The sequence below is a fragment of the Zingiber officinale genome, chromosome 4A (genome assembly GCF_018446385.1).
Source record: "Zingiber officinale cultivar Zhangliang chromosome 4A, Zo_v1.1, whole genome shotgun sequence".
Lineage (NCBI taxonomy): Eukaryota > Viridiplantae > Streptophyta > Magnoliopsida > Zingiberales > Zingiberaceae > Zingiber > Zingiber officinale.
The window spans coordinates 6,173,839-6,234,786 of record NC_055992.1 but is presented as its reverse complement, the minus strand read 5'-3'; the positions used below and the strand labels follow the sequence as shown (position 1 = coordinate 6,234,786).

The 60,948-nt window shown below is 37.4% G+C and overlaps 7 protein-coding genes and 1 pseudogene across 9 annotated transcripts; 5 read left to right on the top strand and 3 right to left on the bottom strand.

Annotated features, from left to right (window-relative positions):
- Positions 1–5,532: 5,532 nt before the first annotated feature.
- On the top strand, positions 5,533–6,435 carry LOC121973085 (UPF0047 protein YjbQ-like). The gene is made up of 4 exons (XM_042524674.1): positions 5,533–5,697; positions 5,929–5,989; positions 6,089–6,183; positions 6,284–6,435. Exons 1-4 carry the CDS (start codon positions 5,623–5,625, stop codon positions 6,323–6,325), a joined length of 273 nt encoding a protein of 90 aa, XP_042380608.1. The 5' UTR covers positions 5,533–5,622; the 3' UTR covers positions 6,326–6,435.
- A 2,862-nt stretch (positions 6,436–9,297) lies between these two features.
- Positions 9,298–13,848, top strand: LOC121969411 (binding partner of ACD11 1-like). Its single transcript, XM_042519509.1, has 5 exons — positions 9,298–9,451; positions 12,425–12,528; positions 12,610–12,685; positions 13,061–13,141; positions 13,212–13,848. The coding sequence occupies exons 1-5, from the start codon at positions 9,440–9,442 to the stop codon at positions 13,674–13,676; spliced, it is 738 nt and encodes a 245-aa protein (XP_042375443.1). The 5' UTR covers positions 9,298–9,439; the 3' UTR covers positions 13,677–13,848.
- A 1,609-nt stretch (positions 13,849–15,457) lies between these two features.
- On the top strand, positions 15,458–18,812 carry LOC121969412 (annotated as a pseudogene).
- Positions 18,813–20,970: 2,158 nt separating this feature from the next.
- Positions 20,971–27,360, bottom strand: LOC121969410 (UMP-CMP kinase 4-like). 2 transcript variants are annotated; one of them, XM_042519507.1, is made up of 10 exons: positions 27,277–27,360; positions 26,466–26,521; positions 26,166–26,220; positions 25,102–25,219; positions 24,358–24,514; positions 24,186–24,266; positions 23,998–24,105; positions 23,261–23,332; positions 22,799–22,841; positions 20,971–21,178 (listed from the first exon to the last, which is right to left on the bottom strand). In XM_042519507.1, the coding sequence occupies exons 2-9, from the start codon at positions 26,490–26,492 to the stop codon at positions 22,836–22,838; spliced, it is 624 nt and encodes a 207-aa protein (XP_042375441.1). In that variant the 5' UTR covers positions 26,493–26,521; positions 27,277–27,360; the 3' UTR covers positions 20,971–21,178; positions 22,799–22,835. The 2 variants fall into 2 exon arrangements, with proteins under 2 accessions (XP_042375441.1, XP_042375442.1); XM_042519508.1 differs by having other exon boundaries at positions 20,971–21,171.
- A 225-nt stretch (positions 27,361–27,585) lies between these two features.
- LOC121969408 lies at positions 27,586–33,374 on the top strand. Its single transcript, XM_042519506.1, has 8 exons — positions 27,586–28,274; positions 28,990–29,286; positions 30,453–31,604; positions 31,716–31,903; positions 32,014–32,232; positions 32,321–32,474; positions 32,554–32,829; positions 32,938–33,374. Exons 1-8 carry the CDS (start codon positions 27,638–27,640, stop codon positions 33,117–33,119), a joined length of 3,105 nt encoding a protein of 1,034 aa, XP_042375440.1. The 5' UTR covers positions 27,586–27,637; the 3' UTR covers positions 33,120–33,374.
- Positions 33,375–33,777: 403 nt separating this feature from the next.
- Positions 33,778–40,529, bottom strand: LOC121969406. The gene is made up of 11 exons (XM_042519503.1): positions 40,328–40,529; positions 40,121–40,204; positions 38,025–38,120; positions 37,751–37,826; positions 37,580–37,675; positions 37,376–37,464; positions 37,175–37,279; positions 36,486–36,623; positions 35,710–35,815; positions 34,656–34,858; positions 33,778–34,096 (listed from the first exon to the last, which is right to left on the bottom strand). Exons 1-11 carry the CDS (start codon positions 40,394–40,396, stop codon positions 34,028–34,030), a joined length of 1,131 nt encoding a protein of 376 aa, XP_042375437.1. The 5' UTR covers positions 40,397–40,529; the 3' UTR covers positions 33,778–34,027.
- Positions 40,530–40,936: 407 nt separating this feature from the next.
- On the top strand, positions 40,937–43,022 carry LOC121969405 (probable polygalacturonase). Its single transcript, XM_042519502.1, has 4 exons — positions 40,937–41,248; positions 41,334–41,699; positions 41,785–42,151; positions 42,243–43,022. The coding sequence occupies exons 1-4, from the start codon at positions 40,952–40,954 to the stop codon at positions 42,950–42,952; spliced, it is 1,740 nt and encodes a 579-aa protein (XP_042375436.1). The 5' UTR covers positions 40,937–40,951; the 3' UTR covers positions 42,953–43,022.
- Positions 43,023–43,162: 140 nt separating this feature from the next.
- LOC121969407 (mitogen-activated protein kinase 2-like) lies at positions 43,163–56,860 on the bottom strand. 2 transcript variants are annotated; one of them, XM_042519505.1, is made up of 6 exons: positions 56,476–56,859; positions 53,069–53,198; positions 47,168–47,305; positions 44,528–44,860; positions 43,625–43,808; positions 43,163–43,547 (listed from the first exon to the last, which is right to left on the bottom strand). In XM_042519505.1, the coding sequence occupies exons 1-6, from the start codon at positions 56,640–56,642 to the stop codon at positions 43,375–43,377; spliced, it is 1,125 nt and encodes a 374-aa protein (XP_042375439.1). In that variant the 5' UTR covers positions 56,643–56,859; the 3' UTR covers positions 43,163–43,374. The 2 variants fall into 2 exon arrangements, with proteins under 2 accessions (XP_042375439.1, XP_042375438.1); XM_042519504.1 differs by lacking the exons at positions 43,163–43,547; positions 43,625–43,808 and adding an exon at positions 43,820–44,329 and having other exon boundaries at positions 56,476–56,860.
- Between the last annotated feature and the right edge of the window lie 4,088 nt (positions 56,861–60,948).

Here is a 60,948-nt window from a genome sequence, read left to right as displayed (position 1 = left end):
GGGAACAAAAACTTCAACGAATTAAATCATCAAGCTTGAACAATTAGTACAACCAATGAATGTAATACACAAAATAATTGTGCAATATTTTTATTTTGAATCGTGTCTTCTTGGAGGAGTTAGTTAATGTGTATTATCGTCAAATTATGATGCACAATAGGATTGTGCGATAAAAGATTGCTTTGCCAAAGCACGCTCCACTTGTTCCCCTCACAACAATTCAATTAATTTCCAAGATGAAAAAACATTAGACATTCCTTCAAAACTTTTAATGTTACTTGACATACAATAATCTCTATATGTCTATTATGAATATATTCCTCGTAAGATCAAAAAATCCTTTGTATTTTATTAACCAAAGAGATATGACTTTGAGTTATAGTTAGCTCGGCTTGAATCAAGAATATCCAAGGGATTCCAAAAATTTTTGATATACCTTTGTTCCAACCTTCAACTCTCCTTTCAAGATTCATTGTTATTGAATCAATCAAATATACTTGTAAGATTTGTTCCACTTTTGGAAGACCTTGTGTTATGTCACTAATCTTGATTTTTCATATATAAATGTAACTAATGTATCTCCTTCGTAAATAGTTTACCATAATGTCATGAATAGTTGGCTAATAGGGTTTAGTGGATCTTATAATTAAAGCATCAACATCAACAATTATAATTTGTCATGATTTTTTTTAATTGCTGTTTGTCTTTGAATAGACATATTTTCACAAAAAAAATGTTAAGGTTAATTATTGTAGAATTCACTTCCAAATAATCATGATGGAGAAAATACAAATTCAAATGGAATGAATTCAAAATGATGTTATTGCATGAATCAGAATTATAAATCTTTCTATTTCCATCTATTAAATAGTATTTAAGTAGTTAGTATTTAAGTAGTTGACGTAGTTGAAAAGTCGGTCGAAAATTATCAAATAATAAATATTTCTTTATATAAGTTATTAAATGGTAAAATGAATATAAATTTATTATTTGAGTGACAATAGTCCCCAAAAGAGAAAGGTGTTGATACAGTCTGACCTGGCTGTTATTTTGATGTTGACACTGATTTAAATTTGTATCATATATTAATTAAACTCAGACTGATTGATGATCAAGGTTGATCATGAGGAGAGGAAAAGTCCAAGTACGGATACTTGGCACGTAAAGTTGGAGAGGGCTCGGCAGCTCGTTCTCCGGACTAGGTCAGAGAGGGTTCGGTAGCTCGTTCTCTGGACCGGACGAAGTCGGAGAGGACTTGGCAGCTCGTTCTCCGGACTAGGTCAGAGAGAGCTCAGCAGCTCGTTCTCCGGACTAGGTCAGAGAGGGCTCGGTAGCTCGTTCTCTAGACCGGACGAAGTCAGAGAGGGTTCGGCAGCTCGTTCTCCGGACTAGGTCAGAGAGGGCTCGGTAGCTCGTTCTCTGGACCGGACGAAGTCGAAGAGGGCTCAGTAGCTCGTTCTCCGGACTAGGTTAGAGAGGGCTCGGTAGCTCGTTCTCTGGACCGGACGAAGTCGGAGAGGGCTCGGCAGTTCGTTCTCCGGACTAGGTCAGAGAGGGCTTGGTAGCTCGTTCTCTGGACCAGGAAGACGTTAGGGTTTAGGGCTGGGAGGCTCTAAAATTATCTGAGAGTAGGATGATAATTTTGTAAGTTGAATCATCACTACAAGAATTTTTGCATTCAACAACACCCAATAGACAACGCTTTTTAATAAAAACGTTGTCGTTCTTTGTTTTACAACGCTTTTAGTGAAAAGCGTTGTCTATGGTATTTACTTTTTACTAAAGACAACGGTTTTTAATGAAGTGTTGTCTTTAGTGTTGTTGTTTATGGTCAAAGATAACATTTTTTTAAAAAACGTTTTTTAAAGTGTTGTGTATGTTTCCCCTAAACTCACTTAAAATAAATTCGCAGCCCTCGCTTTGCTAAACTCTAAACCCTCAACGCGCGCGCGCCTTCTCCTCACCACTCCTCTCCACGAGTTCTCCTCTCCACGAGTGCCTTCTCCTCTCCTTCTCCTCTCCACGAGCGCCTTCTCCTCTCCTTGCCGCGTGATCTCCTCTGAACCCTAATCTCGACCCAAACTCCTCACGCAAAACTCCTCACGCCGGCCCAACTCCTCCAAGTCGAGAGAGATGGGATCAGTTATGGTGTAGTAAAGGGATCGCACGGGGGGACGAGCGTGGTCTACCTTTTTGTGCTGGCCCCATTTTCGATTTTGTAACCTATCTATCATAAATAATTTTGTACCGTGCAGGCCTTCCTGCTAGGGTTTTGCACAGGGCAGAGACTTCCATCCCAATTCGTAAACTAAGCCAAGGTAAACCTCTCAACCATTTCCTTCTCTTCAACACCCTTCTTGCTGATCTGGTTGGTCAATTTTTGACAGAAAGTAATGTTAGAAAGCAGTAGTTACTTACCTCTGTTCGTTGTTATATTAGGTCGGCAAAGGGTCCTGCTTTCATTGTAGAGAGAATAGAGCTGCTGGATCTTGGAGTTGACCAGAGTTTTAATGTTCCAACGATCTCATCTGGTTGGCTAGCTGGTTCTGGTTGGGGGTAACATCTAACAAGTCTTGTTCTCATCGTTGCCTTTCATTTCATTTTTCCTTTGTTGGAATTAACAACAAAAGAACGAACTTTCTTTCTTTCTTTCTTTTTTCCAATAATGAAGTTTTATCTTGTTGTTAAAATCTTATCAATTTAGTTTGCAGATTACAATTTTTGCATGCGATTTTCTACATGGGCAAATATAATGCTTTAGTGTATAATTACATATCGGATTTAATTAGACTTCCAAAATTATGTCCTGCTTAAAAATGATCTATTTTTCAGCATAATCTTTGTGATTTCTTGCGCATTTGAACCTAACTTAGGATTATATTTAATGCTTCATATATACCTTTATTCTTGGTTGGTACTAGGAATTTTTACTATTCAATTTTACATTTTGTTATTCTTTTAAGCAATAAAATTTACTCTTTTAGCTAGTGGCACAAACATTTAAAGCATGCACATGCTCAATAAGCATCAATCTAGCCACACAACCTGTCATACTCCATGCCTATCCTTTCTCTATATTGTAATATTCCCCTCATTCAGGGTCAGGGGCATAGGTATACTCATTAATCAAGCTCAGTTAATAAGCTTGCTTCTAACATGATAAAATAAGGAGCTAATTTAAACCAGAGTGTGATCCCCTTAAGCTAATTTGTAGTGCCTTCTTTCCTCCTGTAAGTATTTTTAAAATATATTTCCTCTAAGAACCCTCTAATTGATTCACATTAAATTATTTCACATTTGTTATTTGATTTTTCTTTGTTGTAGGGGACTGAATTATGTGATGATAATGACATCAATAGAGCTATTATGTGGAAGAAAGGACGCGCCAACAAAGGAGGAGAGTTTGAAGGTGAAGATTTGGTGAACACAGTACACAAGATTGTAAGTAAATTTTCATGTTCTTCTGATAATGACTTCAATATATCTTCTAGTTTTCGAGAGTAAAGTTGCATGCATGCATACCCTTTGCGTGAGGAAGCCAAGGCAAGCAATGCAATGAGGAGTTTAACAGCCATTCCTTGCATAGCTTGAATTCTCAGTACTAGAGCATGTATTGAGGAAGTAAATGGTGAATGAATGCATTGAGAGCTTAGAGGTGACGAGTTTATATAGAACAGATGTGGATTTACTAGGTATCTAGGTTTGAAATGTTCTTACTTGGAGAAGAGATCAAGTCGAAAAGTCTATTACATGCAGTGGTTTCCTTTTGCTGCAATCAATTAATGGTGAATGCATTGAGAACTTAGAGGTGATAGCTAGAGTTTCTATAGAACAGATGCAGATAAATCAACCAGGTTTGAAACGTTCTTGGCAGTAAGCAATTTGTAAGCTTCAGTAACCCAAGGGCCAGTAAAGTTGTTCCCCAGACCACTGCTCTGAAGCTTCTATTATGTTTTCCCACTTGATTGGTGACAAATAAAGCTCCTTGTCTCCTTGAGCATTCTCTTTGTGCTGTTTTAGTTTGAATTAAAGCATAAGATTCATGAATCGAAACTTGAGAGGTTGGGAACAACTTTACTTTTGATTATTCTTTCCTGCAACTCCAGACAATTAGCTTCAATTATGTGGTGGTCCAGACAATTCAGTGATCTTAATATTTGGTAATATTTGGTCTTTGATGCTCACGACAGAGTTCCAACGCTGCATGATTACCTTGTTCAAGCAGATTGCTCGCTGCCTCAGTAGCTCGCATTTTCAGGTTTGTTTCATCATTGATATTCCTTCTTTTTAGTGTTCTATATTAAAAGGAAATACTAACTGTCGATGAGATTGTTATCCTCTTGCTTGAACATGAACCAAAGTATATAAATTTGACCTTTTGATCTGAAAGTATAAAAAAAGTTAATTGGATACTAGTTTTTATTTTTTTTTGCAATTGCATTTGTTGTATTTTCATATGTTTCTCAGTGAACTTCTAAACAATTCTTTTTTCATTAATTTATTAAGGCTTATTATAAGTTTCAGTTTGATGGTGCAAATTGTTTTCTTTTGTAATCCATCTGTTTCTTCTTTGGTTTAGGAAAGTTGAAGTGAATCCCTTGATTTGGAGGAGCTGTCAGGATTAGTACCATGGATTGGCTTGGGCAATCTCAATATTTGCGTCAAACTGTCTTTTGGCCTTCCCTATCATCTGCAGTATCTGAGGTATACTATGCACATTTACCGTGAATTTTCCTTATTGAGCTTGGGCTAGTGACGGTTACGAATGTATTTTATTTCAAGAACCGTATAAGCAAGTGTTCGTGCATCTAGTTTTATAACAATGCACTTCGTATCTTTGATCTAAAAAGCTTCTGAAACAAGTCATCTTCTCCAAGCATGCCCTGGTCAACATGCTAGTCACCTACTGGAGTCATTTCCTCGATGGCATGGATGAATACCTGAAATCCATCCTCTACTCCACCATTCTGTGCCACTCCTCAAGCCGAAACAACTGCAAAGGTAGAGTCAACATCAAGTATTACATTGTACCTGGCTACAAGAAGACCGGGGCCGCAAAATCCAATAAAGACAGGTCAAACATCAAGTAGCATTTTGTAACTTATTCCTCTTAGGTTATATGCTTGGTTAATATATATGCTTAGAACTTGTAAAGACAGGTCAAACATTAATATGCTTGGTTAATATATCCATCTACAGCACTCCCGCTTTTTCCTCTAAATATGATTTTCATTTAGCACAGAACTAATGCCAATTTTTTTATTTTGATGCAGTGTTTAAAGAGCTTGAGTAGAAGTTGGCCCTAAAGAAAACTTGTCAGTTACGATATAAACACACTTACGGTATGAATTACATGTATATATAACATTGACATATTATTTAGTACGAGATTTACATGTATGAAAGTTTTCATACAAAATTTCTTGATTGCCTACAACCCCAGGTGTGCTGATGACAAGTTGAAGAAGATGGCTCTAAGAGTGATAGCTGAAAGCCTTTCAGAAGAAGAGATTGCTGGACTTAAAGAAGCAATTCCATGCGATCCCCCGTTTGAGATCCCAGAAGGGCCCTCGTACACTTGTCGTGGCCGCCGCCGGCATTTCTAGTGCTGTCTCTGAGGCCATGGCCGCCAAGTGGGCACAGAAGACCGTCGTCGTCCCTGCTCAGAGGCGCGGATGCCATCTCATCACCCCCAAGGTTCAATCGCCCCCAAATCTGTCTCTTTTTCTTCCGATCATTTCTTGATTTTATCTCCCTTATTAATCAGTAAAAAGCAATTTTTTTCCTGTTGTGTTTGGAAAATGATCCACTGGTCAATCGATAGATGCGTTTGGTTGTACTTGATCTCTTATATTTCTTACTGATGGACGCTCGATGTATAGGAAAATGTGATGAAACATAACTCGTATGCTTCTGGTGTTGTGCCAGATTGTTGAAGAGATACAACAAGATTTGTCGGGCTTCAAATGCGGCCTTGCTCATCTTTTCCGTGAGTTTTCGTTGACTGCGATTACAATTTTATTAAAAACAAATTGTCCGTTGCATTTTGCTGCTGTTCTTCTGATCAGAAGGTTAAATACTTGTTCAGTGCAGCATACAAGTGCTTCTCTCACCATAAATGAGAATTATGACTCTGATGTTCAGAGCGACACTGAAACATTTCTGAATCGGATTGTGCCAGAGGTGATATTCATAGATCCCTTTAGTGATTACTGCAAAATATAGAATTGGATTTTTTTTTTTGACGATTTACTTATGATTCATCCTTTGCTTATTGTGTTAGGGTCGATCTGCACCGTGGAAGCACACATTGGAAGGTGAGTAAACGTGAAAATTGCAGCCTCCCAATTTCATTAACACCCAATACTGAAATAGCCTTCTTTCATCTCTGGCAATTGCCAGAAAAATCAGTATCAGCTGATAAAGCAGTTACGATTTATTGAACTGCTGTGCTGATCTTGGCATTAAATATTGTAGAAGAGCTTATGATTGCCATTCCCTATGTATAATTCTTCTAATCAAGCGACCATCCTTCTCGAATAATAGCAGCAAGACTATTAATCATGCTTTATCTTTCTGTTTCAATAAGACAGGAATGGTTCTTCTCTTCTTTAAGGAAAGCACACAATTGATTTCTCTCCATTTTGAGGAAGCATAGAAACTTGTTCTATTATGTAGCACTTCACACTATTACCTTGTAACTTTTGATCATTTTGTTTCAATGTGATGTATAGGTTGCTCTCTACTGGATATGGATCCTTTAAGATTAAGTCCAGCAATCTTAAAGAAGAGTCAATGATGAGGTTTTGTAAAACTTGTGTGTTTGAAAAATTATTGTCATGAAGTTAAGGATAACTTGTATGATACAAAATTAATTAGTGGATCAATATGTATACATTTTGTTTGTATAATATAAAGTTTTATTTATTTGTTAAATAGTCTTATTATAAAAATGATTGTGGTTGTGGATATTCAATTATATGTAAATTTTGAGTATTTTTTATAATTTTTGCTATTTAATTAAGAAAAACACTATTTTTTATAAATTTAAAAAGACAACGTTTTTAAGTAATAAAAGACAACGCTTAAAAAACAATGTCTTTGAGACCAACCACAACGCTTTTAAAGCGTTGTCTTTGATATGTGCATTTTTACAACAACATCTATAACAACGCTTTTTAAGAACGAAAAGACAACGCTTAAAAAGCGTTGTCTTTGTGACCAACCACAACGCTTTTAAAGCGTTGTCTTTGATATGACTTTCTACAACACCATCTACAACATCACTTTTTAAGTACATACGACAACGCCAAAAAAGCGTTGTTGTTTAGCTTTTTTCTTGTAGTGCATGTTTCAAGCGTGTTTGAGATTTTTATGTTGGTCAATAAGTAAAATTGCAGTTAATAAAAAATGAATAATATTTGCCATCAAGACATGTCAAGTAACTAAATCTAGAGAAAGACATTAATTTTGTTAACATAATGGAATGACTGATGTAAGTACTGTTAAGTTATTCTATGTATATGTTATCTCATACAATATATTCTTAAATCAGTAACACTTGAATTCATATAACTATTCTTGAAACTATTTATAAAAAATATAGAAAGAGCACAAAAATATGAATAACTATTCATTCAATATTTCACATACCGAAACTATTATTTACATAATGATATTCTTACCACTGAGCAAATCCTATGATTCCAATTTCAAGGATTCAAATCTTTCCTATGCTTCAATACTAATTTTGACTTACATTTCAGCAAGAATTGTGTAAAAACATTTAATACTGTTGCATTTTGAATGTTTTCATGTATGTTTGGGTTCTCTAAAAATTTAGATATATTTCTGTACTTTTTTTCAACAATTAAACTGTCAAAATTTCCTTGTCAATGAACATTCTTCACTTCATTGTAAAAATTTATAGACGATGTTCAACGCATATTACTATTATACATATGAATTGACTTAGAAAGTAAGATCTTACTGTAATTACTTTCATTTTTTTTATCTAGTATTTTGTCTTAGATTGCTTAAGCATGTTTTCTTAAAGCCATGAGTTGGGCCATTCAATGCTTTTTACTAGATCCTCTTTTTTATAGTAAAAAAAATAATCAATGATTGTATTCCTTTCATACATTCTTCATAGTCATAAAAGATGATTTATTCATCCCAATATTTTTTCCAGTCTATCCGAATAACTACTAATTTTAGATAGTTGAATAGCATATGTAGAAGAAAAGATATTCATACGCTTACCATCTATTGACTAAGGATGAGAGATTCCCCCCTTAATTCTATTCATATCAAATTAAATAACTGCTATTAAAGTCCTATATTAGTAGAAGTATTTGAGAGATTCAATAGATAATACTTATATAGCTAAAATGATACCGTAATTACAAGTGAACATTTGATTAGAATTACCGAACCAATAAATCAAATTATTCAAAATTTAAAAAAAATGAATTTTTTTATCAACTGAACCGAACACAAGTTTATTTCAAAATTCAAAATTGAAAATCAAATCAATTTAATAATTGATATTTTTTAAAAACAGTCAAACTTTCCTATAATGAAATTAAATTTTGAATTAATTCATTCAATAGATTATTTTGATTTAAGTATATATTACTAACCCACCCTAAAGTAACTTATATAAATATTTTAATGATACATACATAATTGTATAGAATAAACTAATAATAATAATAATAAAACTACATATAATGTTTAAAATAATCGGATTATTCAACATTGAATGAATAAAACCTTTTTTATACAAATCAATTGAATTTTATCATTAAAATCAAATAAATAAAACGGATATAAAATAAATTAATTTATTCGATAATCAAATTAATATTTTTTAAAAAATAAAATAAAATATTTTAAAAAATTAATAAAAGACTAATTAGTTTAATATAAAAGTAAAAAAACTTAATATTTTTATTTTTTATTATTAATAAAAAAATAATTGGTTTAATCGAATAATCAAATTTTCAAACAAATCGAATTAAATTTCTGAATCAATTAGATTGGTTAATTATTTAGATTTAATCAAAGTTTTAATTTAGAGAAATATTTATTATTCCTCCCTCATAACCGCGCGTCGGTTCAAGGGCCGCTAGGTACGGATCTATTTTTTTTAATAATAATATTATTATTATTACATATAATATTTAAAAAACCTTAAAATTATCTCAAGAGAAGTGTGCCAAAGTCTCGATGGCTACGTATACTCAACGTACATCGACTGGGTCTTCATTGACTGCAACGAACGGCCAATATTGCAAATAATAGCTGCCACTCCATTTTATTATGTTCCCTGTCCTTTACTTACCTCTCAGGTCATCAAGATCTTCGTTTTAGGGGCGACTGTTTGAGTTGTGCCAATTCTCTCTCCACCTACCGGACTTCTATTCGAGTAGCTCCAATGTCGGTGACTGTGAGTGCTTCTTTCTCCTGTGCAAATCTCTATCTGTGTTTCTTTTGCTGACTAACTTGTTGAGGAATCTCGTTAATCTAGTCGCGTTTCAACTGCGACTGTTCGCCGTTTGTTGCTGGTGACTAATTTAGGGGTTTTGTTCATTGTAGCGATGTAATGATGTTTGTATCTTTTCACCGACCGGATTCAGCTTCCTGATTTTGTCTATGGACAACTTGAATCTGTGAGATCTGAAACAGTGAGCGAGGGACTAGGTCTTGCTTTTGCTGTGTTTTTTATTTGGGCGATGATAAATTTGACTGTCTATAATTGGAGTTCAACAGTTCAACCTTCAAAATATAAGTAGATCGGAAGTATCTGTCTTTGTTGAGATGATCAAGGACAGAGATTTCCGTGCTGAAACTCAAGAAAGACATTTCCTATCCAGTTTTAGGGATGATAGTAAGGATTATTCTCAATCAAATATTTAGATGATGCTTAATCAATTATTCCTTAATACTAACTATCCATATCTAGATACAAAAACCTAGGTAACTTCTGTAGAGCATATCCTGTAATTCGACAAATCTTTGTTTCCCCCCCATTGTTTATCAATTGCAATAGCTATAGAAACTATATTGATAATTCAATGAAAGTATCAAAAATTAATTCAATCTCTTATTTTGTTCTTCATTCTCTTATCATTCTGCCGAACATCTGGTTAAAAACAGATTTTGAATGTTTATGTATCTCTAGTATTCGGGTTTGCATGTAGTCCATCATGAATTAGATAGAATTATACCCTTTCGGATAAAGTGATTGGACCTGCCTAATGTATTTTAGTCAATTAGCTTCCAGAAGAGAGTGTACATCAAAAAGGCTCCAATTTTATTTGATCCCAGCTTAAGCGATTTAATTTGGAAGCTGAATTTCTTATGGATGTTTTCCCTATTTATGATGGTGTATCAACTAGTCAAAGACAATATATTAGGGCAAAGCCTAGTTTTATACTTAAGGGTCTAAAAGAGATTAATTGCTTATCTGCCTTTTCTAGTATTTAGGAATACAAGTCTGAGTTTTTGGTAGTCTACCTAGAGTAGCATGTTGTTGTTTTTGTTCCCCTCAAAATGTATGTCGTATATCTCCATTCTTTATAGCAACTTTTATCTGTGTTTCCCTTTAAATCAATGAATTTTTTTTTTATCATTGTTATAACAACAAGTGCTTACAAAAATAAGTCAATAAGGATGCATCATCAGGTTGAAATGATTGCTTCTAGTTTCAAACTGGTGATGCATTTTTGCCCTTCCAAATAGATGTTGATACTATAATTCAAATTTGTTTATGGAACTTGTTTCTTATATATCTTTTGGATATACCTTGAATCTTGTCATTTGAGAATTGACAAAAAAAAAAAAAAAACTTTCGAACCAAGGGCTTCCTTGTTCAATGTCACGTAGCTTCTGATACAACAGTCCTAGGTATCCACTAGGAAAATCTTAGATGCTCTTGCTTAATGTAAACTAACAAAAAAAACAAGATCATCCAAACACCATATGTTTTAGTTTTGGCATTCTGATATCTAGATTAAATATACAACCTCAACTTCCGACCAAAGAATATGCTTCTATGATAAATTGATCAGATATATTTCCTCTTTTAATTTATTCAAAGGATGCGGAGACCATACTGAAATAGTTAAAACTAAACCTTTGATTGTATTCATTATTAAGCTGCTTCATTGATGCAAAACTATCTTGAATATCCTGCTGTGTTTAACTAGTATTGTGTTTAATAATTCTTTCTTGTCCTTGTTGCAAAATGTGCCATAAATAACCTGCTTTCAATTGTAGACAAAAGGAATATTAAAAGCTTCTGTAGGCTGTATTAACAAGCCAAATATATGAGAGAGACCATGATCTTCCAAATAAAAGATCTCATGTAACCACTGGCAAAACTCATCCACAAACCTGCTGTATGTGTTTAGCTTCTGCGATCCTCCAATATCCATTCTCATCAAGTATGAATAAATTTTTGCTGCTGGTGATCAAAATCCTAAAAATGAATTCCATAACATTTTACCAATTTATCACTTTTTATGGATTTCTTTACATACAGGACAACAAGTAGCATAGTAGTTCTAAAACAATCAATTATACTAGGTTAAAAGAAATCTGCTAACTTATGGACTTCTTTCTTTTACGTAGTGTACTATTTGCAGTAATCATAGAGAAGATAAAAGCAAGTCAATATCCATAATAAATCTAACGGTAACCATGTTGGAAATGACAGAGATTAAAGCAACTCTTTTCTCAACTAAACTGCATGTTCATTGGCACATTCATGAACATTGAATAGGTACTCTTTATTGTTTGCACTGGAATGCTCAAATAATCGTGTCTTTATAGAGTGTGAATGTCTTCATGCCACACAACTCTAACTCACTACGAATACCAGCCTGCTTGTTTGTTGCCTAGAAAAGCTTCTCCTCTTGTGTTGCTCATACTGCACCTTCGCTCTGTTGGTTGCCTCTCCAAGTAACAACAAAAATAAGCTTCAACCTCTCTCTTGTGTTCCTCTTCTAAACTTAAAATCAGTCTCTAATAGAGGTTAGGATATACTCTGGCTCATTCCAACACAACTTAATGTTTTGTAAAGTTTGGGTACCCACACTTGCCTCTAATCCATCACACATAAGTCCTCAAAAATTAATTTATCCCCTCATACTTAAAGTAAAACCTGCTAAGTCATATAAATATTTTTTCAAAAAAAAAAAAACTGAATACTTCTGGATACAATATTCCTTTTGAATGCTTGTGTGATTCTTAATTTTTTTATTCTTTCTTTTCTGAGGAGAATAATATTGTCTATAATCAAGGTGCACTATCAATTTGTCTATTAAATTGACTATGCATCTTGATGTTTTAATGTTGATCACTTTTGTTTTTTACAAAAAAAGAAAAAAAATCTCATTGAATTTCTTATATATTACAGGTAAGGTCAGTGAAAATCAGCAATGTTTCCCTCAGTGCATCAGTGCAAGATATCAAAGAATTCTTCTCCTTTTCTGGGGACATTGAACATGTTGAATTGCAAAGGTTCATTTTATCGATAATGATAATTCTGTTCTATCACTTTCTAGTCTTGAACAGGCTCAACTCACCCTACATTTGTAACAGCGCCGATGAGTGGTCTCAAATTGCTTATGTCACCTTCAGAGATTCACAGGGGGCAGAAACAGCTCTCCTTCTTTCTGTAAGGCTTCCTAAAGACATTATTGGCTTTTCAAGTTTATCTGCGTCATTGAAATTCCATCCCTGTATTCATAAATGTTGATGTGTTGATACAATGAGTGTTATTATTTCTGTGTTTTCTCTCTAGATTCATTTCACCCATCTGTCTTTTTCCCCTATTTGATCAATCAAACGTTTGTCTTTAAATGCTCAATGGTTTTTTAGCATCAACAGAAAATTCAGAATATTTCAAGAATGTTGGATATTATTTCATATTGCCGATATTATCTGAGACTTCAGAATATTTTGTACTACTAAAAACTGAAAGATCTCATATTTTAGTTCCATTTGCGTCTTCAGATCTTTTAACCTTAGATGCCATTTATTCTTTTTTCAGGGAGCAACTATAGTTGATCTCTCTGTTATTGTTACTCCTGCCCCAGAATACCAAGTACCCACAGTTGTTTCAGCTCCAGAGGTAAACTTAGCGCCCGTTATTCCTATCCATTTTTTCCATGTGTTATGAAGTTGATAGTGTTCATTCTCAGCATAATGAGGCTAAAGCCACAAGTGGATCTGGATCAGTCGTACAGAAGGCTGAAGATGTCGTCACTTCAATGCTTGCCAAGGGCTTTATCCTGGGCAAAGATGCTGTTAACAAAGCAAAAACTTTCGATGAGAAGCACAGCCTCACATCCACAGCCTCTTCTAGAGTTGCTTCCTTTGACAAGAAAATCGGACTGACTGAGAAGATCAGCATGGGTACTTCAGCTGTCAATGAGAGAGTCAAGGTAGTCGATGAGAGGTTGAAGGTCTCTGAGACGACTAAATCAGCCTTCACTGCAGCTGAACAGACAATAAGCAATGCTGGATCCGCAATCATGAAGAACAGGTATGTCTTTACTGGCGCATCCTGGGTGACCGGCGCATTCAGTAAAGTTGCCAAGGCAGCAAGTGATGTCGGAGCTAAGACGAAAGAGAAAGTTGCCGCAGAGCAGCATCAGAGAGAATGATCTATTCCTGAAATGGCTTTGCGACTGGTATTCTATCGTCGTGTTTTTCTTGGTTAGGGATACAAATCAATATGCCATCAGACCATTCCTAGTGTAATTTTTTTCCATAGATAAATCCTTTTGTATGGAATTGTCATTCGGGATGTGATTCCATTTTCTTTTTATTGTCGTTTCTCTGCTAGTAGGATTGTTCGATTTCAACGATTTTCATTTGGCTCTTTCAATATCACCGGCCCACTGGTCCATTGATCTGTTCGTTCTTGGCTCTTAGTTTGCTTGATTTGTTCAACTCATCCGAACTGCTCAACTTGTCCAGTACCTTAGGTTGACTATCTACATTTGACCAGATTTGTCAGTTTAATTGTTTGTTTTTGTTTTATATTTTTATAACACATGGTAACTTATCTGGTCCTATAGAAATTTTCTACGGGTCTCCAAAGGTAAATTTCGGAAGTGTAACGTCAAGTTGTTGGCAGTAACCTCTGCCATCGTTGTTGCTCGTGAATAGGGATGTAAACGAGTCGAATCGAGCCAAACAATATTAGGTTCGGGCTCAGCTCGTTTAAGTTATATTCGGGCTCGAGCTCGGCTCGAGCTCGAATCGAGCTTTTATCACAAGACTCGAGCTCGGCTCGTTTTAGAATTATCAAGCTTGCGAACAGTTCGAGTTCGGCTCGTTTTTAGCTCGATTATCAAAGTTAACAAGTCTAACTCGTTAAACGAGCTCGGGCTCGTTTTCGGACTCGTTTAGAGCTCGTTTTTGACTCATTTTAAAGCTCATTTTAAGGCTCGTTTTAGAATTTATTTTTTTTTTCGTTTTAGAGTTCTTTTTTTGGCTCGTTTTTTGGCTCGATTTAAGGCTCGTTTTTTTACTCGCGAGCCTATAAACGAACATGTTCGCAAACTTACGAGCCGAATATCTTTAAGCTCGAGCTCGGTTCGATAAAATTGTCAAGCTCGAAATCGAGCTCAAGCTCGGCTCGATAAGATAAACAAACGAACTCGAACGAGTTTTTTACTGAATCGAGCTCCGAATAGCTCGCGAACCGTTTGGTTCATTTACATCCCTACTCGTGAAGTAAACTCATGAATTTTTTTTTCATCTATGGTTATTTCTGCCCACCACTGCAGCACCATGAAAATTCTCATATTAGTCATTTCGAGACGGTGCGATGGTTAAGAGATAGAATGTTGTTATATGAGATTTTAGGATTGAAATTCAGTACGTCCAAATATATCTTTTTTTATGACTTAGCTATTTATACTAATGATTAGTAGTTATTCATGATTTTTCTTTTTTATATTAGTATAAGGATAAATTGACGGTAACATTGCCTTTTGCCATATATGAAAATTCCCATATTAAGTTTTAACCGTTACACAATGCCCGTGGGGGCGGTTTAATTGCTTGTTCTTGCCTGTATCTCTCTTGGTTGACTCACTCGGCTTGCCTAATTATCAATTGAAATCAAGTGAAATTTTTAGGTAGATAGATTTGAAAAAAAAAGAAAGCTATCGGAAAAGACCCTTTTAAATATATAAGCCACAATAATGATCCCCCGTTTTTTCTACACCACCGGTAGGAATAACTCTGATTTGTCAGTACGATAGTGCCTGTCACATGCGGTTCCCGATACGTTGCATGAATGAAAAAAACCAATCCCGTCTTCTATGGCTTATCTAGGACAGGCGAATCCGAAGGAATCAGATGGAGCGGCCCGTTGAAGCAAATGGTTTAAACCCGTTACGGTGAATATTCGCCACCTCATTCCTTTCCTGGCTCTCTCTGTAACCAAATCGAGCCTCTCGTGTCGAAGGCGGAAGCTGCGCCTTGCGATTCGGCCGGTTCAGGGAGGGAGAGGAAGGGAGATGCGCGGCGAGTGGAGGCTCCCGTTCACGCGGTTGAAAGCGGCGGCGGCGGCGGCGGCGGCGGCGGCGGCGGCGGCTGTGGTCGCCAGCTTCGCCGTGGGTATCGCAGGGCTCTACCTCTCGATGCCGACCTCCGATTGCAGCTTCCTAAAGTTGCCTCGCAACCTCAAGGACCTCCAGATCCTAAGGTTTGGCCTCAGATTTCGTGTGTTTATTGATCTTTGATGAGATCCATCTTTGGCTGAAACTTAGTATCCGTTTGTCTTCTTTATCGGGCTCTGGATCGATTTGGTTCTAGCTTGGGGGTGTGTTTTTAGTACTAATTACACCTTTGCAAAGGGAATGGAACAGTACCCATACTTTTAATGATTTTTGAAAAGAGAAGGGCGGAAGTAAATGATTGAATCATATATATTCCTTAGATCATGACATGACAAATCAATTTATAATTTTCTTTTCTTCCCTTGGTCTACTCGCATTCTCCGAATCAGTTATGGATAGTTAGCATAAACACAATTGACAAGTTCCTGTTCCAGGTATCTTTTCATAAAATGCATTTTTTTTTCAGTACTTGGGGTTTCTGAAAACTTAGGAACCTAATGCAATGCCTTTGTTTTTTGGATTGGTTTTCAATTTTTTTAGAACAAAAAAAAAGGTTGAGAGGGATTGTTTCTTCTGTTTAACCACCCATCGTCTTTCCTGGACAAAAAACAATATCTTGCTACTCTTAAGCATCATTCAATCTTATATACTTTCTGAATAATATTGATACTTTTTGAAATTTGCCCAGGGATCATCTAGAAATCTACACAGGCGACTACACAGTGCAGGTTTTGATATGCTACTTTGCGGTGTACATATTCATGCAGACTTTCATGATCCGTGTAACAGTGTTTTTGTCACTGCTTGCTGAGCTCTCTTTGGAGTTGTTGGAGGCATGGTATTGGTGGTTCTTGCAGCAACTGCTGGTGCATCCTCCTGCTATTTCCTGTCAAAGATGATAGGAAGGCCATTGGTTTCTGCATTGTGGCCAGATAAGATGAGCCTCTTCCAGGATCAGGTAAAATAATGATGAAAATCCTTCATGTTATCTGGTTTTGAGGATACTTGTTGATTTAGTTCAGTTACGGTTTATAATATAAAGTTTGTAATGTTTGAACCTCAAGCTTCTCGTCCATGATCAATTATTTTTTGGCTCCTAGGATGTAGCTGAGTTGATACCCAAGTGGTAGACTTGCATCAATGGACAAAGGTTTGAGTTGCTGCTGTGGCAAATAACTCTCCCACTTAGGGAGCCACTTAGACCTCCCTTCGTCTCATTGAGGGGCCGGCAATGAGGGGTGCTTGCCATGAGCGGTATCATGTTTTTTGCATCAATGATCAATTATTTTTTAGCCTTTTCTTGAGAAACGCCACCCTATTTGTCCCATGAAGTTACTGTCTCTTTCTTGCTTCCTTTGTTACTAACAGTGAACTGCTACTCTCATATTTGATGTTGCGTTTTCCATGATGAGCTAGGATTTCATGGTAGGGATAAATCAAGGAAAGAGAAACCCATTCTAGTTGTTTACTTAAAGTTTGCCTAGGAAGAAAGCCAGTAGTTACTGCATTGTTTACCATTGTTCAGGTTGGATACGGATCTCAAATAGTTGGTACTAACTTCAGCTTAATGATGAGATTTTGTGGATTTATTACTGATCCGGCGGTAAGAGCAGGGACCCCATTTTGAGGAGTCAACTCCACGTGGAAATCAAGGGGCCAGGTGGTCCATCAAAAAAGGAGTGACCGACCAGACGCTCGAGAGAAGGTCGGGCCGATCGGCCGACCGGAGAAGGGTGGCTGACCGACCGGATGGTCGACCGGTGTTTAACTGACGGCCAAAAGGCGCCCCGATGGGAGTCGGGGTTTCGGTGCTCGATTGAACAGGAACGAAGGGCCGAGTGGAAGTCACGCTCGGCCGAAGACATAAGGTAGCATACTGCTAACAGTATCCACAAAGCACATGACCGAGAATCTCCTAAGTAAACCACTATATATGTCCGGCCGGACGTAAGGTGGAGGCTGTCCGGCCGGACGCCCCGGCATGGAGTAGGGAGAGAAGGACAAGGAACATCTTCTGACAGCTGTCATGCTCTATGACTAGACCATACTCCAAATCTGGCGACAAGGTGTTCTGCTGTCCCATCGAAAACGTGCCTAGACTGTAGCAGTATGGTGTCAGGTAAGCTTTCTGACAAACACATACCGAGGTATGGGTTGAGGACACGTATTTGCCTCGGTAGGTGTGCGTGAGCTCCTTCACCGCTCTATATAAGGAGTCTTATACTTCGCCGGAGATACGCGTTCTGAGAAACTTGGAGCCACTTTCTTGTTGTCGAGCTTTGCCTGACTTGAGCGTCGGAGGGTCGCCGCCGGGAACCCTTCCCCGGCCCGACTTCTGTGCAGGTTCGCCGGAGGATTATACGACTAGTCGGAGATCCATATCAGCGACTCGGAGAGCGCCACGTGCCTAACGTCCGTTGATTCAACTTTTGGACAGGATCAATTACCAAGTGTTTTTATCCGATTATATGACTCATATAATCAACTTCAAATGGTCAGGACTATCACAGGATTGATGAGATGATCATATTAATACATTTAAAATCATAATTCTATTCGAGTTATCACGCACAGGACTTTCTGCTTTATTTGCAACATACTATTCTCTGTTCTACATTTACTTTGCACCTCAACCTGGTTAATGAGTTCGGTATACATGGACAGGTTGCTCGAAGGCGCGAGAAATTATTGAACTACATGTTATTCCTGAGGGTGACACCTGCATTGCCAAACACATTCATTAACATGGCTTCGCCTATAGTTGACGTTCCTTACCATATCTTCTTCCTGGCTACTCTGATTGGACTCATCCCAGCTGCTTATGTGACCGTCCGGGTACAATTCCCTTTGCTCTACTTAATTACTCGGTCACGAGAGCTTAAACTAATTGCTTCCATAATTCCTTCAGGCAGGAACCACCCTTGGTGAACTGAAGTCAGTGGCTGACTTGTACGATTGTCAAGCAATAGCAACGCTCTTCTTCATAGGAATTGTTTCAGTTACACCTACATTGGTATACAAGTAAAGTGCACAATATTCACAAATAGAAATAGCCTTTAGTCGAAAGTATATATTATGATCACTGATCACTGTTTAGGGTCAGATATATGAATATTAATCCTCCTATTGAAAGCATATACATTATGTGAAGTATATAAATCTCTTTGCCAACTTGAGATATGGGTGTCAAATCTCGGCTAGTAGCCGGATGACTGTCCTCTCCATGCGTTATTCAATTGTCCAAGGTTAGTAGTCACTCATGATTTACTTCTTTCGTATTGACTTAGGCGTTGGGGCGAGCAAATTACCTTTTGCTAACACGAAGTATATAAATCTCCAATATCTTGTTGGATATTGGGGCCTTAAATGGACCAAAACGATTTAGAGGAAGGAAGTCATCAATTGTTGAAAGTCGTAATTGACTTCAAAATTGAAATCTACGATTCGCGTAGATAGATTTAGACTATTAATTTGCTCAAAATCGATTAAGGGTGAATGAGAAATTAATGTTTAAAGTCAGTCCAAAATAACATTTATTATTCATTAATAAAGTGCATGGGAGAATAGTCCCACATCGGAAATTCTCGATGTGTATTCTCTACTTATTAATGAAGATGTGTTAATGGAGTTAACACAAAAATAAAAGGACAGGTTACCCCTTAGCCCAGGGCGAGCAGGTGCTCGCACCTGTGAGCCCGCCACGTGCGCACGTGCGCAATAGACGCTTTGTAGGCGCACTACTCCTCAGATCTGATGGATGAGATTGAAGTGGGCTTGGTGAAGGGTTACAACCCTTCAGAATGGATGATCTAGATCGATCCAGCCCAAGGAACACATCCACTCACCCAAAGGACAATCAACCTCTTCTTTCAGTATAAATAGAACCCTCCAGATGATGGAAAATTCACTCAATCCTCTCTTCTCTTCCTCAAGCATTCATCTCATCTTGTGCATTCAAGAGTCCAAGAAGTCTACTAGAAGGTTCGCTGGTCTCGAAAGTCGGAGTGCTACGATTCCGAGACGTTCGTCGTCGTTATATCTTGGGAACGAATTGCAACAATCCGTTAAGCACCGTAGCGGAGCAATATCGTTTACGGAGATAGTGTCGAATACTATCCTCGACGATCAGTTTGCATACTCCAGAAGCTACCCGGGGATAACATATCTGACCCTAAAAAGTTGATTCTCTTATGATGCTGAACTGAGAAGACTCACTCTTAGAAGCCATGTCCAACATGAATTGCTTGTATCAGCTATTGTGTGTGTATCCTCTATTCATGCAAAGTTTACACATCTTCTGCACTTGTCGAAATGAGAAAGTGAATCTATTTGTTTAGAACTTAATTTGTCTTTTCTCGAGCAGATTAATTAGAGTAACCGAGGCATTTTCTTAGGGGGTAAGTGAGTTGAGCCGAGCCGAACTCTTGAATGTTTGAACTTGGCTAATTTATAATCGAGTTGAGCTCGAATTTTATTTAACGAATATATTCATGGCTTACGAGTTTATTCAAACTTTTATCGAGTCTAAACGAGCTTAATAAATATAAATCATAAATTTAAATATTCATTAAAAATTAAATTATATATTAGAGAAAATTATAATAATATTATTAAAATTTATAATTTTATTCTAATAAATAAATTTAATATATTTATTTATATTTTTCATAAGTAGAGTGTAAAATCTATAAATTCAATATCAAAATTATTATTTTTTTATTTAAAAGTTGTTTAATGAGTTTAACGAACGTGTTCATAGCCGAATATTACGAAGCTTGAGCTTGATTTATTTATCTTAACGAACCTCATTAAACGAGCTCAAACGAGTTTTTATTGAATCGAACTTCGAATAACTCGCGAGTGGTTTGGTTCATTACACTCCTACATTTTCTAATGTATGTACCTGCACTCATTTTTATTGTTCAGTCGTTGCAAATTAGGAGAGTTAGTGAGAGTTTCATATAGCCACAGTTTTCCTCCGCTTACATGTGGCGTTGTCGGATGATAAGAAAAACATTGCTTTAAAAAGAATCAATCAAACCAAAATAACATAGCAGTTCATAAAAAATTAAAGTTTTTTTTGGCTACGGTTAGTTGTTTAAAGTTCCTAAAAAAGGACGTTTTTCTGTATCTTTCTTTCATCAACCTAAAAGTGCAGATCATATTACTGGTGAGTGCAATATTGTTTATTGGTTTTTCTGTGAAGAACAGAAATTAACATAGCAGTGATTTATCTTTAAAAAAAAAATACAGCATCAATCAAACCATGATAGTGACTATACGAAGATTATGTGTTTATGATTTGTTACAAAGAATGCATAACTTGCAAACGCATACTGGATTAACGAAGAAATAACATGATCTTTATGCCAAATTCAATAGCAATACCATAAAGCTGTAAGTCGACTTTTGACTATGGGTATAATTGCAAATAGAACACAATACATGTTGCGAACAAATGAACGGCTCGTTTATAGAACTCTGAAATGGACCAATAAATCATCGGAACCTGCTCCAGAGCAACCTGTAATCTACAATGGTAAGATGCCTGAATCAGGAAGATATTCAAGCTAAAGACAGCCTTTTATTGTACTGCACTTCCAGAACGTAGATGATTACATCTTTAATATGTATTCAAGACTATGTTGCACCATGGACATAAAGATACGAGAGAACACATAACCGAAACTTTGGGCAATCAAATGTTTGACCACTAAACGTCCTATATGGAGTAAGGATAAAACATGGATTGATTGAAATGCCATCGGTATGGGAAACATATTATTCTGCCTGTGAAGCAAATCTGAAATGCCTTCAACTCAAACTAAACCTACTTCAAGCCCGCCATCGCTGACTGCCTGCTATCGCTTGATTGCTGCTGCAGATTACTTCTTTGTTGCAGGCCTACTACAAACAAGGAGCCTGAGACAAAGGTCATGAAGCTCTACTTTAACCTATATTAGTACCTAACTGATTGTTTATTAAACTGTTGACTCGTTAACCCATAAACTGTAACACATTGAATTTAATCCCATAAACCCTATTACCTTCCCTATTATTCTCATTCTGATGACATGCATCTGACTTCTGATGACATGCATACAACATCTTTGATTTGGATGGATTAAGCCACCCCTTCTACTTCTTTGGTCCCTCTTCATTGGTGCCACCTACATCTCTTGTCGGCACACTGACATGGTATTGCTACTGTTTTGTTCTTGCTGCAAACCAAAACTCTGGCTCAAAAACAAATTTTTTAAGATAAATATGTAAGGGTGTCGAGCTAATAGATCATTAGAAGCCAGAGAAGTCATCAGATTGATGGGCGGTCAAGCTGACCATATCAGAATGAGAGGAGCCAGAGTTAATGTGATGTGGTAGATCTATATCTAAGACTAAAGGGATGGAACAATGCCAACCATTCAATATATAGCAAGTCACCACTATTGTCAACTTGCTCTAATAGGGTTGGAGAATCAAAGAGGTCCATGGAGAGAGTGGAGGATCGATGTAATGGTCCGGAAGCTCATCAAGAGGGATGTGCATGAACGATGAGCCCAATTCAATGAATTCTATTGCACACACCGCAAAGTCCAAACAATTCAAAGTTAGTAATGTGTGTGCTCAAGGGTGTATTCGACTGATTGTGTCGATAGTATACACAAATAAAAGAAAACTAAACACTAACGCAATGATCCTATTTGCTGCTCTATTTTGACTCCAAGCATTGTAGTAGTGTATCCATTGATTAAAATTCTATCAGAAGCCTTGTGGCTAGAAGTTAATGATCCATAGTTTAAATCAATACAAAAGAGTATAATCTAAAGTTTCTGCTCTTACCCTCCCACGTGTGGACAGGTGGATAGTATTAGAACTCAATTATGTACCTTTTACCGGAACTTTGATAGACATTAGCAGGACTCGGGCAGGGGTTAAACAACCGTTGGGAACAGTATGAAGGTGCCCTACCGACATTTTTTTCTTAAACCTGAAATCTGTTTTTGATTGTTTTTTATTTCTAAATCCAAAGGTAATAATTTGAGGAGATAAATGACATAATTCATCCAAATGAATTACGTAATTTGTGAACAAGTCATGCAATAGATTTGATCCACATGGATGTCCAGCAAAAGAATATCAGGACAACTTACCTTTAGATAGAGTTGATTAACATAGAAGCATGTCTACTCAAACCTGCAAGAGTACATGCAAAAGATACATGAGCAAGTATAAAAGCAGCAATGCATAGGTTTAGATATGGGCACGTGATGTTCTATTTTTATGATTAGCAAACAACTCAGGATTATAATTTTTTATCCCTCATTCGATGCAAACTAGTTCTAGAAAATATGCAGTGTCCGTAAAGCAAAGGAATGAAAGAAATCATTGAGCTTTCTCTCGTGTAGTGTGCATGGTACATTGAATGCTACAGCACCAGTTGAATTCCCAGTACCATAGAGGTCAAATTATAAACTACGATTTATAGACATACAATCCCCTTTCACATTAGTCTATCAATGATCATTATCACTGAAATGAATCAACAATAAGTCAATAATATGTTGGACATGGAAATAAAACTGGATCTTAAAAGATTCATAATGTGATCTTACTTTGGTGTGGAAGGGAGCAAAAATGGCCTTCACATCTTCAAAGACCTCCTCAATGGGCTTTGCGGCATTTACCTTTAAGGCCAAAAAAGATATTAACACTATCAGATAACTTTAGTATGCATCCACAACCTTTTTGGAAAGAAGACCAAGAACCTACCACTATATACTAATAAATGATTATAGACATCCACATTAATCCATGATGAAGGTTCACAGTGAAAATAAGATCAGACAAATGTTAAATGTATGCTCAGTAAGTTTTTCTGCTACATTATAAGTATTAGATTAGAATGCTTTGCTGCATGTTTTATCAATTCTCCAAGGAGTCTGCAGATTCAGCAAGGAGACCAAGCACAAAAATAAAACTCAATACTCAGCTCCAAGGTGGTCATATTTTATTAGCCCTGCATAGTTCGAAAAAAGAGGCCGGCTAGGTTAAAACATGCCAAAGTTTTAACCATAGAGAGTGCTAGCAATGCCATGTTAGCACTAAATTTTTGTAACACCTTCTGAAAGGGAACTGAAACTACCCATGGTCATGGGAATTACAAAAAAGAAAAAATAATACTAATAACGGTAAAGGGGGAAAAGAGTAAGAAATGATTTCAATGGTGATAGAAAGTTGGCTCTCCTTGCTGACATGTTCATAGTGGGAATATTCTTGTAGTATCTTTGGGCAAAAATATATAAGAGAGTGATTAAATGAAGATTTCATAATTGCAATCTTATCATAGTACCCTTCTAACCCTGCCCTTCAGGTTATAGTGTTCGATTACTGGTAGACTGGATTCAACAAAAACTCTGAAGCGCTTTCTTATGGTCTCAATGTTATCATCAACTCTCCCCTGCATCATGCAGAAAATTAATAATTTGCCTAATTGGGGAAATACAAAATTACAGAAAAAAAAATCCTTGCAGAAATAACCTGGTTGCGGCTTAGAAGTCTATGTTCCATCTCTTCTTCTGGACAATCAAAAAATAGTATGAACTCTGGCTCAATCTTTGTCTGTAAAAAACAGGAAAAAAAAAACATGTAATAGCCTTATCGTATGATTTAAATTGAAGTGTTAGTAACAGATATCATATTGTTGAATTACCCCATTTTCAAAAGCAGCTCGGTTCTCTTCATTTCTAGGAAAGCCATCAATAAGAAATCTGTCATTTCCACACTCAATCATAGCCTTCTTCAGAAGATCAATAGTAACCTCAGCAGGGACAATTTTCCCTTCCTTTATCATGTTTGATATCATGGTACTGGAGAAAGAATGTGGTCAGAGAAAAATAAAATCCTTCTAGTTAACAATCCAAGTAGGAGAGAGTATTAGGATATTTGACATGATCATATCCTTCAATTGAGAATGCTAGTCTTCAAAACAGCAGGTAGAATATATGTTGACTAATTTTTATAATGTCTTGTGTTGTGTATTTCTTTTGTCCTCTTACAATGGAAAGTTACTTCCATTCAAACAATTTTGCAAAACTAACCACTGGCATACTACTGCAATCAACATAATCCTTGCATCTAATTAAAAACCTGTACATTGAATCACTTCAGGAAACTTGCCAGCTAGCTGTGGTCATGATCAGCTAGCCAACTATAAGGTGATTGATTAGGAGGCCTAATTCTACTAGTTATTCCTACATGTCTACGCCAACGCCAACCCCACTTAGTGGGATAAAGGTTTGATTATTGTTGTTGTATTCTTACATACCCCAACCTAATTCCACAAGTTAATGGTTAGTGCTGAACAATGAAACCTAATTATAATGCTAATAAAAGCAACAAAGTTGCATTTATACACCTACACGAAGTAAATAATAGATCGAATGTAGTAAGATACCCATTTTCAGAGCCGGATTTGATTTCTGCACGGAGAAGATCTCCAGCACTGAGATGGGTGAACCCATAATTTTCAACAATCTTTGCACACTGTGTGCCTTTTCCACTGCCAGGTCCCCCTGTTATATACATCAGGTTGAAAATCAAACAAAAAAAGAGAAAATATAAAGGCATTTAACTACCAACAAATGCACATGTAGGGAAAAAAAAAGTTAAAATGAAATTCACATGCATCAACTTTGCATTGCAATCAGCATCTATCTTCAAATATAATTCCATAGAGTCATATAAGCAAAAAAATCTCAATTATATTATAGGAGATAAATGACAACTTCACATATAGAAAGAGTACAAGGAAATACAAAGACTGCAATTGCCAAAAAGAAGGCTTCCTGACACTGTAATATTCTCATATGTTATTTAGGATGAATGATTTAATCTTGGAACAAACTATGAGTCTGATACAAGAGCAAGTATGCCCATGGAAGGGTAGATAGAATGCAACATTAGCCTTGTGAGGGCCACTAGTAACATCTGGAGTAAAAGTATATTGTGAAAGCCCTTTGGCTCTCTTACAACAAGTATACCCTGTATATGACAAGATTCTAGGATAATAAACTAGCATGGTACCAAATTGACTTGTAAATTTGAATACTTAGTTTAGTTGTTTGGATTTTGTAGTCTTATGGGAGATAGCAGGGACTATTTGGCAAACTGTGGTACATTGGGCAAGACATATCCTTTCTTACAACAGTGTAGAGTGTGCAATATAAAATCCTCAAATTCTCTTACAACAGTATAGGTTTTGTACCAACAAGAAGGGAAAGACAGCCTTTTTTATATCCTGAGCTTTAGAAAACACAGTTAGTGCCCCAATTCTAATATTTCACCGAATAGAAGTCTTTCCTTGACAATATCAAAATGCTCATCTTCTCGCTTCTTAAATGAGAGAATACAGAGAGTTGTATGGATTTAGATTAAGCAAATAATTCATGGTGATATTTCTAGTAAATCAAATGGGCTAAAAAATTGCTATTGTTTTTTTAGTAAGCAATAAACTGTTACCGAGCACAAAAACGACTGTGATCTTCTTGTCACCTGGGAAACTCACAGTAGCATCCTGCATTCAAACATTTAAGAAATATCCTGAAGTTCATATATTTTTTATTCATTTTGTCTGTCCTACAAAGGCAATTTGAATTTAAAAAAAAAAAAAAAGCATAAAGCCAACTGCCAAAGAACTATGATATTGCCAAAGGGAGAAACACAACTCCTGATGGTGTATGCCCGTTCTTTATTAAGAGCAATCTTCTTTCAATTAAAATGATTGAATACGATTCTGGAGGAGATCTGAAAGTAAGATACCTTACTAGAATCTACCATTGTGCCCATGAATACAAGCTAATTCTGGTGTGTGCTAGCTGAAACAATAAAGACAGGTATATTTAGCATGCATTTAAAATTATATCATTGAAAGTAAAAAAACTGCTGAGAAATATTTTCAGAGAAAGCAAATCATGCAGCCAGGGCATCAAATATGCGTTTCAAGATCAGCCAAACACTATTCTTACATCTATTTGAAGTAGATACAAAGAGAGTCAGTGTTAAGTGTCAAAAATAGCCGTGTGCATCATAGGCATGCAATTTTACTCATATCAACATAGACTTCTGCACATGTTAAATTGTGATGCATATCATTCGTGGATCTAAGAATCTATCAGCGGAAAAAATTACATCCAAAAAGAAAGCCTTTGTTTCAGGAACACCGAACACAAAGTCTATTTCCATTGAAAAAGATCCGCAAGATCTCTACTAAGAAATAGCCGAACTTCTCCCTGCAAAATCACTTTTACCTTCCATGCCAATTCTACGAATCAGATCCCCAAGATCTGAATTAATGCATCGATTCTGCATCTAGATCTACTCTCGAGTATCTCTCTGATACCCGAACCCGATAATCAAGATAAGGAAAAGATCTCAGCCTCATTACTGCAAATTTAGCAGATCCACAAACAAAGAACTGAATCAAACTGCCACACTCCAGATCTAGGAATCAATTCGATCAGCGCAAGTAAAATCATCACAGAAAATTGAACCGGAACATTACGAGGAGGAAAGACATCCGATCGGAAGAGGGAAAGGGAGGAAATGGGGAAGAAGAGACGAGATCCGATACCTGGTTGCAGCGCGAGCCTCGCTTCCAAATTTTGCTCCTCCCCTCGGCGAACGTTCCTCCAGAGTCCAGACAGGGATGGAGGAGGGAAATCGAGATCTCTCGGCCATATTTATAGACCGAACCAATTCTGCATTAGCAGTTGGAACACGGTGGGCGCTTCGATCTCCATCGGACGGCTTCGGATTTCTCTTCGTCCCTCAAATTTAACTTACTTATTATTGAATTTATTTATATTTAAGTTGTTAAAGATTTATTTCCGAATTATCATAAATCGAATTATTATTTATACATCATTTTTCCTCAATTAGTTTGGTCGCCCAAATCTCACTCCAACGCGGTCGTCTGCCTTTCAGCAGGGGCGATGATGTTCCCCGGCGGTGCGCCTCCCGGCGACCACCAGGAGACGCTGCCACTCCCTCCCCTTCCATCTCCCTCACTCTCTCCCCCTTCACTGCCGCCGCGGGCTCTGCTGCACCCCTCTTATTCTTCCACCCTCTCGGCGCTGGCTCCCCCCTTCACCCTCGATCACGTTTCTCCCACCCCGCCTCTGGCGCCTCAGCTACCCCCGCACCCTCCCGACTCTCTATTATTCCCCGATTTCCCCACCTCACGATTGCTCCCGCACAACGACGTCGCAGAATCTCTCCCATCCCGGTTCGGTAGCGCCACCCCTTGTGATCCCAACTCGGGACGCCGGGTGCGGGTGCAGTCGCTCGTCGGGACCAATGGGCCAACTTTCTATTCTGAATTTGCGGCACCATCCCGGACCGGTAGCGCCGCCGACGTTGAACCCTACTACGCCCACTACTATCCTGACTCGCAACGATGGGCGCTCGATGATCCCTTTGGGTCCTCATCGGCCTATTCTAAACTTACCGCTGCCCTGCTGATTAAGCCAGTCGATGAGGAGGCAAAGCGAGTAAAGCGTACTAACGAGGTGCCATTGACAGAAGTCACAGAACCACCTTTTAGCTACAAGGTGCCATCTTTTCAGGAAGGTAATTTCCTTGTTACCCTAGTTTTTCTAGTGTTACTTTTGACGATGATTTAAAATTAGACATTTACATCATTTTAAGGTGGAGAGTATGAAGGAACCGTTTTTATCTTGCGTATGAATTGGACTGCTTTATTTTAATGTAGTACGTTTTACTGGATCAAGTAGGATCGATAATACTTCTGTATTCCCTATAGGCTCCATGATAGATCTTCACTATAGTTTTTGTTTTTGATGCTCTTATGAACTGAAATTCTAGAAAAAATTGAATGTTCTGATATCAATGAAAATTGCAATTTTTCTTTTTGCCACATTATTATAGGTTCATCAATCAAAAAGTTTTCCTTAGTTCTGACAGTCATTTGCTCTGTTGTGGAGCTAACTGACCATGGATAAATAAAGCTAAATCTGGCAATTTCTTCCTATCTTTTCTGCGTATGAAATACAAAATCCTTTTATTTTTGGACCGAGTTTCTTATATTTACTCCTAGAAAGATATATTAGTCTAAAGATTCTCCTAAACAGAAATCAAGGATTCTGATGTCCTTCCCTTTTTTACCATAATCAATACATTTTATAAAAATTGTTGCATTTAATGGTGAAAAGATAATACCTGGCGGTTGTCTCAAATAAATTGAAAGTCACAGACCTTTGAGTGTTTATAATATATCTTTAGGCGATTTTATAACATCAACCTGTCCTCATTGAATCATTCACAGACTCTCTCCTTGCTTATCACACCTCCACCTCTCAATTGCCTCCCCACAACACTGCAGCAGAGATGCTTCCATCTGGATCTGTTAGCACACCCTTTGGTCATTCCTACTATGCGCACTACCATCACGTCTCTGAACTGCAAGCGCTAATTGATTCCTGTGGGACCTCATTGGCCCATTCTGAACTTGGGCCTGCGCAGTGGAATAAGCCATCCCTGGAGGAGATGGGGAGAGTAAAGCATGCTGATGGGGTGACAAGGATGGGACCCAATTCTAGTCACACACTATCTTTTCAGGAAGGTGATTTCATTATATTGTTAGTTTTTCTATGTTTATTTTTGGTGTTGACTTACAATTAGGCATTTACACTTTTTAACATGGACAGAAAAGGAACTCTGTTTATGATGTTAGTATTTTTTTACTGGATTAGATTCAGTTAACTATACTTACTATATTCTATAATAAGTTCCAAGATAGATTTTCATTTTGGTTGCTGTTTTTGATGCTCGTGTGAACCTCAAAAAATGACTTGAAGAGTTTGTTGATATCTGTAAAAGTTGCAACATTTTCTTATCACCACATTTTTAAAAGGCTCTCACTGTGAGACGGTCATTTGCATTTAGTTATGGAACTAACAATGGATAAATAAGGTTAAATCTGGCATTTTGTTCTTGTTCGTTGCTGTTATTTCTGCAAATGAACTATAACTCCTTGACTCCTCAGACCCTGCTGAGTGTCTACTATTTTCTCCTAAAAGATATATATTGTAACATCCATCGATTGTCAAAATTAAATCGAAACAGTCAAAAACCTCTGAGTGTTCCTAATAATTCTTCACGGGTAGAAAATGAATGATGAAATATTCAAAATAGGATTTTGTCTATTGTATATCATCAACTTGTTCTTAACATGCATGGAGATTACTTTTCTAAACTGAAATACACCTTTTTAAATTTATGGGAAAAGGTGATGTTAAATTTCAGTTGAGTGTGAGACAACTAAGCAACCTACGGAGCAATGGATCAACAATAAGATATCTTGAGATAATTCATATTTCAATTTATCTTCTCGTTTATATTTGCTTCTGGATTCGCTTCAGTTATTGCACTGAAACATCCAAATTTTCATTTTTCTTCTAAGTTTTTCTGATGGTCATCAGCCTTCTTGACCATGATGTGCTGCCATTGTTGGGTGGCATATCCTACTCATAAAAATGTCCAGAAATGGTACTTATGGTTCTCATATGTATTGATCTTTCACCTAAAATTAGGCAAGATTAACCTCATTATTTTAAATGTCAAGTACTTCAAATTTGCATTTTTTTGTTATCATAAGTGTCTGGTTTTAAGTGATTTTTGAAGTCAAAGATGTTAGATAAAAATTTATCGTTGTTTTGGTTGGCATTTTGTATCATAACAATGATTCTTATGATGTTTGTTTGAAAAAATTGTTGGATTCACTAACAGGAAAAGAACAATTTGGATCCCGAAGCATTGAATGGCTACTGGATGACCACCCACCAGAAAAATATGAGCAAGACAATGCATCCTCTTATACAATTTTCAACCCTCAATTGTCAACTGCTGCAACTGGCTCAACTTCTGCAATGGGATTACATGATACTTATATTTCAAACTCTGCTTATGACCGTTACATGGCACAACTTGATTCATGCTCTATGTATCCAATAATTTTCTATTCATCTACCGCATGCTCCACGTCAACTGAATCATATGCGCCGTCAAATTCCACAACTAGTACAAACATCAACCCAACATTGTCATCTGTGAAGGTTCATCATGAAGTGCTACATAAGGTAGATGATCCATCAGTTATACCCTCTAGGTCAAAGGAGGTTAATCTCCATAAAAACATGGATCCAAAAGAGGGATATGATGAGAGGATTTGGGAAGACTACAACACAACAAATTCTAATGTCTTACCTGCATCTTCTATAAGGGATTCACTTCCCAATCATAATCATGCTACAGAAAACCCTTCAAATCTTCCTTCCATGTTGACTTCCAAGTTGAGGTTAGGAAATGTGGTGATTGCTGATTCTTCTCCATCTAAGTGCAATTCCTTAGATCTGAATAAATCCACCAAGAGTTCTTCAGAAGCATTTGATCAGCTTAATCTTGCTGTTGACTCACCATGTTGGAAAGGTGCTCCAGCATCACAACAGTTCCCATTTACCATTGACGAAACGCTAGCTGTAGAATATGAATCATTCAAGAATGATTCATGTCATGAACATAACCAAATTCTTGGTGTTGGAAACTCAAATAATTCTGCAGAACAAGTTGGAAACTTGAATTTTGATGACATTAAGATAAGTCCTGTTTCAGAACAGTCAGAATGCTCACCAGCTGTTTCATCAAGCATACAACAGATTTCTGAAGGTGCAGAGAGAAAATTGTCTGGCGGTAGAAAAGATCAAGAAAATGAGATTTGGTTTGACTATACCCCTAGGGAACAAACAAGGCAAACCAACGAAGCAGAGAAAACGGCCAATGTACAAAATGTTTTTCCTGCAAAATTTGTTGAAACGGAAAGCAATACTGCAAGCAATTTTCTACCTGCAAAGGGCGTTAACGAGAACATCGACACTCTTAGCGGTCTAGTTGATTGTTGCTTATTCGACTTATTTGGTTTTTCTTAATAAAGATCTGGAACAAAATTTTGCCACATGAAATATTTTTATTATTGTTTACTTTTTTACTCTCCAGGCCCACCGCTGAAAAGAATGGAGGAGCTCGTTAAATTAATACATGGTTCTTCAGTGGAACTGTTATCTACCAACTCTAGCTGGAGCAAAGAATTGAAACCACATGATTACAAACTTCTCTATGCAGCCATTAACAATATCGCATTGCTCCTCAAAGACAAGGAGGTACTTGCCATGGACTTGATTATGGTACAATGAGAATAACTTGTTCAATCGGAAGCTATTTTTTGCCACTTATCATACAGGCAGCTTTTATTCTAAATTTTTTCCCCCACACTAACTTGATGTCAATTTGGCAGGATATTGTTGGTTTTTGTCATTGTTCAAGTGTAAGGATTGCTTGTTCCTGCATTAAATGTTTAAAAACCAGAGAGCTAAAGAGGAATAACAACATCCAAAATTGCAACGTGAAGGGAATGACACTGTCCGGATGCAATTTTTCTAATGATGAGTTTGACAATTTTGTGGTCAAGGGAGGTGATGCATATCTCAGCAAAGTTGTCAAGAGAATGACACAGGTAAATTTATTAGCCTTTTGTGTTTATCATTTTGTCTATCTTTTTGACCATTAATTTCCTGTCTATTGTATATATCATAAATCTGCAGACAATTGAGAATGCACTATCACAAAGTTTTACCGAAACTGATGAAAGCAGACAAGCATCGTTGTACAAGAATCTCTGGCTACAAGCAGAAGTTTTGGCCTGTAGATTAAAGCAAGAACTTCTAATTGCTCAACTGAAGACTGAATCAGAAAGCTGTAAGCCCCTATTCTCAAATTGGCCTCCTCTTTCCTAAAATTAGTGATTTCTCATTTTGACTTTTTTTTTATTTTCCAGATAAGCCTCCACAATCCAACATATCTTCAAGTCTGCACTCTCCACGTGACCTCAAGGTGCAAGATTCACCTTTGAAGCCCAAAGATATTGAAGGCATAACAGAACAAGAAAGTCAATTCAGTGCAACAGCAAACCATGAATCAAGCAAGGTGGAGGATGTCGAATCATCTGTCATGGCTCGATTTAAGATTCTTAAAGATCGAGACAACAACTCTGTTTACAGAAGCACCGAAGCAGAGTACATTCTTGACCAAGAGAGTGCTGCAAGGCACACAGGTGAAAATGCAACCAAAAACAATCCTGGCATGATTGCAAATCTTGCTGATATAGGGCTAATCAACAGTGTTGCCAACGATGAAGCAAGACCATCTCTACATGTTTCAGGATATGAAGATGCAAGCCAAATGTTACCAGGCCCTTTGAATGGATCACTGATCCAGTCCTACATGGCACACAAGCAAGGGAGTTGGCCTAGTACAACTGAGGATTATGTACACAAGCAAGGGAGTTGGCCCTTTGAGTGGGAGCATGTGATGAGGGACGATGAAGATGAATCCACACATTAGCCTTCGCTTAATGATGAGGATTTCAATGAATGATGGAAGACTGAAAGTTATGTGCATACAGCAAAAAAGTTTGGAGACTGTATTATGGAACCTGGAGACTCCTGATTTGACAATCTGAACGATTTTATGTAATTAAATGGCTACATTTTGTGTGTTCCTTCCATAATGCTTTTAAAATGTAAATGATTCAAGAGTTAAAGTGCATTTGGCCTCTTATAACTATCTGCTAGTAAAGACTGATGAGATGTTCGATCATCCAATGACGAAAATTGTGTCTTCTTCGAACTCAGAAGAACAAATCCTCCTCAATATGGTTATATTGTAGACATATGATTGAAAAAATTATCAATCATTATTAAAATGGATGATGTATCTAAAATGATTGATGCAAACTATATCTTTGCATAGTTTTCATATTGCTTATCTTTGCATAGTTATTTTATTTAGTGATCAAAAATTATGTTGACTTGCTTAATTTGTGAGTTGTAGTATTGGATACATCTTTTATCATGTTTCTGATGGTTAATTTTTGCTTATTATCGTGAAGTTAATGAAAGCATATTAGTTAAAGTATTTCACGTGTGGGATCAGGTTGAAGACAATTAAAATCACTGAATAAACTAGCGAACAAATCCAGAACACTTGCTAAAAGATCACGGGATGGAAGGACTTGTCTGTATACAATGCAAAAAAACATTAATGTTGTATTTCTCATTATTACCGATGCAAAATCGGATACACTTAAATACACAGCCCATGAACGAATAGGGGGAACAATACATATAATCAATTGGATAGAGTGAAAAATCCAACTCCGGAAATAAGGCCCTTCCAGGATATCTTATCTGTTAAAAATGTTTAAACACTTCTACAAGCTGCTTGAAGAAAGATGGGTGCCGCCGTCGTGATCAATCTAACTTGATATTGGAGTAAAGAAGAGTGTCCCTTACGAGTGGCATGTTCAGTAATAAGTAGACCTGAGGAAAACAGCATGTGATCAGGATTCGAAAGAAGAATTAATACAAATTAACAAAAGATTTGGAAACAGTCACAGTCCTTTCGCTTGAGTCTTTGGTATACATACAAATTAATATAATATGTATATAGGGAGACAAAGATACATCATACATCTGAATTTTGAAATAAATAAAGCTCAAAAACAAAACCAAAATCTGAAAAATCTAGTTTCAAATCAGTTTAGTTTGGTTTTCCATGTCAAGTTGGGTAAGCCGGATATTTTGCCACACACCTGACCGGCAGCAATAGAATAAGCAATGTTAATAGTGCAAATTTGTGAAGAGTACCTTGTGCCCAAAAAGCCTAGATTGCCATTACTAAGTGTCACAAAATACAAGTGATTAAAAAAAATAACCGCATTTGTTTCGATGTGTGCATATGTACTAGGATTCTTTCTTTCTTTGCATGAATATTTGCTTTAACTAATTTTAGTTGCTATGGAAGATAATTGCCTGCATGAAATATATTTGTTCTTGTTATGTATTTTTGTTTAGTAATTGGAAGATATCAGATCCTCACCCCAATGAGAGTCGACACAAGTAGGATAATTCCAGTTATCCAGGCCAAGCTACGCCTGACCAGCAGCACCGCTGAGTCAACTGAATTAGTTGACCCTGCTTCTTCTAACAATCTTGGAATTCGTAGGCCATGGGTCATATCCAACAACATCCCTGACTCTGAAGAAGGGCCATTGTTTGAGATGATAACTCCAACAATCTTCCCTGCAACACAAACGTTTAAGACTTTCATTATGCAACTGAACAATTCAAGAATAGATAGTTGGATTCAATCATTTACAATTCAACCATCCTCATTCCCCACTGGAGTGGGTTCTTATTTGGAGGATGTGTGGAGTAGGACAATGAGCAGGAGAGAATGTGATCAGATCTCTGGACCAATGCCCCGGAGAGAATGTGAGCAGATCTCTAGACAATGCCCAGGAACGCTTAAGGAGGGAGAGTGAAAATCCTCCTTGTACTAGCACTGCAGAAAGAGTGCCTCATCAAAACAAAGTAAGGAAGTTGCCTTGGGTGGACGGAGTGAAACGTTGTCAATCTCAGCACGAGCAAAACAGGAGGATGAGAAGGAAAACGTGGATGTGGGTTTGAGGAGAGGTTGTTGCTATCAGATGTGGCATCCCCTTGGGGAATAATTTTGGGAACTCGACCCAGAAGGGTAGCTCTCATGTCATGTTGAATTCAGAAAAAGGAAATATTGTATCTCATTCTATTCAAAAGACACATAACGCATGTATATATAGTAGCCAGGACCATAACCCTACAATACAGTGTGATAGAAGGTACAAGGTCCTTACCTGCTCATATGTCGATTAGCAAAGTTAAAACTACTCATCGTCACCTTGTTGGGCGCAAGTGATAAAGGAACAACAAATTATATTATCTTTCCAATGAACCCTGAGAATGTATTTAAAGCATTTTTTATTTAAATTATATTTCCAATTCTACAAATAATCAAGTAATTTAATTCTTGTTTGCCTGTTGATTCCACTGACAAGAGTACACATACACAACTAAAAGTTATCTGATATGGTAAAGAAACAATTAGGACTCACCTTCATAGCACACTTGTAACATGTCAAACAACTTTAGAAGTGTTAGGTGAAGCAGTTCCACACCCTGTTGAGTAATTTTCCCCCAACCGTATTCCTCTCTAAGAGCCTGTGTTATGTTCATCAGATTAACATACCAAACATTTCGAGTTTTTAAAAAAAAAAAAAAAAATCAAAATAGGAACAGGTTTGACAATTGACCCATTATAACTGCAAGTTTTCTTATGCAAGCCAATGGCCATAACAGAACACAAATAGAATATAATTAGTTTCTATAAGCTGTTGTTTCATCAACCCTCTTTTAATTTAAGAAACACTACAGAATGGCTAATGCCAATAGATTGCATCATAACACACTTCTCTTAGATGGCTCTTCTCTAGTTATTAATTGAATGAAAGAATTCCTCATTAGCCTGATAAAAGTTGTGTTTGCTTGGAGGGGACGAAATAAGAGAGAGGAAATAATTTGAGTGAGAAGAAAAGAAACTCAATTATATTGCCTTCTAGTCACATCCATCTTATTTATTTACAGAATTAAAATGGGTGGTAGACAATGCATGTAAGTTAGATGTGAACTGAACAGTATCTCACGAGCGAAAAATTCCTTTGTGAAAGTGAAGACTAATTTAAACAGTGATTTTTTGCAGGTAATGGCTTTTCAAGGATAACTCATTGACTCTGATAATGGCAGAAGTCCAAACAAGACTAATTAAACCCTTGCTTCTGATGAAAAAAAAGAACCAAAACATAGAATATCTATGAGAATAATAAGCGATCACCTCGATTCCAGTGAAGTGTCCCATCATGATTTCTGAAAGTTTAACAGTGCTTCCTGATAAATCCTCATGAATCTCCATGGCCTTCTTAACGTTTCTAATCAAAGAAACAAGGTTGACTGCAAACTGAAAGTCTGCTTTCTGCAAAATAAATAAAGTTTCAAAATTTTAACTTCCTAGAAATACAAGGTCCTCACTGAGTACTCATTGGTAAAAAAGACTTCTAGAGACTTGCATACAACATGCGACTGACAACTACAGCAAACAAGCAAACTTGGATTCCTTTAATTTCTTAACCAACCTTAGCTTATCCATAAATATGTCAATGCTCTGAAATGAAAAAAAAAAAAACCTATGCAGATAACTTAAACATTGTTTATGTATCTTGCATCGTAACTCAGAATAAATTAAGATTTTCCAACAAAACAAATACAGAAAGTTGTGCCAATATTTCCACACTTTTTCAAAATGCTTTTGTTATATTAGAGCACAAGAAGTATAGAATATGTTAATCTGCTCATTACGCGATTTTTACAAGTAATCCAACATGGGGGAACCAACACCTTTCGTTATGCTAGAAAAATGAATCCAATTATTAATAGTCATTTATGAACTAAGAAAGAAACTACAAATGTATAGTGTGCAACAGAAAACAGCAAAGAAGAATCTGGTGGCACTGGATAGGGTTTGACCTTCGAAACAAACAGACTTAAAGTTCTACTACTGGATAAAGGAACAAGGAGCTTTCCGTCTAGTGATAGTATGGTGCCAACATATGATCCTCCCATCCAAGTTGCCTATACAATAACAAATATTTCAGATTGTGTTAAAAGATATTGAGCAAAATCTTTCAATATCATATCAACTAACAAGCAAATAAATAATAAACTTACGAGTTTAGTGAGTTCCTTATCAAGACAAGCAGCATCACATTCAGGATCCAGAGGATCATTCAGAGGAACAACTGAAACTTCATCTTCACCTAAAAAAGCTTGTAAAATTTCATGGAAAATGTAATTGCAAGAGAACTAGAAACCAACAGAAACAGCACTATAACAGCCAAAGATATATAAAGATCCATTTGACATGTTAACTACCTGGAAGTTCTAGTGTAACCTTGCTTGAACCAGAAATCCTACTTGTGAAAACATTTCCATTTTGGTTGTTCATATATCCAGCAGACTTCAATGGTTCTACAAGAAACTTAACCATGTAAGTCCCGTTATAACACAAAGTATTGTTTCAGAGTTGAAGTCAAATGTACTGACCTTCAATTCCACTAATTTGCATCATGTAAATAGCATGAGGCCGGTCAAATGGATTGGGAAGTAGAATCTTATTTATCTGTCAATCAAACAACAGCAAGTGTCAGCCTTCACTAGAGATAGACTGAGAATTTACACAAGAGAGGAACATAGAACTAGAAGTTCGTGCATGGAGTGGACAATTGAAGTAATGAAGAAATATAATAGTTGACTTCCTATGGAATCGAGAGCTAGAATAGACTGGATGTAAGTGCAAATAGATCCGGTACAAAAATACCTCATCTGCAGAATCAGGGAGAAGTGAGGAAGATGGTGCAAAACCAAGCAAGACTGAAAGGGTCGCAGCAACTTCATGCATAGAGAGTGAGTTCACCTGTGTCATAGAGAAAGCGTTATATCTCATATTGTCAGGTATTTTAGATGATATAAAAAAAAAAAGATGCAATCTACTCATGAAATTCAAAATGTGAGTTAAAAATATCACAAAATGAAAGAAGTACCATCCAGATTTGCAAACAAATAATGAACATAGCTCCAATAATTCACAATAAACACATGGCTCAAACTTACTACCACACAACACACGCAATGCACAGGACATTGGGACCAAACTAATGAAGCATTTGGAAATATTAGAATAAAGAAGCATGAAATTAATTATTTTGCAACACTAGACAACAAATACCAGAAGAAAAAAAACTCTCTAGTGTCGATATAAAATGAAGTGCACATATTTTGTAGCACAACCATAAAAACAAGAAAACTCCATAAATTACTCAAACTAATCTCTTTTGTTTCTTTCGTGGACAACTTAGTAGAAGGATCTTCAGATATTTTCATATGATATCGTTTAAGACTTCTTTTTTCTTAATAATAAGCAAAAACTTTCTTGAAAGACAGCTTGGAGTTGACAATTCATGAGAAAAAATAAAATCAAATTTAATATTTGATTTCTCAAATAATATAATGGAAACACATAAGTCTTAAGCAGCAAGAAAGAAACTTTCCTACACAAAACTACATTGGAAATGAGCAGTAAGATTAAAATTCTCTTCTGAGGTCCAGTTAGCAGACACCTATCCCTACTACAAAATTAAACTATGATGGATCCTTTGAATGCTATGGTTATGATGCCACCAAAGGTTAAAAGATGTTAGTAACTGGTATCTGTGACTTTTGCTATGGGATTGTAGAACTTTTAGCTAGTTGTACCAGAATCTTATAAAATTATCTTTTTAGACTAGGGGCACAAGACAATAGCACAAGTCTCCTAAACCTTCTCTAGTTTAACCAAATGTTCGGTCCTATCAATATTCCGTTGTTGTTAAAGAAATAGATACAAAACATCTAAAAATCTTCCTTACAAGAATTTATGTCCATCCAAGTTAATTATCTCCTCCCCTCTTCTTTTCTTATGGTCAAATCTAGATGTCATATATTTAGTTTTATTTCTTCTTACTTTACAATTTGTCTCTGAAATTTATCTCAATTCAAACTTTGAATTTATTCTATAAATTCTCTTATGAATTCAGTATAATACCGTCTATTCTATAAATTCTCTCATCGCAATATAATATCATCTACATATAACATATACTAAAGAAGTTTATATAAAACATAATTCTTAAGTACATCCAATATCAAAGTTAAACAAAGTCATAAATTTGACATCTTAATGTAACCTTATAAATAGGGGAAACCTATTATTTATGTTAGCAAAGTTTACACTTAGACGAGTAACTAACTACTAGGACCAGTTCACTAAACTTTCAACTATCGTACAGGAAAATTTGTACTATTGTCAATTATCACTTATGTTAGCAAAGTTTAGACTTGGATGAGTAACTACTAGGGTCAGTTCACTAAAATTTCAATTATTGTACAAGAAAATTTGTAATATTGCTAAATATTGCAACAATTGTAATAAGTTTATACTCATCATCATTTTTTACTTAAAATCATAGACATTCTAATAAGAAGCTGACTCTGCATAATGAGTTCTTTAGTTAGTGTAAGTCGTGGAGACTTGATCATTTCAGGTATGTTAGCTAAAGCATGTTCTGTTGATTTAAAACATTAGTTCAAGAGAAAACTAAAGCAAAGAAATTGATAAATATTTTCCTAAAGCTACAAGACTAGTTATATTAATACTTAGCACATGGTACACCATATATCCAGGTTAACGGTTTAGACTCAATGCTACCGAAATTAACACCAAAAACATCGGATGATTCCAAGGATAACAACAACTATGGGCAGTGAAGAAAAAAGATATTGATGACTGAAACAAATCCCTCAACTTTTACTCTAATACATCTCTCTACCGCACATCGCTGTGATGCAAAAAATAAATAACAACAAAATTAAGATTACCTTCCCTGTGACCTCCTGCCCACTCGCCCTGATATATTTCTGTGAAGACCCATCGAGGAAAACGACAGATCCACTGCTCTCCCCCTGCAGGGACAAATATAATAAATTTCCACCATTCCCTGATAAGATCCACAAGCAATCCACTAGGCACCCGTGGAACCACTTTCAAGATCGGAAATTTGAAAAGAAGGGGTGCGGAGAGTAAACCCTAGCTTGCAGACAGTACGTTGACGCCAGGAACAGGGCGCATAGCCAGCCGATACGGCGGACATCCATGGCTGAAGAATTGGAAAAAGGTGGAGGTTTTAGGGTTCCCGTGACGAGGCGGAGAGAAACGAGGGAGCCGGCAGAGATCACCGTGATTATGAGCTGAATACAATTTCCCGATACCTGAATTTTTCTTCTTTTTTTTTCCTTTTTACTTGAAACGGTCCGTTATCAAGTGGGCCGATCCTGGGCCGATCTATGTGTTGACCGGGCCCTTCTTATTCTTCTCCTTCTAAAACTTGCGTTGACCGGTCACGGACAGAGTGAAAATTATCGTAAGCTGAATGATCGATCTCCAATGGAGAACGAGATGAGGCGCACCCACACGCCACAAAAGTCTACTAATTCGGAAAGCCTCGGCACCACAACGCATGTTGTAGTGCTCTTCTCGCCTTTTACTGAGATCACGCGCGAGCACAGTCGACTAGTGATAAAGAGGCGAATATATAAAACAAGCATTTTGGTGCAGGCAGCGAAGTGGGACGGCCGATTGGCTATCTTTTCCTTGCCTAGTGACTACTGAGTGGGTCGGTTGGGGTTTCTATCGAGATTGCTGCGCATGTGATGGAGCTCGAAGGGCACTTGGTGTTTGTCGACTTGCGAATGAATCCCCGTGCGTTTCGTCTCGGCGCTTGCTTCCGCCTTCGTCACGGGAGTGGATTCCACCGATGCGATATATGGCCCGTGAGCGTGCATGCCAACAGCGGCGCGAGCAGTGGCAGTTTCTATAAATGGTCTCCTCTCCACTTGCATGAGCTACTCGACTCGCTCTCTCACGGCCTCCTCTGTTTCTGTGTTTTCTGTGTTGTGTGTTTTTTTACTATGGAGTTGCAGAAGCGCAATGGCGTCTCACTTCCGAAGGTATTAGCATGGCATTTGGTTTTGAGCTCTAAAGATCGTTTCATGGATTGATTCTCTGTCGTCGGTGCTCACTGAAACTATGTAGATTCTGGCGACGTGGCTGCTTCTGCTGGCGGCATCCGCCGGCCCGGCGGAATGCATAAGGGAGAATCCCAGCTTCTCCGAACAGGACGAAGGAGGCGGCGGTGGCGGAGCAGCGGAGGAGTTCCGCTACTCCGCCGCCTCCTGCCGGACGCACACGGCTTCGCTGGCCGACTTCGGCGGGGTGGGCGACGGCGTGACCTCCAACACGGCGGCGTTTGGTGACGCTGTCGCCCACCTCAGTCAGTTCGCGTCCGACGGCGGGGGGATGCTCTTCGTCCCCGCCGGACGGTGGCTCACTGGCCCGTTCAACCTCACCAGCTCCTTCACCCTCTTCCTCCACCGCGACGCGGTCATCCTTGCCACCCAAGTACACCTTTCTACTGCCCCCTAAACAAATTCGTCGGTGCATTGATTGAAGAGGACTAATCAAATGCAGTTTGATGCTGGAACAGAACGTGAACGAGTGGCCGGTGATTGATCCCCTGCCTTCTTACGGCAGAGGCAGAGATCATCCCGGCGGACGATACAGCAGTCTCATCGGAGGGTCAAATCTCACCGATGTCATCATCACAGGGGACAACGGAACGATCGATGGACAAGGTGCGACGTGGTGGTCCAAGTTCCATGGCAACAAGCTCAAGTACACGCGCGGATACCTCATCGAGCTGATGCACTCCGATCAAATCTTCATCACGAACCTCACGCTGCTGAACTCCCCTGCGTGGAACATCCACCCGGTTTACAGCAGCAACATTGTCATTTCGGGGATCACAATTCTTGCGCCGGTCCACTCGCCGAACACCGACGGGATCAATCCAGGTGAGGAAGAATTCTGAAACATGGAATGGATTACCTTTTTTTTTCTGAATTCTGTAGCAGATTCCAGACCGGAAATAGTTTGTTGTGGCAGACTCGTGCTCGAACGTGCGGATCGAGGACTGCTACATCGTGTCCGGCGACGACTGCGTGGCGATCAAGAGCGGGTGGGACGAATACGGCATCGCGTACGGCATGCCTAGCCAACACATCCTCGTCCGGCGCCTCGTCTGCGTCTCGCCCACCAGCGCCGTCATCGCCCTCGGCAGCGAGATGTCGGGCGGCATTCGCGACGTGCGCGCCGAGGACATCACCGCCGTCAACTCCGAGTCCGGCGTCCGCATCAAGACCGCAATCGGCCGCGGCGCCTACGTGCGCGACGTCTTCGTCCGCCGCATGACCCTCGACACCATGAAGTGGGTCTTCTGGATGACCGGCAACTACAAGTCGCACCCGGACGACAAGTACGACCCCAACGCCATCCCCGTAGTCGACGGAATCAGCTACAGCGATGTCACGGCGGTGAACGTGACGATGGCGGCGAGACTGGAGGGCATTCCCGGCGCGCCCTTCACCGGCGTCTGTATCTCCAACGTCACCGTCGCGCTGCGGAAGGCGAGGAAGCTTCCGTGGTACTGCACCGACGTGGAGGGGGTGTCAAGCGGGGTGACGCCGGTAACTTGTGCTTCCTTAGCGGATCAGGGTACTGACAACGGCGGCAGCGGCCTGTGCCCGTTCCCGACGGATCCGGCGCCCATGGAGGACGTGCAACTCCAAGAGTGCGCGTATGTAAAAACTAGCTAGTAATATCAACTGTGTTTTGCTGCAAATCAGAAACTAGTAGAAATAAGAATTAAGAAAATACATTTAACCAGAGAGATCACACAGTTCGTAAATATGAAAGGAAAAAAAAAAATGACAAATCAAGTTAAATATACAGTAATTATAACTTAATGACTATTTCTTCACAAGAACATGAAGGAGTTACAATTAACAACCATTTGCAGTCGATAGTAGAGCGAAGAAAAGAAACACTACATTACACGTGAAAACAGCGCAAGGTTCTCGATGACAAATATAGAAGGGCATTTAAAACACTGCTTGGATACGAATATTGAGTTAACTTATTTTCGATGTGTTACCAAATGACTAGTAACACTAAGCTAGAGAAGGCTTGAGTACTGATCATAATTACAATTGAGAACATTGAGGTCGTGTATTCTTTTCTAACGAAGTGGATCTGGGTTGAACTTCAGTGATTCTCTCCAAATGAGTTCTTTGATATCCTCTTCAGTGTAGGATGGATGTTCGAAGTCGAAACTGAATGGAGTGGGGGAAACAGGTTCATCGTTGATGACGTGGAGAGATGCCAAGTATGGATGGCAAATAGCTTTGTCAACTGGCAGGACAAGATATATTTGAATGTACACTTGAAATAGGAAACAGCTCTTTAAGTAAAACAGCTAGAATTATTACCTGTGATTCTCTTGCTTGGATCAAATACAAGCATTTTCTCAAGCAAATCAATGGCTCCACTTGACATAGTGGGAAACCTAGTACGAAAATCTTGCTTCGGATACTGAGGAAGTTGTCTCACGTATCTACGGGCATTGTCACTACGGAGAAATCCGAGGCTTGAGTCATCAGGTGAACCTATTAACTTACCATGTGAAAATGCAATGGAAGTGTCAAATTATTAGCTATGAGAAGAAAGTTATTGTAAGAAAATTATTAGGTTCAGAACAAATTGGCATACGTGTCCTTATAGGTATACTGACCAATCTAGAGAGGCTTGTAATCTCATGAGCAAGAGATTTTTCAGATAAGAGAATAATAATCATACACACAAGACATCTTGATTCAATGATGCCTGAGTTTCACTGTAGTTGGACAATTGCAAATATAGGAATGCTAGTTGGGATGTTAATTGGGAAGATATATCCATATTTGGCTTATTGATGTTTGGAAGTATACATTGGGTAGCATGGTACATAACCAACCAATATATATGCTAAATGTGATATGGCCGAGAAACAAATGCAGCAAAAGCAAGCAAGAAACTAATCATTCATCAACTTATTGAGAAAGGCTTAACTCAGTTAAAAGTCAACACTCAGCGATCACTTGATCCACCCCATGAAATGGAATAAAGGCACTTTCTATTGATGTAGAATACTTTTGCTGTAAGATGCACTGAGGATGGTTAGTAATGACCAAGCAGAAAGAGGGGGAAAAAAAATCTAACCTAAACATCACTAAACTGAAACCCTAGTAAAAAAACAGGTGCAATTTACTTGAAGAAGATCCATCTATGAGTAAACGTTGTATGAAAATAAAAGAAAATTTAATAAATATTTAAGAGTTGAATGCAGAATTTACCTCAGTTATTAGTCTTAATTGATGGACGTAGTCTTTTCCTGGAAATAAAGGTTCTCTAGTCACAATTTCACCAAGTATGCACCCCACAGACCAGATGTCAATAGCAGCAGTATACTCTGAACAATTGAGGAGCAATTCGGGTGCTCGGTACCACCTAGTGACTACATATTCTGTCATGAAATCTGTCTCAGATGTTGTTCTTGCCAATCCAAAGTCTCCGATCTTGAGGTCACAATTTGCATTTAAGAGCAGATTGCTAGGCTTAAGATCACGGTGCAGAACATTTGCAGAGTGCACATATTTCAGCCCTCTTAGTAACTGATAGAGAAAGAACTGCCAATAATAGATAATGTCAAGAAACAAAAGATGCTAGTTAGAATTGCAAGTTCCCATGCAGCAATACAACAGAAAATTACACTGATTAACATTTTCATAACTGAACTGAATTTATTTGAACAATTTGATGTCAGCTACAAGAATCTTACGGTCAATGCAAGACTATTACAATTAATGTTCCCTCTATCACTAATCTCAACTTTCAGTTTAATCAATTTAATTCTACCAAAGGAATATATTGATCGCCCTTGAACATGTTTATACCATCTCAAAACATGATTAGTTATATCTTTGAAAAGATAACTGCTCAACGCATGGTTTAAAATTTCAATCCATCAGTACGAGTGATATGCCTATCTCAAAATTTGAGATCAGCTACATGAATCTTATGTTCTATGTAAGACTATAATACTGTTAATGTTCCCTCTATCACTAATTTGTAATCCATTTAATCAGTACGAGTGATATGCTTGACTGGCCTTGAACATGTGTATACCATCTCACCACATGATTAATTATATCTTGAAAAGATAACTACTCAAAGCATGGTTTAAAATTTCAATCAATCGGTACGAGTGATATGTATTTGCCTAGGAACCCAAATTGAGATCAATCATCACAGCAAAAATGAGAAGTTTCTGCCCACCCATATCAAGCAGAAAAATGTAAACCACACGGAATCCAATTTAGATTGTTTAAAACTAACTTAGATCTAATTCTAAATAACTACGCATATAATTATGTTTGTTTTACTTTTCTATTTCTATAAATATTTTAATTCAACTGACAGTAAAACTGCTATATCCATGTTTTCAGAATTAAAGAAATGAAATAGGAGGTGATCAAAAGGTGAACCAAGAACATGTAGCATGGTCAGAATCATGTCAGTGTTGGCAGATTTGGTGCTGAGATGAAAGTGTTTCAAGCTAATACCAAAGTGGCATCGATACAGAAATTTTAAACCTTGAATGGCTGCAGCAAAGTCTAAACAGAATGTAGTAAATGAAGTATGTTTTAGCAATTTAACTTTAGTAGAACAATAACTGGTGGGAGAAGAAAATCACAAGCCAATTTCTTGAGCATATATTTCATAATCATCTAACAAGGTTTGGGAATGATGTAAAGGTCAAACTGCAAAAGGCATAAGAATAATTAAAATCTAAACATTGCTGTTAGTGTAAGAAAGATGTATATAATAAGTGAAGCATTTTCAGAAATGGAGTAGAAGATCAAGAAAGTACCTCTAGATGAACTGGGTGTCAAAAGAAACTAGTCATAACAGAAGGGAAGTACTAAATTAGAGATTAAGTCGAGAACAAAGATTTGGATATATTCCCAATGTTATCATCAATATCTTCTATGGTCAATAAAAAGAGAATACAATGTCTGGTAGTTTTAGATCATTTAAGAGACCTGGAAACTTACTTCTTACTATTTCACAATTATTTGATGCAACAATGTCAGATTGCCTGGATAATTGTTAGATGAAGTGTATATGACTATATGTTAAAATGAATTATTAAAGAACTTAAAAGATTAATTCCATTATTCATAGAAATAGAAAATGGAATTCCCCATGTGATACTTTTCTAAAGTATTTTTGTTATTGCATGTGCTATTTAATTCTTTTAGTGTATGGCAACAATCTAAAAAATGAATGAGATCTCCAAATATGACCCTTCTAATTGGGATGGAAACTCTTTTCTAGTTTCATTTATAATTTGTATCAACTAGATAGCTCATTTGGCAAGGAGATTGTTTAAGGGTATAGTTGTTGACAGACATTTGGAATCATTTGCTGCCTTTACCAATATAAGATAATATTAATACTGGTAGCTGTGCCTCCAATATATGCCAAAAAAGACCTTTTATTTCAAACAAGAGATTCATCATAACTGTAATCCAGATGTCAGGTGTTCTACTTGATGAAAGAGAAATATTAAGGTGTTTGGAAAACAAAGAAACTTCATTGCAAAGGAATAAGCACATTAGCCTTTTAAGAACAGCATGCATTGACAGTTACAGGTACAGTAGATAAAGCGGCAAGGTGAGTCAAATATAAAAACCTTGGAGAACTTTATTAGAAACCACAGAAAGGATTGATTGTTCTTAGTTTAATGAAGTGTACTACTCTTAAAACACCCACTAACTAAGCAAGAAGGGTATTTTTTTGGCTGAACAAGGATGTCAATTTTAAGATTCATCAAAAACCTATATGATCATCTTAAATATTGCATAGGACTAAAACAACATTATATTCCTCTTTCAAGCAAATCTTGCATGCAGAGATTGCTAGCATCAAACCTGGCAATGGTCATCTGTCAATGCTTGATTGGAGCGTATTATCTGGTGAAGGTCAGTATCCATTAATTCATAAACGATGTAAACATCATTGAAGTTTTCCCTATTTGGAGGGCGTATGATGTCCTTAATTGCAATAACCTACAAAAAAAGATTGTTAAATTCTGAATTTTAAGACAGATACTCTTGGCAAGAATGAAAATTCAATTACAGAGTAACTCAGCAACAATTATCAAGCAAGGATGTGAATGGCAGAAAATATTTATTTTGCAAAGTCTAGATATAATTCAGTCAAACCAAAAGAGTAAGTTAAAAATGATAATAAGCATAATTTGGCAAGAATCTTCTAGAAATATGTTATTGAGAAAAAGTGGAATACTAAGACACGACATTAATAACTAGATTCTGCAGTTCTTTAACTGGCTATCTGAATCCAGAGCTTGCAGGAAAAAGTTTCAACACAAATCATATTTTCCTGATAAATGCAGAATCAGTTTAGTTATTTCTCCAAGTAGGACAGAATACTACTCAACCACAATATAGAAGATTACACATGCAGCAAGTAGCAATACCATCCCATTCCTTTTGCTAGAAATGACCTGTCAACCCTAAGTTATTAACTTGCTAAAACCAAAACAAAAGAACTAAGACCTGTTTATAGGAAACAACTCTGGATGCTAAATTATATGAAACAAACGTGCCTGAATCAATCTATATGTAGAGAAGAATTTTATTCCAAACAAAGAAAGCAATATCAATACAGCACCTCTACCAATCTCTTTGAAGATATGAGTTGAAAAGAGGCATAGTTAGAAGCAGAAACCATAGATAAAAATGGAACCATGGTCAACTATAATAAAGTAAATTATGTGGGATGCCCAAACCATGGTTGGCTTGATGCTGTCATTCTAGAGTAGAGTTCATAATGCTCTACATTTCATCATCTTCTAATTCATAGAAATGCCTCAATGGGTCTGTTGTGCTCATCATTTTAGAGAGAAAATGAATAAAAGTACTAAAGACCAACAGACAAATAATAAATATTTATAAAATAACACGTAAGCTTCTTTATCATGACTACTAATTAAGATAGGAAACATAGAAAACAAGGGCACAACCATCAGTCAATTGACCAAAAGGGACCGACCAAAAGATAATTAATGAATTATCATGAGATTAGTGTTAGTATATGATAAATTATTATTATATAGGGGTAGATTAGTCTTTTATTATTACTTTATTGTCTATTTATAAGTTTCTTGGTAATACAATTTGCTAGTCTCCTTTTGCAGCTACCTCTTTCTCTCCTTCATTTTGTATTATCTTTTACATTCTATTTGCATTTTTGCTTTATTCACATGGTATCAGAGTCAATCCATCTCCTCTCTTGGTGAACCGTGGAATAGTTTTATTTTCGGAATTATTTGAGGTGGCTGTAGAAGAATTGTATTTTCTTGAGTTTCAACCGTTGGATCACCTTGAAACTTTGAGAGAACGTTCCTCACATCCAGGGCTACATTTTGAACGGTGGAGATCGGATTTTGAGTTCTTTAAGTCCACTTGACGACAAAAAAACGTGACTATTGATTTTGCCATCTCCATGGAAATTCGGTAGTCAACCGCAACAATGATTCCTTAAACCTGGAGCGCCCAATATGGCAGCAACAGTTCCTCTTACAAACTCTAGAGTGACACAATCAACCAATGCCATAATCGTTGCTCTTACCGAACAGTTTCAAAAGTTCCTTGCATCTTAGCCGCATATCATGTCTGCCTCTTCTCCCATAGGTTTGTCCTCTAGTGGTACCTCAGGTATACATTCCCCTATCTGGATCTTTGATTTTGGAGCTTCGCGTCATATGTCGCCTAATGTCAATTTTTTTATATCTATAAATTCATCACCGTTTGTGTTGGTCATGACAGCCGATGGTTCTCCCATGTCATTAGTTGGTGTTGGCTCTATTTATACTTTTAATTTATCTCTATCTAATGTATATCATATTCCTAATCTTACTTTGAATTTTGTCAAATTATGTGATTCTGGTTTCTCAATTTCTTTTACTCCATCTTCCAATTATGTGCAGGATCCGCAATCCCAAAAGCTGATTGGGATAGGTCGTAGGCGGGGGACTATATGTATTAGAAGAGTTGAAAGTTCCAAATGTTGCAGCTTCTAGTGTTGATCTGTCATCCTTTCGGTTAAGCTCTACTTCTTCTAATATTTATTCGTGGCATTCTTATCTTGAGCATGTTTCTTCTTCTCGTTTGAAATACTTAGCTTCTAAAGGACATTTAGAAAAATTGCAAACTCATGATATTTCATATTGTTGTGGCTGTAAATTGGCAAAATTCTCTGCTTTACTTTTCTATAGAAATATCTCTGTTTCTCTTGCACCATTTGAGTTAGTTCATTTTGATGTGTGGGGTCCATCTCCTATTCGTACACTTGGTGGATCCCATTACTATGTTTCCTTTATTGATGATTGTACTCGTTACACTTGGGTTTATCTTATGAAACATCGTTCTAATTTCCCTAGTATCTATCAAATGTTTTGTGCCATGGTAAAAACTCAACATAATGCAGTTATTAAATGCTTTCAATGTGATTTAAGTGGAGAATATACATCCAATCTTTTTTATGAACTACTTGCCTCAGATGGTACACTTCATCACTTGTACTAACATTCCTGAACAAAACGGTGCTGCTGAAAGAAAATATAAACATATTGTTGAAACTGCACGTTCTCTCCTGTTATCTACTTATGTTCCTAGCGAGTTCTGGGGCGAAGCTATTCTTACTGCAGTTCATTTTATCAATAGAATTCCATCTTCTATTACATCCAATTTGTCTCATTTTGAAAAACTACATGGTTCTGTTCCTGATTATTCTGTCCAAAGAGTTTTTGGATCCACATGTTGTGACCTCCGTTCTCATGATGAATGTAGTAAGCTTAGTTCTTGGTCCACTCTTTGTGTTTTTCTTGGCTATGGCGAAGGTCAAAAGGGATATAGATGTTATGATCCATTTAGTCAAAAACTCTATGTCTCGCGTCATGTTATTTTTCTTAAACACATCCCATTCTATTCAATTCCCTCTAAGACTACTAATCTTCGAAAATCTGAGATCTCACTCATATTGATCGTTTTTGCACTGACTCTGATGATACGTCATCTCATGTTTCCTCACAATCAGACCACTATAGTACCTCTTCTTCTAATGATGCTACTTGCAGGATTAACACTCATACAGATTCTGGTTATCAGTTCCCCGCTAATCCCTCTGCTCCTGTGATAGCGGATCCTCCTTCTCGTTACCCTCAACGATCTCGTATGTCTACTGAATTGCATGATTTTGTGTATTCTACTTATTCTGATTCTTTTTCTTCTTTGTTTTTTTTTGGCTTATATTCACCAACTAAGCCCTCCTCTTATAGAGAGGCTGTTCTTGATCTTCTTTGGCAGTAGGGTATGGCAGAAGAACTTTCTACTTTGTATCAAACAGGTACTTTGGATCTTGTTCCTCTTCCTTTGGGGAAGCGTGTGATTGGTTCTCAATGGGTGTATAAGATCAAAACTAAATCTGATGGGTCAGTCGAGCGGTATAAAGCTCGTTTGGTTACTAAAGGATTTTCTCAACGGTCTGGTAAGGATTATGAGAAAGCCTTTGCACCAGTGTTACTATTCGTACTCTCATTGCAGTTGCATCAGTTCATCAATGGTCTATTTTCCAGATGAATGTTAAAAATGTTTTTTAAAATGGAAATCTTCAAAAAGAAGTCTACATGGTTCCTCCACCAGGTGTCACTCACAACCCTGGTGAAGTTTGCAGACTAAAGAAGGCTCTTTATGACCTTAAACAAGCTCCTCGAGCTTGGTTTGACAAGTTATCCATTGTGATTGGATCTCTTAGTTTTCTTCCTAGCCAGCATGACTCTGCTCTTTTTGTTCGTTGTACTTCGTCAAGTCACACATTACTCTCTCTTTATGTTGATGATATGATTATTACAGAGGATGATTTAAGTGGAATAGAAGGGTTGAAATTACATTTGGTTCGTGAGTTTGACATGAAAGATTTAGGTCCTCTGCGTTATTTTTTGGGACTTGAAGTAGCTTATTCTCCTTGTGGTTATCTTCTCTCGCAATCCAAATATGTTGGTGACATTCTGAAGCAAGCTCATTTAACTGACACTCATTGATACTCCGCTTGAGGTTAATGCTCGGTACTATGGTATTCCCTTGCCAGATCCATCTTTATATCGCACTCTAGTTGGCAGTCTAGTATATCTCATCATCACTAGACCTAACATTGCTTATGTTGTACATATTGTCAGTCAGTTTGTTACTTCTCCCACTTCAGTACATTGGGGAGTTGTGCTTTGCATCCTTCAATATCTTCGAGATACCCAGTTTCATAGTCTTCTTTATCCTTCTACTTCTACCTTCGAGTTGCATACCTATTCAGATGCAGATTGGGGTGGTGATTCTACAGATCGTAAGTCTACCATAGGATATTGTGTTTTCTTAGGAGATTCTCTTATCTCAGAAGAGTAAAAAGCAAGATGATGTCTCTCGTTCTTCTACCGAAGCAGAATATCATGCTATGGCCTCTACTACTGTTGAAATTGTTTGGTTACGTTGGCCACTTGTTGATATGGGTGTTTTTCTCTTGAACCCTACCCCTATGCATTGTGGCAACTCCAATGTCATTCAAATTACTCACAATTCTGTCTTTCATGAGTACACCAAGAATATCGAGATTGATTGTCATTTCACTCGCCATCACTATCAGAATGGCACCATCACTTTGTCATTTGTCTTATCTTCCATACAAATTGCAGACTTGCTCACCAAGGCGCATTCCACTGCACGGTTTCAATTTCTGGTTAACAAACTCTCAATGTTTTCTGTTAATGCATCGTGAGTTTGAGGGGGATGTTAGTATATGATAATTATTATTATATAAGGGTAGATTAGTCTTTTATTATTATTTTATTGTCTATTTATATTTTCTTTTCTTTTGTAAACCTAAGTTTCTTGGTAATACAATCTGCTAGTCTCCTTTTGCGACTACCACTTTCTCTCCTTCGCTTTGTATTATCTTTTACATTCTATTTGCATTCTTTGCTTTGTTCACAATTAGGTCACAATCAACCTTAAACAAGAGTTTACAAATTGATTGACATTGCTTTGCATTTTAATTGTCCAATACTAGTTCGGGCAAACGCAATATCTTCTCAGAAGTTTTAGAAGGACATAACCAGCGGACATTAAGAATAAGCAAAAGAAAATGATACCAATCTCAACCTCACAATTACTTCTCTCTATGCAGCTGCTCCTCTGGAAAGTAAAATATATCTCTTCTTATTATCCCATAGTGTGAGACAAGTGTATACATTTCAATTATGGTTGCACTCTATGGTTAAAATTAGAATACAAAAAGATCATATGAAGTGTTCTTGGCTAAATGCTAAAAGATTTTAAAATAATTGAAGCCACATTAAGTATTCCAGATGGAATGCTAGAAGATCTCACGAATAAATGAAGCACTGAATTAGCATTTAGCAAAAGGAATATCTATCCTTCATTGTGATCTATGAACATGAATGCATATTAGATTATTAATTTCTACTTGGTTGTAATTCTTAACCTCAATGTTATGAAGTGATGAATGTTGGAAAATGGTTATGAAGCAGATGATTATCATTTATCAGAAGTCAAACAAAATGTAAAACTAATGTGAATATTTCTTTTTTAAAACTAAACTAACGTGAACTAATGACAATGAGTAACGTATGGAAAGAGAACCAGGAAAAAAATTGTAATTCAGTTGAAGCGCCTCAGTGCCATAAACAGCCCTAGAGAATCTAGACTGAAGAAATCATGCTGAATTTGCACTCAACTTACATTCTCATGTTCCATGTGCCGAAGAAGTTTGATTTCTCGCAAGGTTCTTTTGGCATCAATTCTGTTATCAAATGCATTGCCAATCTTCTTTATGGCAACCTCTTCATTCGTCTGGGAATTTACTGCAGCACTAGAAACCAGGAGAACCAATAACTCCATTCAATATTGGCAGTTTAGAAGAAAAAGTATATCAATAGCTTCATCAAAAAGTAAATTATTCTGCAGCAAAAAAGTGAAGAAAAAAAATCCCATAATGACATCCTGACTTTGAAAATTGCTTGCAGAAGTATTTATTGAAAAGACACAACTAGAAAATAACCAAGAAATTTTAAGCGAAACAAATCAATACAGAACCCAAATGCTTTTCCCAACCAGCTGTTGCAGCATAGACAAAAAATATGAACTATTTGATTATAACTTTACTATTCTGAAAGCTGATGAGTTATATTTGGTAGAGCATACACAGTGAGAGCATGGTATCAACCCTTCTTATATATTGGGCTGCATTAGGGCAGATTTATCAGATAATCATGACTATCCAACTTGTTTAATGAGGTTCAAGTAGGTGTGAAACAAGCATAGGAAGAGTTTAAGTGAAATGGCAGAATACATGGGTATGGATGGTTTTGAGGTATGGGTAGCCATATATAGTTTTATTTATTTCCATATTTGCAAGATTTATCATGTATGTTCTACATAAATTTGATGAATTTTGTGATTTTGTAGGGGATATCATTATTGAATCTTGACTTACATACTTCTAGAGATATTTTACCTTTGATAGATTCAATTAATTAATTTTAGAGGTCAAATTTGTCATTGTATTTAAATAGAGGTATCGAGATATGTTAAATGTCAAATACGGGTTTATCGAGTACCCATAGGTAGCAATGGAACAGATCTCCATAATGTATGAGATGAGTAGGGATATAGGTGTACCAAGTGGGTAAGCATATGGGCAGGGAGAAAGTCATGAGTACCCTACTTGTTGTGGCTCCTACTTACATGCTTAAAAGTATTGTAGAGTATAAGTAAAACGATTAAAATCCTTTTATCCTTTTGATGAAAACTAATAAATATTGGGATAGGCACCTGGTCAAGTTGATTGGTAAGACAAGGAGCTAAAGGAGAAAAAAAAAAAAGAGCAGGGTCAACAAGGCATACATTTATCCCTTGTTCTTATAAAGGAAATTGATAGGGAAGGGCGGAGAAACCTTACCAAAAGAAATTATTTCGTTCTAATTGTTTTCTTTACCAAAGCCAAAAGGGAGGGGTGATTTTCCTAAGGTAAAAAATATAAATTAAAATAAATTTGAAAATAATTTTTATTTGAAAGAGAGCAACATAGAGAAAATCTAGAGAAAGTTTTTCAAATTTTTCCCTCTCTCCAATTTTTCTTTCTTTTTTTTTTTGTCCTCATGATGAAGAAGTTGTAAGGTAAACTCTTAAATGAGTTGAGAGATCGTAACTACGAAAAGGAAATCTTCAACTTATGCAAAGGTTCAACCACTAGGATGGTTGTAGCTGACAATCTAATTGACTAGAAGAGGTCTTCAATTGCCTAGTGGAGGAGTCAACCAAGTAGCTGATTCAAGTGAATTAGCCAGCGAATAGACAAGCTGTTGAGTCTGGGTCAGTCTGCTGATGAGACATTCTAGTCAACTAAAGGTGGTTACCAACAAATAACTCAAGTTGATCAGTCAATGAATATGGCAACTTCCTACCCTATGATGCTACAATAGAAAAGCTGAAGAGAGTCGTTAGCTAAAGAGAGTCGTTACTCTGACAAGCAACAACGGTCTGATAAGCTGATGACTATAGTACATCAAGCGAGTAATAGTATATTTCAATCAACTGATTGGCATCAGCATGACATAATGGTAAAGAATAACTAAAGGTGTTTGAAGCTTATATAAAGAGGTCAAAGGGAGCAAATTGAAGCTAACATTCACAGCCTATATTTTCCATCATTTGAGCTCAATTGTACACTCTCTTCCTCTCATTCTAAGCTTTATTGTAATCACCGTGTAAGAGCTTTCTCCGCCTTTGAAAGAAGTTTAAGAAAGAAAAAAGCTAGTGGGCCTTTCAAAAGTAACCCACCGAAGGCTCATAAGTCGTGGAGTAGGAACAAAAGTTTTGAACCACGTATATCAGACGTATTAGCATGGGTGTGTTCTAATTGTTTTATTTCCGTTGATTTCAGTTGAGCTAACCAATTCCATTAGACCTTGCTAAGCCATTAGAAAGAGCACGAACTACCATCACGGAAGAATCACTATTCACCCCCTCTACACACACACACCCTCTAGATTTTTCACCAATCATCACAAGGGTTGTAACAAAAGCCAAATGATAAATTTTGATAAAACAAAGAGCTTGTGTATGAAGTTTTGCACCATATAGAGAAATTTATGATGGAAATTTTGTAAGGGGACAAATGTTGTCTCGCTTTGTATACTATATGTCAACCCAGGACACTTGAAATTGATCAAAACATACTAATCCTTTGTCAAAAGGAACAAGCACCATCAAATCACCTGAAACTATTTATGCTTTACCAGCACTCAATATCCAAGCACATGTTTTATATCTCATCATGAGGGGAAATAGAACAAAATCAGCCAGCTAGGGATTGATGTAGCTATAGTCAACCACAACAAAAGAACAAAACAGACTCATGAAACACTTAATTTAAACATAGTAAGTTGACTAGCCCAAGAACAAAATCAGCAATCTTCAAATACTAAATATGCAGAAAAAGGTCCCACTACAAGTAGCCACTATTTTCAGTAGACCATAAAATCGCATGTTGGGTTGCCAAGTAAAATAGGAAAAGACTAGCATGCTAATTGTGCATCAATCATCATAGACAAAAACCCACTAATATGATCAGACAGTAAGAAAAAGCTCACAGAAAGCAGTAGCTGAATTATACAGATGGCATGAATAACCCATTCCGCAAAGATTTCGAGATGCTCACAGAAAGCAGTAGCTGAATTATACAGATGGCATGAATAACCCATTCCGCAAAGATTTCGAGATAAAAACTAGGGTTCCCAAATGTATGTAAACTCAACCACAACATCTGGTAAATAGAACAGGTGAAGAAAGAGACTTGCTGCCTATCATCCCAAGCCTGAAAGCTTTCTTTGGAAATATTCGATTTCAAGATCGTCTCACTATCGCCGGTACAGAAGTGTCGTATTTTGCTACAATATATAATTGTTGCCTCAAGAACACTCTTTGGATCTATCTCCTTCATAATGCCAAGTCAATGCTATTGTATCAAGAATCGTCGTAATAGAACCCACTCTCTCTTCACCCTTCCAGCCACCACAATCCAGACACAGAGCAAAAAAGAAAAACAAACAGAGAGAAAGTACGAAGGTGGGAGCTTTTAGACTCACCAAACGATGCCATAGGCGCCGCGGCCGATGGGGCGAAGCGGGGGCACGTACTTCGCGGTGACCTCGAATATGTTTCCGTACACATTGTACTGGACGTATCGTCCGCCGTGGGTGAGGATTCTCCTGATGTTGCCCTCCCCAGAGGCGGCGGCGGAGGCGGACTCCATGCCAAGGGCTGCTCCAGCAGCGATGCGAGGAAAAAGGGAGAGGTTAAGGCCGGATCTTGTGAAGGAGAAGGCAGGGCGAAGGGTAAAAGGCAAGGAGGAAAGGGGATTCCCGTGATCGCGAAACGAGAAGTCGGAGCTTGCTTTCCTCTGCGCTCCTTGTGCTGTCTCGTGCGAGATTGTTGACTGCGACGAAACTTCCGTCCAAACACTGCAAAGACAATCTAATTATTCATTATATTTATTGGAGGAAAAATTGCCGTTTGCCTTTTTTTCTCATAATTTAAAATATTACATGTTACTCTTAATAGTTTATAAAATATAAATAAAATATTCTTCATTAATATCAAACTTACTGTGAACAAAAATGCATGTCAATAGTCATGAGTTAGCTGATGGTAATTATGCAAAATGATGGTATTTATCGGATTAAAAAGAAAAGAAAAAGGCGAGGGTCGACAATATTTGCACGGACACCCGTTCATTTTAGCTATTTTGAAATAGTTTGAATTGTCGTAAAAAAAATGTAAATAAAAGGTGATGTGGTCACATAATACAACTACATTGGTTTTTTAAAAATATATAAATAAATAAATAATTGTAGTCGCCGTATGCAAGAGAAGTACAGTCAACCATCTCGTGGCTATCCAACGTTGATCAAATTCAGTGTTACGACTTTGAAACTTAAATATATTTTTATTTATCTAGCTAAAGTCGTTCTAGTCTTTTTTGCCTTTTGTAGTGGTGGATTTTTGTTGGATCAAAAGATAATGATGGTATCAAAAGATGAATATATTCGTCCTCAATGTCCCGTTCGAATTCTAGATCTCATGATGATAATATTTCATGCGCTAACAATTAAATCCATCCGAAAGAACTTTGTTGGATCCAAAGATAATGCTCCATGTTCGAGTGGACACAGTATAGACCTATTAGGCCTATAATTTTTTTTTAAGATTATGTCTTGTTCAATATGATTCTATAGTAATCGTGTTGGTCATAACTTGTAGAGTAGTTAATTTGAATCGGATGGATCGGTCGGATTGATTTGTTCTGTCTAATAATTTTTTAAAAAAATAAGTTAAGATTTTATCAAACTATTTTATAACAGATCTAGATAGGTCGATCTGCATGGGCTTGCATCCGTACGGATCAATCTTTGGTGGGTTCGGGTTGCCCTGCCGGTTGAGAACAAATTTTTTTGAAATTTAAAGTTAAAATGTAAAACTCAATGAATTCATAAGCTTGACCTGATTAATTCATAATCTAAATTTAAAAATTTTCATCATTTTCTATATATTTACGAGCTCGTTGGCTTGACCCGCCTAACTCATCTGGGATTGAATTGAGAATTTCCCAACTTGTTAGAATGTCATTGGCCCATTTAATAGTACTAATAATTATTAGTTGCGATAGGTCGACTAGAGATGGGTGAATAACCTACAAGGAGAGTTAAAAAAATTCTCTTACTCAGAACTTTAGCCAAGATAATTAAGTAATCTAACACAAGTAATAAATATAATATGAAAAACAACTTAAGGAAATGAGTAAGAGACATTAGAGATTATTTGATTACAATCTAAATAGTTATTAATCCAAACAGATGAAAGCATTAGAAAAATCTCATTCGTTAAAGGCGGATGATGCAGCAATATAGGGAGGTCCACTTAGCATGGGGTCAACTGCTAAGGTGGAGGTCAAAGTCAAGATGGTCAGTAGCAGGGTGTCAAAGGGTTGAACGAAAGACGATTGCAACAGTCGGACGAGACAATCAATGCCCGACCAACGGGAGACATGTCCGAGCAGACCACCAGTCCAGTTTGGGATAATATGATAAGATAATCAAACGCTCAATGTGGAGCAACAGGAAGCTAAGGAGACCGAAGAGCTTATCCAAATGAGGAGGTCACGCTACTACACAGTCAGCACAAGGAAGAGCAACTGAGACCAACAGAGCGGAGGAGTCTTGGCCGAGCGGTTATCCCGCTCGACCAAGCAGCAAGACTATGGTCGTATCTCTTGATATCCTTCTCGGAGATAGTGTCGTTGACACGAGGCATGGTCGACAGGCGGATCGTACGGTGGAAGTTTCTATTGTTTTGTCAAGGATATGCATGACCTGTTAAGGTATAGTGTCAGAGGTACTTTCCTGACAGGTCCTTTCATAAGATATATTGGAGAATGTGCACATGTCTCGAGGAACGTACACATCGCCCACCAGGACTCTATATAAAGGGCGAATGTACGCGTTATTCAATGTTTGCGTTAGGGTTACTGTTGCTTCACATTCTTTCACTATTCTAGTGATTGACTTGAGCGTCGGAGGGCTAACGCCGAGAACCCCTTTCCTTGGCTCAGCACCGACGTTACTTGTTTTATAGAGTAGAGCGAGGTCTACAGTCAGTCAACGAAGCCGCCACATCCCCATCTTTCACCTTCCCACTTTTGAACAAAATCAGTGGAGAAGTCTCTTACACTCTTTGATGGATCAAAAAGTAACTAGGGAGTGAATACCAAAATTGTTGAATAATTCCTAACTCCATGAGATTTTTTATAGCTTCTGGAAAAAAAATGACCATTGCTTGGAAGTACCTTCAAGAGGATCCAGGGTGTCTCCAAGAGGATAAACATTTATCATCTTCTCAACAGTAGTCTAATGGCTACTGACTGGTTGGAGGCGCCTTCAAGGTCATTATAGACACCCTTGCTCTTTTGCTTCAAGGTGCCTCCATACAAGTGAGGTGTCTCAAGTTTTCAAAATCAACCTTTAAGATGATCTTCTTCTATCTCATTCACTTGGGTGATGCTCCAGTCGTCCAAAATTGAGCTCATCCAAATCCAACTCCGACCTTCTCCTCGAGCAGGCTTCTTCCCCGGCTTCTTATCTCTCAAACATCACGCATGTCTTTCTCGTCCATCGATGTACTCTTTCTTACCTTCTCATCCCTCGGATGCATCGAGTTTGTTTGCATCCACCAGGACTCTATATAAAAGAGAGGGGGGGGGGGGGGGTTAATCACCAGCGGATGTACACGTTATTCACTGTTTGCACTAAGGTTACTATTGCTCCACTTTCTTTCACTATTCCGGTGATTGACTGACTTAAGCGTCGGAGTATTAACGTCGAAGACCTTTTCCCTGGCTCGGCACTGACGTTACTTATTTTGTAGAGTGGAGCGAGGTCTACAGCCGATCAATGAAGCCGCCACATCCCCAACTTTCCACCTTCCCACTTTCAGACAGGATCAACAGAAAAGCCTCTTACACTATTTGATAGCTCAAAAAGTAACTAGGAAGTGAATACCGAAGTTGTTGAATAATTCCTAACTCCATGGGATTTTTTATAGCCTCTGGGAAAAAGTGATCGTTGCTTGGAAGTGCCTCCAAGGGGATCCAGGGTGTCTCCAAGAGGATAAACATTTATCATCTTCTCAACAGTAGTCTAACGGCTACCAACTGGTTAGAGGCACCTTCAAGGTCATTAAAGGCGCCTTCGAGCCTTTGCTTGAGGTGCCTTCAATCTCACTAGAGGCTCTTTCGTGCCTTTTTTGTTCAAGGCGGTTTAGACAATCCCAAGGCGCCCTTGCTCCTTTGCTTCAAGGCGCCTCCATACAAGTGAGGTGTCTCATGTTTTCAAAATCAACCTTTAAGATGATCTTCTTCAATCTCGTTCGCTTGGGTGATGCTCCGGTAGTCCGGAATTGAGCTCATCCAAATCTAATTCCGACCTTCTCCTCGAGCAGGCTTCCTCCCAGCTTTTTGTCTCTCAAACATCGCGCATGTCTTTCTCGTTCATCGATGTACTCTTCCGTACATTCTCATCCCTCAGATGCATCGAGTCTGTTGACTCCTTTCTTGTGTTATCCTTATCGCTAGTTACGTTTGCCGCTTGACATCATATGTTCTTAAACTTGTGTACATTTAGACATAATATCAAAATCATAAAAATACTTATACTAACACGTGGCATCCTCAAAGTTCACCCAATATTACTTGGGGGTTCAGTTGCTTGTGCTTCCTATGCTCAAAGCCACCTCCATCCCAATCTGACCAAAAGGCCAAGCTAACTTACTATCACGGAGGGATGGGATTCAACAATTAAAGGTAGGTTGGACTTTGAGTGCTGAAGGATGGACTAATTATCAAAATAAAACGAAAAAAGAAAAAAAAAAAAAGAATATAAGTGTCAAATTGCAAGCTATAAACATTTTTTGGGGGGCTGAAATTGAATCCCGGACAATTCTATCATCCGTCTCTACTCAACACGGCTAGTCTCCCATCAAGTTTATGCTACCCATTTTATCCATCT

Bases quoted from the DNA above. Each gene is read 5' to 3' on its own strand.
- LOC121969411 (XM_042519509.1), top strand. The intron at 12,529-12,609 runs GTTCATTTTATC...CATTTGTAACAG, and splicing joins GAACATGTTGAATTGCAAAG to CGCCGATGAGTGGTCTCAAA. The intron at 13,142-13,211 runs GTAAACTTAGCG...GTTCATTCTCAG, and splicing joins CAGTTGTTTCAGCTCCAGAG to CATAATGAGGCTAAAGCCAC.
- LOC121969408 (XM_042519506.1), top strand. From the start codon at position 27,638: ATGATGTTCCCCGGCGGTGCGCCTCCCGGCGACCACCAGGAGACGCTG. The intron at 31,605-31,715 runs GTCTAGTTGATT...TTTACTCTCCAG, and splicing joins GAACATCGACACTCTTAGCG to GCCCACCGCTGAAAAGAATG. The intron at 31,904-32,013 runs GTACAATGAGAA...TCAATTTGGCAG, and splicing joins TTGCCATGGACTTGATTATG to GATATTGTTGGTTTTTGTCA.
- LOC121973085 (XM_042524674.1), top strand. From the start codon at position 5,623: ATGGCCGCCAAGTGGGCACAGAAGACCGTCGTCGTCCCTGCTCAGAGG. The intron at 5,698-5,928 runs GTTCAATCGCCC...GTGTTGTGCCAG, and splicing joins GCCATCTCATCACCCCCAAG to ATTGTTGAAGAGATACAACA. The intron at 6,184-6,283 runs GTGATATTCATA...TTATTGTGTTAG, and splicing joins TGAATCGGATTGTGCCAGAG to GGTCGATCTGCACCGTGGAA.
- LOC121969405 (XM_042519502.1), top strand. From the start codon at position 40,952: ATGGAGCTCGAAGGGCACTTGGTGTTTGTCGACTTGCGAATGAATCCC. The intron at 41,700-41,784 runs GTACACCTTTCT...ATGCTGGAACAG, and splicing joins CGGTCATCCTTGCCACCCAA to AACGTGAACGAGTGGCCGGT. The intron at 42,152-42,242 runs GTGAGGAAGAAT...TTGTTGTGGCAG, and splicing joins CACCGACGGGATCAATCCAG to ACTCGTGCTCGAACGTGCGG.
- LOC121969406 (XM_042519503.1), bottom strand. From the start codon at position 40,396: ATGGATGTCCGCCGTATCGGCTGGCTATGCGCCCTGTTCCTGGCGTCA. The intron at 37,827-38,024 runs GTATTTTTGTAC...TTTGATTGACAG, and splicing joins TCCCTGATTCTGCAGATGAG to ATAAATAAGATTCTACTTCC. The intron at 37,465-37,579 runs GTAGTTAACATG...AAGCTTTTTTAG, and splicing joins GGTTACACTAGAACTTCCAG to GTGAAGATGAAGTTTCAGTT.
- LOC121969410 (XM_042519507.1), bottom strand. From the start codon at position 26,492: ATGGGCACAATGGTAGATTCTAGTAAG. The intron at 25,220-26,165 runs GTAACAGTTTAT...TGTATATAACAG, and splicing joins CACAGTCGTTTTTGTGCTCG to GGGGACCTGGCAGTGGAAAA. The intron at 23,333-23,997 runs GTACTATGATAA...TTGGCCTTAAAG, and splicing joins TGAAGGGCAGGGTTAGAAGG to GTAAATGCCGCAAAGCCCAT.
- LOC121969407 (XM_042519505.1), bottom strand. From the start codon at position 56,642: ATGGAGTCCGCCTCCGCCGCCGCCTCTGGGGAGGGCAACATCAGGAGA. The intron at 47,306-53,068 runs GTAAGTTGAGTG...CTTTTTTTGTAG, and splicing joins GGCACATGGAACATGAGAAT to GTTATTGCAATTAAGGACAT. The intron at 43,809-44,527 runs GTAAATTCTGCA...TCACATGGTAAG, and splicing joins AATTAAGACTAATAACTGAG to TTAATAGGTTCACCTGATGA.